At 43.6% G+C, this 72,089-nt stretch overlaps 3 non-coding genes across 3 annotated transcripts; all 3 read left to right on the top strand.

Annotated features, from left to right (window-relative positions):
* Window positions 1-7,545: 7,545 nt before the first annotated feature.
* On the top strand, window positions 7,546-7,627 carry trnas-uga (transfer RNA serine (anticodon UGA)). Its single transcript has one exon. It is a non-coding gene; the product is annotated as a tRNA-Ser (tRNA).
* Window positions 7,628-29,590: 21,963 nt separating this feature from the next.
* On the top strand, window positions 29,591-29,663 carry trnar-ucg (transfer RNA arginine (anticodon UCG)). Its single transcript has one exon. It is a non-coding gene; the product is annotated as a tRNA-Arg (tRNA).
* Window positions 29,664-30,990: 1,327 nt separating this feature from the next.
* On the top strand, window positions 30,991-31,072 carry trnas-uga (transfer RNA serine (anticodon UGA)). The gene has a single exon. It is a non-coding gene; the product is annotated as a tRNA-Ser (tRNA).
* The last annotated feature ends 41,017 nt before the right edge of the window (window positions 31,073-72,089 follow it).

Raw genomic sequence — 72,089 nt, 5'->3', positions numbered from 1 at the left:
ATGTAAAGGACAGAATTCCGCTAACAAAATTGAGAATTAGAATGGATGCACATTACTTATTTCACACAATATGGGTGCGGTAAAACTCTCTCATATCACGACGCCTGATGCCTCCATTGAGTTCAGGAACATTCCACTCATCTTTATTGGCGTCAACTCTCTGAACTGTCTTGATTTGAGGAGTGAATATGCTGGCCATGTATCTACCAAAAAGGTAACTGGTGTACCTTACACATATAACATAGAGGTAGGCATCGACATATACGCATCATTGTTATATTGAACATATTGTCCACACTTCACAATCTCAATGTTCAATATAGAGTTGGGATACATCTCAATGCCCGTTAGGTTAGTAGAAGTGATAAGCATTAGGGATTCTTCGTTGCCAAGTATAAAGGAAAGAGGTTTACCTGTACCTTGTGGCCTGCCCACCTCAACCTCAGTCGTCCCCTGTCAGTCACTATGCTGTCCAGCCTCCAGGACCGATTGAGGCTGTCTGTGCGGGCACTGTCCTGACCAGTGGTCCATTGCTCCGCAAACAAAGCACCAGCCAGATCTATCTCTGCAAGTGCACTTTCGCGATCCCTTCCTCTTTTGCGAACTCCACCTGTGCCTCTCTCTTTTCCCGCAGCCCCTCCCTCCAATGGCTGAACGACCATTTGCATCATAATAAGCTGAGGTTCATGTGATTGCTGTTCCATCTTTAATTTCCAGTTGTGGTTCTCTTGAGCCAGTAGTTTTTCAGCATGTATCACGTATTGTTCTATCTAATTCAACTTTCCCGTGTCCCAGGTAATACACGTATATTATTACCTATTTTGTTGTTTCGTACTTCATTCCATTGATGAAGCTGTTCCTCAGGTGTGCCTCATACGGGGTGATCTCTGCCGTCGTTATGTCCTTGGGTGGTATCAGTCCACAATAGACGTTATCGACTTTCATGAGGCGCTAAAGGTACTGGGACATTGTCTCGACTTCTTTAGGGATTCTTGCTTCAATTGATTGTGGGTACGATATGCTATTGGTGATTCAGCAGACGCTGAGGCGGCGACCGTTGACGTGGAATCTTCGTGAAGTGGATCTCGTAGGGGGACTGTAGCTCTTCGGGGCCACCCATTAAGGTCAGGATCTGATCCAGTCTTAAGACACTGTCCAGCTTCATTAGGTTGTTTTCCATGTGTGTGTGTGCATGTGCGCTGGTGTTTGTACGTGTACTTGATCTATCTTTATTTCGAGATTTTCTTTCCCTGAAATCAGGCTAAGCTTTCAACATGTGATAAGCACTCCAATTCACAGGTTCTATTTTACCCTTCCGTTTCTCCTTCTTTCTCTCCTCCAATGGTGACCTCACCATTTCCAACTGAATATTACTAAAACTTCCTTCCTCCAGAAAAACACATTCCTTGATTTACATTTTTAACTGTTTTTCAGAAACTGGGCCATAATTATTCAGCATATATTCTATTTTTTCTTGACCATTCCGAGTTGTCTGTCGACCCTCTTTTTGTTTGCGCTTGCTGGAGCCGATTTTCATGGATATTGGAGAAGTGTTCATCTCTCTCTCTCTGTCTCTCCATCTGTCTATCTGTCTATCTCTCTCTCTCTCTCTCTCACACACGATACCACAATCTTCTCTTTGCCAATATAACTTGCTTTTACCTCCGGAGGTCCCCTCTCATTGGGCGCGACCTCCTCATTGCCTTGGTTTTCATATACCAAGAACCCACATAACCGGTACAGCTTTGATGACTCCAACGCTGCCCATGGTGGCTCCAAGTCTCAAACCACCGTTAATCTTGCTGTCTCTTAAACTGTCTAGAGTTGAGTTTTACTCGAATACCGCACGTGAGTTCACTGGTCCCTCTTCCTGGTTCGTCTATTCTCTTCAAACGAGTCTCTATGTCGGATTTAGCCACAACTCTTACCCTGACCCTATTCGATTCGGAACGCGACTCTGGGGCGATCCACCTATCCCCAGTACTCTCACTCAAAGGGGCCAATTCAGCGCTCGAAACAAAGTGAAAGACCTTCAAGGCAGTGGCGCGTACACCTCCTGGGAATCTTCAAAATCTTACCCAGTTGCAGGGTCCCAGGCGAGCTCCCGAGTTTACTGACGTGGAATTTCAATCGACACGACGCAAATGCTACCAATAGGAAAGAAAAAGTTTATTTTTGAAATTTGCAGAATGGACCCAACACATTTGCAAGACGCCTCATAAAATGGACGCCTGACGGTTTTCACATATTCCCTTTATACTATATATCGTCTTGCCTCATCACACCTCAAGCCAGGAACCTGGATCAGTCGAGTTCCTTTCCACACATGGAGTTGCTTTTTCTAATTCATTGACTGCTGATATAATAGATTATTGGCCTTGAGAATCAGCTGAAAATTAGGTTGAACTTTACATTTTTTCTGTCTTTTTGCGAAGTTAGGTCCATACTTCTTTGTTTCAACCATGCTTTCACAGATTTCACCAAAAATGATAATTTTCCATTACAGGGGATCAGGCTGACAGTGACTCAATAAGTGTGATGGAGTGAGGATGATAGTGACACAATGAGGGTGAGGTGTCAGCGTGATAGTGACGCAGACTGTGTGAGTGGATCAGGCCGATAGTAACGCAGCGCAGGGGGTCAGAGTGATAGTGCTGCAGTAAGTCTGAGGGATCAGATCAATAGTGACGCAGTAAGTGTGAGGTGGTCAGGGTGATAGTGACGCAGTAATTGGAAGGAGATCAGGCTGATAGTGATGCAGTAAGTGTTACTGTGTCAGGCTCATCCTGATGCATAAAGTGGGAGGGGACAGGGTGATAGTGACGTAGTAAGTGTGATGGGGTCGGGCAGAGACTGACGCAGTGAGTGTGAGACAGTCAGGGTGATAGTCAGGGAGGAAGTGTGTGCGTTCAGGTAGGTAGTGACACAGATAGTTGAGGGTGTCAGGCTGATAGTGGCCAATAAAAGTGAGGTGTTAGGGGAATAGTGACGCAGTAAGTGTGAGGTGTCAGGCTGTTAGTGATGCGGTAAGTGTGAGGTGTCAGTCTGATAGTGAAGCATTAAGTTTGAGCGGGTCAGGCTGATAGAGACGCAGCAAGTGTGGTGGGGTCAGGCTGATAATGTCACAGTCTGTGTGAGGGGTCAGGCTGATACTGATGAAGTAAGTGTCGGTGAGTCAGAATGATCCTAATGCAGGAAGTGAGAGGAGACAAGATGATAGTGACGCAGTGAGTGTGAGGGGGTCAGCGTGATGGTGACAGAGTAAGTGTGAGTGTTCAGGCTGATATTGATGCAGTATGTTCAGGGCGTCAGGCTAATACTGGCCAGTAAGTGTTAACTGACAGGGTGATAGTGATGCAGGAAATGTGAGGAGTCAGACTGATAGACACGGTGAAATTGTGAGGGGTCAGGCTGATAGTGATGCGGAAAGTGTGCGAGTGTCAGGCTGATAGTGACGCAGTAAGTGTGTTGGGAGCAGAGTGATAGGAACACAATAAGTGTGAGCGGCTTTGGATGATAGTGACAGGTCAGTATGAGGGGGAGGATGGTAGTGATCCAGTGAGTGTGAGGTGTCAGGATGACAGTGAAGCAGACTGTGTGAATGTGTCATTGTGATAGTGACATGGCAAGTGTGATGGGGTCAGGGTGACAGTGACGCAGATGCTTTCAGGGGGTCAGGTTGTAGTGATGCAGTAATTGTGAGAGGTCAGGGTGATAGTGATGCAGTGAGTGTGAGATGTCAGTGTGATAGTGATGCAGAACATTTGAGGGGCTAGGCTTATAGTGACGCAGTATGGGCAAGGGGTCAGGGTGACATTAATGAAGATGCACTCACAGGTCCAGGTTGTAATAAAGCTGTATGTGTGAGTGTCTCAGGCTGATAGTGACGAAGTAAATGCGAGGGGGGAAGGCGGTTAGGGATGGAGTAAGAGTGCAGGGGTAGTGCTAGAAGTGACGCAGTAAATGTGAGTGTTGAAGCTGATAGTGATGCATTAAGTTTGAGGGATCAGCCTGATCTTGACGCAGTAAATGTGACGTTGTCAGGATGATAGTTACGCTGTAAGTGTATGGCGGCACAGTGATCTTGACGCAGTAAGAGTGGGGAGTCAGGGTGATAGTGACGCAGTAAGCATGAGTGGGCAAGCCTGATAGTGACGCAGTATATGTGAGGGAGTCAGCCTTGTGGTGGCGCGGTATGTGTGAAATGGTCAGGCTGATATTGATGCAGTTAGTGTGTTGGGGTCAAAGTGATAGTGACACAACAGGTGTAAGCGGCTCAGGATGATAGTGACACAGTGGATGTGAGATACCAGAGTGATAGTGACGCAGTAATTGTAAGGGGTCAGGATGACAGTGACACTAAGTGTACGGCACTCAGTGTGATAGTGCCACAGCAAGTGTGGGGTGTTAGGGTGTAAATGACGTCATAAGTGAGAGAGGGGCCTTGCGATTGTGAAGCAGTAAGTGTGAGGGAATCAGGCTGATAATGACACAGTCAATGTGATGGGGCAGTGTTTTAGTGACAAGATAAGTGTGAGGCGTCAGTCTGATACTGACACAATAAATGTGATGGAGTAAGGTGGACAGTGACACAGTAAGTGTGAGGAGTCAGCCTGATAGTGATACAATAAGTGTAAGGATTCAGGGTGATAGCAACATGGGAAGTGTGAGGGCGTGACTGAAAATGACGCAATAAGTGTGTGGCGGTTAGGCTGATGGGGACGCAATAAAAATAAGGCTGGCAAGGTGAAATGGCAAAGACTGTGTGAGTGGGTCAGGGTGATAGTGACGCAGTAAATGTGAGGAGGTCAGGGTGAGAGTGACGCAGTAAATGAGAGAGGATCAGAGTGAGTGTGACGCAGTAAGTCTGAGGGGTCAGACGGATATTGGCGCAGTAAGTATGAAGGGGTCAGGCTGAGAGTGACACAGTCAGTGTGAGGGGGAGAGTTTTAGTCATATAGTAAGTGCGAGGCATCAGTCTGAAACTGATACAAAAAGTGTGAGTGGGTCAGGGTGATATTGACGCAGTACGTCTGAGGGGTCAGGCTGATAGTGACGGAATCAGTGTGATGGGGCAGAGTTTTAGTAAAATGGTAAGCGTGAGGCGTCAGTCTGATGCTGACACAAAAAGTGTGATGGAATCAGGCTGATAGTGACGCAGTAGGTTTTAGGAGTGAGGGTGACATTAACATCGGAAGTGCGAGGGCGTCACTGATAGTGACGCAACATGTGTGTGTTGTCAGGCTGATAGTCACGCAGTAAAAATGAGGATGTCAAGGTGAAACTGGTGCAGTAAGTGTGAGGATGGCAGATGGACAGTGATGCAGTAAGTGTGAGGGGTTCACGCTGATATTGAGGCATGCAAGTGTGAGGGGCCAGGTTGCTAGTGACGCTGTGTGCTGGAGGGTACGGCTGATAATGACGCAGAAAATGTGAGTGTCTCAGTGTGACAGTCATGCATTACGTGTGTGAGGGTCAGAGTGATAATGATAGAGAAAGTGTGAGGGGGTCAGGTTGATAGTGATGCTGTAATTGTGAGCTTGATCAGCGTGATAGTGAGGGGCTCAGGCTAATAGCGACACAGCAATTGTGAGGGGGTCAGGGTAGTAGTGACGCAAAACGTGTGAGCGGGTCAGGCTAATAGTGATGCAGTATGTGTGAGGTGTCAGGCTGATAGTGATGCAGTAAAGGTGAGAGTGTTTGTGTGCTAGTGGTGCAGTAAGTATGAGCCGCTCAGGATGATAGTGACACAGTAAGTGTAAGGAGTCAGGATAATAGTAACATAGGAAGTGTAAGGACGTGACTGATCGTGACAAAGTAAGTGTTTGGCAGTCAGGCTGATAGTGACGCAGTCAAAATGAGGGTCTCGAAGTGAAAGTGGCGCAGTAAATGTGAGGGCACCAGATGGATAGTGATGCAGTAAGTTTGAGGGGTTCACGCTGAAATTAAGGTGGTAAGTGTGAGGGGTCAGGTCCATAGTGATGCAGTTATTGTCGGCGGGTCAGGCTGATAGTGATGCATTCAAAGACCAAATATCCAAGGCTCACTGTAGTGGTGAATAGCGAGACTTCTCAAGGCTAAGATAAAAATCAATAGTTCTCATCCTGGTCATAAATCACAATGCTTCATTTTAAAATTGTCCTCTCCTGCTTCGAGATTCACCAATGAGGGAATAAAATTTAATTGCACCACTCTGTTTATCTCTTCAAATATTTTGCAACTCTCAATGAGATTACCTCTCTTGTGTTGAAACTGTTAAAAAAGACCGGATTTGCCCAATTTCAATTCACAGGACTAATGTTCATCCATGATATCAAGGCTAATCACCATTCGTGGTATTCCTCATATGGCATTAGTATCTTTCCTAAATTGAGGATTGTAATTCCTCATACTGTAGTCCAAGTCCGGTCGAACTGAGCCACAATACATTGGAAATTATGCTTCGTTCTCGTGCCCTGAAATCCTTCTGCAGCTTTCACAACAGACTTCTACAACTGCTACTAGACTTCAATGACTTATTAAAAATTTCTCCAAGATGCAATTCTAAAAATCAGTACATCAGACTTTCTTCTTCAAATCTTCGACAAATAATCTCCACACATTTCCCTCCTGACAAGTATGATAAAATCAAATCGTTGCTATTTATCAAATCATGAGGGACATGGATAGGTTGACTCGTGTTTTTCTGCTGGTGAGGAAGTCAAAACTTAGAAAACATCGGTATAAAATTAGTGGGTAAGGATTTAAAAGGGACGTCAGGGGCAACATTTTCAGTCATGTTCAGAATGAGCTGACAGAGAAATTGTTGGAGACTGGTACAACTGTAACATTTAATGGCATCTGGATGGATATATGAGTAACAAGGTTCAGAGGGATGTAGGCCAAAAGTTGGCAAATGGGACCTACTAATTTAGGATAACTGTCCTCAATGGTCAAGTTGGAAAGAAGGGCCACTTTCCGTGTTGTATTGTTCAAGGACTTGATGACACTAGAACAACCGCAAAAACTTTGCAAATAATTCCGTCAAGACGATTTCAAGTTCCGAATCTTCGGTCAATCTTCCTCTCTTGTACTCACAAGTTCATTACCTGTTGTCCGAACTTACGGATTAGTTGTTGGATCCATTCCTGTAAATTGGTTCTGCATTCTTTCTAATTCCGATTTTTTTTTTACGAATGTAGCCAGTGTTTATGGACTTAGCATCAATATTTCTAATACCATATTTCGATGAATATTAAAACACAACTTTGGTACCAGATGATGAGCAATTGAGTCAAAATCGATCGGACGCAGTGAGACAATGATCCTCTCTTCATGTGGTGCACATCCGTGACTCTAGAATTCGATGAAGAATCATTCCCACAACTTCAGCTGTGTCAGAATCTAGTTTGCGGTGAAAGCCTGTCAATCTGCAAAGGTAACGTTCGTCTGGGTCTCTGCAAAGGATTTGGCGAAATCTTTGGGTCTTGACAATTTGTTGTTCAAACAAATTACGTATTTTATGAATTTAGTTCTTTTACTATGAAAATTGGCAAATTTGCTGCAGCTGTGATGGCCGAGAGGTGAAGGCGTTGCATTTGAAATCTAAAGGGGTCTCCCTGCGCAGGTTCGAATCCTGCTCGCAGCGTTGAATCTGTTAAAATTCATTTATTCCTTTGCAGAATTTGGATTTCGTGGAGCTTGAGTTTTGCATTCAATCAAAAGTAAATTTTCAACTGTGAAGAATCCGAATTAATTTCAAGACGTCTAATTGAATAAATTATATGTCAAGACACAAAAAGCCACCAACTTCCAACACGAATCAGTTTCAAAACATTTGTCGAACTCTCGTGAAATTTGAATGTTCGGGGTTGTGGGGGAGGGGGGGGGAATTAAGCAAAACAAGAAGCGATGCAATACATTTACCTGCAGGTGATGAGTTTTTTTTTAGGATCAGTTGAAAGTCAAGCTGAGAAGTTCAACCTAATTTACAGCTGACTCTCAAGGCCAATAATCTATTATATCAGCAGTCAATGAAATAGAAAAAGCAACTCCATGTGTGGAAAGGAACTCGACTGATGCAGGTTCCTGCCTTGAGGTGTGATAAGGTAAGGCGATATCAGTGGAGTAGAATTTTCTGGAAATATTAGAAATGGAATGTTAACGGTCTTCTGCTGTCCACATTCGTAAGAAATTGTGCATTAAGAACTGAATTTGAAAATTCACGATGAAAATCAGACTTAGCCCTCTGCTTGTGGTGTAGCATTGTTCAGAACAATAGGTTGTTGTTGAGGCTAAAATTGACCAAAATAATCGATGGGGATCTTATCCATGGGGTTGGTGTGGAGAGCTCAGCTTCAAGAACCAAATGCCAATTATTCATCTTGGCTGTCTGAATTGCTTAGTTAAACATATTCCCAGTTTAATGTAAAAACCTTTGCGATCAGAGCTAGATGTTTTCATCTCAGCATGTTCCGATATGAGAAGACACTCCATGGCGTAGATGTGACTTAAATTTTGACTCTAACGTCAGAGATGTTGACACATTTCTGCCTCAAAACAGCACCACCATTGGTATCAAATCAAACTGAACAAAGGACGAGTTCCCTTAGACATTTCCTTTCTGCAGACTCTGCCAATGGACAGTTCAGGCCCGATGTAGGAATAGGGCGTGGTGACATCTGTTCATATGTGGATCACTTCATTCTTGCTCACGCTCCATAAACCGTAATTCATTTTGAACTTCTTAGCCATCACCATGATAAGTGGTACATAATGCACAGGTTTGCTTCTCCAAAGAAAGAGCGAAATCTTATTCAATGCAGACGCAAATTCAAGTTGTCCCTTGGTCGACCAGAAGACAGATATCGCGAAACAAAGTGAATGCAGAAAACAATCAATGTTTTCTTGGAGTCAAAAAGATGTACTGGAAGAATGGAAACATATATTTGGAATTAAAGTCACACACCACTTCCAGACTAAATGTTCTTGAACCGTTATCTTAATTTGACTTTCATGTCCACAATTACTGCAAAAATTATCTTAACAGCTCAGTACTTTGTGTTCTTTGATATTGTCTCCTTCATGTTTCTCTTGATTTTGAAACTAAAACCGAGCAATAGTAATGCACCCTATTTCGCTTGCAAAGATCAGAAGAAGATCAATTTATAAGAGAACAGAAATAAAGCTACGTCTGTCTTCGGAGAGAAAACACAGTTACCATTTCGACTCCAAAAAGTCTTCTTCAGAAGTCTGCGCAATGAACTCAAAATCGTAGACTGAAAACGAAAAGAAAAGCCATAATGCCGCGAATACACCACCCGCAAGCGCATCAAGTCCTACTCGAATATGTTGTATTACTACTCTCAACATCAGTGGAGAACGGAACAAAGCTCATTCTGCAGTTGTCAACCTGTTATGACGTAGTTTGTAAAGTCAGAAATATGATTAGGTAAAAAGTGGGATGAAAGCGGAATATCAGAAGTCTGAAAAAAGCAAGTGCGTGCTCTGTTTTGAAGAAGGTTGGCAGTGATGAAAATGGAAATTAACTCCAGTGAGAGTTGCTTAATTAATACTCAGAATCGTTGCAACACACAGGGACGCAATTCTTTTTGCTGGGTTTCTGTTCTGCCATTTTATAATCACGACTGCTGTCGGGTTTGGTTTCCATTCCAGGTTTAGGTGACTGCCTGATGGAAGTTTGCACATTCGCCCAATTTCTGTGTGGTAGCTCTGGTTTGCTGCCACATTCTAAACATTTGCAGCTTATTTGGATTCGCCATTGAACGCACACGGTTACAGAGACAGGGATGAGGAGAGTGTCTGGATAGGACGTAATTCAGAGGATTTTTGTGAACATAAATAGACACAGTGGGGTTAGTCTGCTGTTTCCTGGGTGAGCTACATGGACAGAGAGGGGTCAGGGTATTCTTCCGTGAGGGAGAGACATTGACAGAGTTGGGTTAGTTGCTCTTACCTTTGTCAGTCACGCAGATACAGTAGGGTCAGTCTGCCCCTCCCTGGGAGAATTTCTTTCACAGAGTGGTGATAGTCTGCTTTTCCCTGCCTGAGTGAAACAGAAAGAGCGGGGTCAGTATTCTCTTCCCTCGATAATTTATGTTGACAGTCTGGCTTCCGTCTGCTCTTCTCTGGCGAGTTACATTGGTAGAGTGGGGTTCGTGTTCATTCATTGGGTGAGTGCTATAGACAAAATGGGATCAGTCTGCTCTTCCCTGAGTGAATTACATTTATAGAGTGGGATCAGACTGCTCTTCAGTGAATGACTTATATTGACCATGTGGGATCAGTCTGCTGAGTTACACTGAGAGTGTGGGGTCAGTCTGCCCTTCCATCAGTGAGTAACATGACTGAGTGGCGTCAGTTTGCTCTTCCCTCAGTGAGTTACATTGACAGAGTGGCATCAGTCTACTCTTTCCTGTGCGAGATACATTGTCAGAGTGGCGTCAGTCTGCTGTTCACGGAGTGAGTTATTTGGACAGTGTGGGATCAGTCTGCAATTCCCTGGGTGAGTTGCATTGACAGAGTGGCGTCAGTCTGCAATTTCCTAGTTGTGTTAAAGTGATCGCGTGAGGTCAGAGTGCTCTTCCCTGGTTGAGTCACATTGACAGATTGGGCTTCATCTGCTCTTCCCTGGGAGAGTCATATTAACAGAATGGGGTCAGTCTGCTCCTTTCTGAGTGAGTAATATCACAGAGTGCACTCAGTCTGTTTTTCCCTGGGTGAGCTACGTTAAGAGAGCGGTGTCAGTCTGCTCCTCCACGGGCGTGTTACTTTCTCAGAATCGTGAGAGTCAGCTCTTCTCTGTCTGAGTTTAACAGCAAGTATGGCTTCATTACGGTCTTCGCTGGATGATTCACATAGACAGAATGGAATAGGTCTTCTCTTCTCTGAATGAGTTACTTTGACAGAGTGGGTTCAGGCTCGTCTCCCTGCTTGTGTTTCATTGACAGAATCAGATCAGCCTGCTCTTTCATGGATGAGTGATAGAGACAGAATGAGTGGTGTCAGTCTGCCATTTGCTGGGGGAGTTACATATAAAGTGTTGGGTCAGTCTGCTCTTCCCTGGATGACTAACATTGACAGAGTGGCGTCAGTCTACTCTTCCCTGGGTGAGTTACATTAACAGAGTGCGGTCAGGCCATAAATTCCTCGTTGAGTTACATTGATCGTGTGATGTCAGACTTCTGTCCCCTGGTTGGGTTACATTGACAGAGTGGGGTCCATCTGCTCTTCCCTGTGTGAATTACGTTAGCAGTTTAGGGTCAGTCTGCTTTCCGCAATCCAGGAACTCCATCTCTAGCGGTTTCTTGTCAGTACCTCCATACTGAGGATTTATGGAGTTAACAAAAGTAACTCGTCCCCTACATCTTTGGGATAATTAGGGATGGGCAGTGAATCGTATCTCATTGAAAGACAACTGTGCCCCAGAAATGCATTTCTAACAATTGCATGTTCTAATTCGACACTGCAAGCGGTCGGGAATAACTTGAGGAGAGGTGCAGGGTAGAATAATTAAAGTCAAATGCACTGATTCCTAGGAGACATAATGCAAGATGTGAGTGTGGAGCTGATGGTGCTAGGCTCAGTGTCAGTGCTATTGGTTCAGCATTTATTGCTCACTGTTCGCAATGACTCACACACCACCGCTGTCAATTCAAAACAATTAGCCTGTTCATCTTGGTTTGAAAATCCCTGCGTGTGCATTAACGTGGTTAATGGGACGCGAGAGGAGATGAGCACATCCTCTTTATTCTGTCAGTTTAAACAGACGAAAATATCTGTTGGATGCCAATGCAAGAGGATACTGTCTTTTTCTGTGCCTTTTTAGTGGGGCATGCTCAGCATTGAAATGCCTGTTTTTGCACAAGCAGAGTTTTATTGCCATTCATACTGAGCAACATTAATACAGAAAACGCAGTTTCGAATTCCTGTGGTCAAGAGGTTCAAGCATTGCACATATGGACGAGAAATCTGGCTTTTAACGTGGCGCCATGGCTAGCTGGTGAAAGCAGCTCCCATCTCACTGGTGCCTGCTCATTGTATTGAAAGCTCGGTATTTCTCTCAAGTATTGTGTTGCTGATCGAGAAACTCAGTGTCCTATTTGATTTGCTGTACCTTATGATTTCGCGATCCGGCTTCATTTTCCTGGTTTAAATCCAGTAGTGTAGGTTGCTCTTTTTAACTACTATTTTAACCTGAAGATTCTTCCTGCAGTTCCACAAGCACTTCTGCTTCTCATCCTCTTATTCTCATTCCTTCATTCCCAGTTTTGTGGAAATTAAGTGGTGAGGCAGGAGACACTGCAGCATTCCCGGGAAATGTTGTGGTAATGGCACTAACACCACGACGTGATCATCCTCATTCTCTGCTGTCACCATTCATTCGTTGTACACCAACAGTAAATGCATCGTTGTTCTTCTTCAGCTATCATGTAATTACTTTCTTTCTCTGTTGGATAAGGAAATCAACTTTTACTTCCAAAGGGTCTTTAAATTTTGAGGAAGAAATGTCTCCTTGCCTCAGGTCGAAGTGACAGACGCATTATCCAGAGAATGTAAGACTACTTCGACCGACTCCAGCCAGGCGTCAGAAAGTCTCTCAGCAGTTCGAATCTCAAACTGTCTCTGAATGTCAGGCTTTTCAAGAGCAGAAATGGGAAATGAGGGATATGGACAGCCAGAGAGTCGGAGAATGTGAAAAAGTCCCAGGCGGATACAGACACAAATATAGAAAAAACAAAGACACATGTTGAGGCACACACTGAAAGAAACAATTCTCCATTCGGCGTGACTGCTAAATAACGGAAACTAAAAGGAAATGTAGCCATTAAAACATAGCCTTCCACCAGCTCAGGAAAATGAAAGTAGCATGACAGCTGATTATGTCCTTTTAAGATTGTAAATTCGATGTTTGTAAGCTCAAGAGTGATTTTGATAAATATCCTGGTTCGACAGGTAAGATTATCATTTTCCCAACAGTATAATCTAGAAATCTATAACCATCCTGTTTTCTGTCCATCTTAAGAAAAAAAAACTGTTTCTCTCCACAGATGTTGCCAGGTGTAACAGGTTTCTCGATCAATTCTCGTTTTTAGTTCATATTTCCAAAACCTGTATCTTTTTGTTTTTGATAACCTGGCACAAAACCAAGCATTACCAGGTTCGGACCAGTGGTAAGAAATACTGGTACCACGATATATTTGCACAATAAAACATGCATTCCCTGTCTGGGAATAGAACCAACACTATTGCGGTTAGAGTTCCAAATCCTAACTACGAGATTAAATGGAATGAAGACAGACGCTCTTGCACTTATTCTCAATGAAATGGATTTGCCATTTCATTTCTGATCAGTTTCACTGCAGATTGGTTTCTACTCGTCTTCAAGTTTTGCAGAATTGAAAATCCCATTTGGCTCATGGTGCAGTCTGGTTTAAAGACATTCATCGATTCTATTCCCAGTTTCCAGCTTTGGTCCATAACCTTATGTGTTCTTATGTTTCCAGTGCAAATAGTAGTGAGGTTCTCGCTTGAATCTTAGATGACACAACAATGGGATTGAAGTTTGACATCGTCACACTGTGTTATTACCCACGTCGTGTCTCCTACAGAAAGAGACACACAGACACATTCCCCGAGAGTGGCAGAGTTCTCAGGATTTGACCAGCAACTTGTGCTTTACTTCAGATGTCCGCTCCAACATGCAAGTTCAACCTCCAAAAGGCAGCTTTTGGTTAAACCAAAGCCAGTTCTACAGGCAATGAAGACGTTGATCTGAGCTAGAATTTGAATTGGACGAAAGAAACTGTAAATTCGAAAACCCAAACCCTTCTGTTCCTGACAGACAACAGGAATGGACTAGCACGCTGCATCCTCGTGATTTTAAATGCGAACCGAAAATCCCCTAATTCGACGTCAGGCGTGTTACCATTCCATCACTGACCCAAAGACCAGGTTTGGATGAGACAGTTTGTCTATCGGTAATGTAAACGTCCACATCAGGGAAACAGCATTCACAAGGTGAAAAATCAGCAAACATAATCACCGTCACTGTTTCACTTGGAATGCCTCACTCTGTGAAACATTTCCTTTCACTTTACTTTCATAATTGAAGTGTTTCACATTCCAGAGCGTGAACTAATTCAGCGAGAAACCACTGGTCATTTCGAGCCCGTCATCCGGAATGAGGCGAGTTGAACGTTGCCTTTCTTGCTGCCAACAAGTCAGCGCAGCTCAAAACGAGCTCGTGTTAGCATCAGTCTTTACTTAACTTGCTGCAGTATATCTGCTGAACAACATCAGATTATCACAGCATTGCCTTCTTCACATTGAAACCAAGGGTGATAATATGAACCGACTTGGAAACTTGGAGAGAGAAACACTGCTGACGAAGACGATTCTGACGTGAAGAGCAGGCACTAGAGTTTGTACAGGCCCCAAAGGCTACTGCAGTATCAATGGATATCCCTGCATACGAGTCTGAGCTTGCATTGCCCAGAACAGGCTTTCATTCCCAATCAGGAAATGAAGATTTAATTCACTTCTTGTGACTTATCCGAATGAAAACTAAATCCTGGTTGCACCCAGAACACGCACACGGATCCTGCCAGAACAATTCAGTGATCGATCAGCATCTGTCTGGAAGGACAATGGCAGCAAATAAAAGCGAAAGCTATCACCGCAATTACCCCTCCAAGGTTCTCGCGTTTCCCAGTTGAAAATATATCGCTGTTCCTTCAATGTCACTACTTCTAAATCCTTGCCTCGTGGCATCATGCCTGTACCCCGCTACTGAGGACATCCAGGGTTCTGCGGAGTAACTCAAAATCTCAATCTCTCAAGTAATTAGGGATTGATGGTGCATCCCATCACATTGAGCAATGACTTTGTCCCAGTAATACGTTTCCAAAAAGCTGCAGTTTCTAAGGGAACACTTGCAAGTTGTCGGGAATAAGTTGTGATTTGGAGATGCTGGTGTTGGACTGGGGTGTACCAAGTCAAAAATCACACAACACCAGGTTATCGTCCAACAGGTTTAATTGGAAGCACACGAGCGTTCGGAGCGATGCTCCTTCATCAGGTGTTTGTGGAGGGCTCGATTGAAACACAGAATGTTTAGCAAAAATTTGCAGTGTGATGTAACTGAAATTATACATTGAAGAATTGATTGTCTGTTAAGCCTTTCATCTGTTGAAAGAAGTGAAACTATCACTGTATTCCATGTGTAAATCACAAAACCCTTTTGTTAAAAAAGTTGTATTCTCGGGTTAGCTGTTAACAATGGCAATAGCTAGACAATATTTTTGAAGGTGTTACCCCCCTGAGTTCTCTGTCTATGACCTGATGTTTAGATTGATTCCAATTCACAAAGTGAGATAACAGAGTTTTACATAATTCCATGCTGTTTTTGAGCTCAGATTTCTACATGAATGTATGTGGTTTCTGAGCAAAGTGCAATGTAACTCTGAAAGTACCAAAAATATACACCACACAAAATATATGTGTGCATGTGGGTCTTTGTCTGTGTGTGTGTCTCCAGCGAAACCAAAAACTGACAACTCATGAACAGAAGCAGAACTGACAAAGAGAACCTATTTTCAGACACACGGACTCATGAATGCTGTCTGTGAGGCAGAGCGAGTCGTCTGGGTCATGAGCTGCTCACACAAAATGTAGCGAGGCAATTCCAAATGGTGGTTGCAACGTACTGGTGCCTTAGAGCACCAATACTTCCAGGAAAGTGCTCAAATAACATGAATCAGAACTGACTAATAATGAACCATGGAAAATGAAGATTACCAATTACAGTCTCGATGAGATGAGGTTAACAATTGGGCTGATGTCTCCACCGGATCGAGAGGACCAATCACCAGCCTCTCTCATCAGGACAGAAATTAAGGAAATTAGGGAAAAGTAACCAAGTTTCGTATCGCAATTTCCCTCCGTTTCGCAAGAACAACAGAAAACTGCGAGCAGATTCAATGTAGAACCTAATTTCACATCTACAGAGAAATAAATATCTCCATTCACTTTCAGACAAACTGTGAAAAATGCAAATTGTCTGGAATATGAAAGTTTGGCGCAGCCTGTTTTTGAGTCGTATATTATGCTGGTGGCCTTTCGAGCTGGAGGGGAACGTGACAAGTAGAGCAGAAGGAGAAAACATGGGCATTGACATATTGGTTGTTTTCTGCTGTGCCACATCACAGCCGGGTTAGAAGAAATTACTACTTTCTCTGTTCAACTTTAACAAAACTCATCCCTGCAAAACGTTGCCAGCTTAATCCATTAGCACACGTGGCCGCGCAGGGATACAAACACAAGCCTTCTTAAGAAGTGGAATCTGAAAACAGAGTCTCAGCTTGCTCAGCCACGCGAGCACACAGGCCAAAACCGGAAACCCAAGAGCATGTACCTGATGATACCCTGCAGCAGACTCACAGCAACTGTACCAGTTCTGCAGAAAAAGCGGTGGGGAGAAATTGCTCTATCTGAGCGGTCGTGCTTGTTGTTCTCATCAGCAAATATGGCTTTGTATTTGCTAGCCCATATCTGCTGCCATGTTGAAACGGAATGCAATTCCGATTACTCGCTGTATAAAACTTTGTTCATTCTCTCTCCTCAGATAAAGTGATCACTGGAGATGATGAATTCTGCTCCTGCCAGAAACGCCGACTCTCCTGCTGCTCAGATGAACTGAAAAGCTGGTTTAGCACTGGAATCCGAGAATAGCAGAACACGTAGCAAGAGTATTCGAAACCCAGAGCCAATAAGAGTTCCAACTTTAATTTTATTTCTCCATAATAGTGTATTATCCAGCAGAGCCATGAGCAACTGCCACCTGGCTGCAAGCTGAGTTGGAAACCTATGTTGGAATCAAGGACATGTGACTCACTTATTGTCGGTAAATCAAACAGTTCTCACTTTGAGGTGTGCACAAATTAATTCCTATACATATTCAGGGAAGGTCAAAGGCGATCTGAGATGTCAAAGAAGTGGTCACTGTTCGTGATTGCTCTTTGTTCGATTGTGAAAAGGTTTCCCGCTTTAGTCGCATTCACGTTTCTTGTTGATGACTGAATCAGACAGAAGGTGTTTCACCAGAGCTGCACGTGACTTGCATTCCTCTCCCTCGCTGTCATACTTTCCTGGAACTCTATGAGAACAAGAAAACAAAATACATACTGTCATTCGGCAGCCTGTCTGTGATTTCCTCATTTTCAGTGACAACATGGCTTAGACTTCAGGCCACACGGTAATATTAGTAACAGTATGAGAACAAGAGTCGATAGTTCATCTGTGCCTCTAAATCTTTTGATTGTGAATTAACTGTATCCGTGTCTCCTGCTTCGAAACTCGAATATGTGAACTGCTCCAAACTATGATTGAGGATTTCTGGTTTTGGTTGACACACGTTGAGAAACGCCAGACAGCGTTCAAATGAAGCTTTCAGAGCACATTTTCGGATGCATTTGACAGAGACTAACATCATGAATCCAGTGTTCCCTGTGATAGAAGGAAATGAATGCTCTCCTTGTTACTGATCCGGGACACCTTCGCATGTAAAGCAAATGCGGTACTGTTGTTACAGAAAGGATCAGTGCCCGGTAACTGTGTCCTTAAAGTGGACATGATCGAAAAATAAAGAATACCATGTTGAAATATCCAGGAAATATTGGCTGAAAAGGCCCAAACAATTTTCCCTGCAGCGCCAAGACAGAGGAACATATGTAACTGCACTCTTAAACAGGATGGCCAGCAGTGATATAAACATCGCCACATATGAAGGACCATTGCGAAGAGAAATTTGAGAATGAAATTCACGCAACAGGTATTCGGAATTTTATTCTTTCCACCGCTAGTGTAGTATTGAGCGAGTAAATTCAAAAGAAGGCTTGCTGATGAATATGCAATAAAGCCCCATCGATCATGATATGAAAGACTGTCGTCCGTAAAGAGGGAACAACAATGTTTCTTCTAAGCTTTGTATTGGGACACTTTCGCACAAACTGATACTGCTACTCTCCAGAAAATATCAGGGCTCGCGGCATGCACTCTTAGAAATGGTGACCATCAGTGCTGGAAACATCCCTGATATTCAGAACAAGGAAGAATACATATCGAATAAAAGCGTAGATGGCAATTAATTGGACTTGTATTCCCTTTCACCACAACAGCTAGAATGTGCGGGGATATACAGAGTAAGGAGTACTGACCAGGTCAGAAAGCAATTACATCCACATATCTTGACACACAAGCCTATCTTTCTTTCTGTCCGTTTTTTTTTGAAGCGCCGATCCTTTCCGTAGAAGATGAAGATTACTGCTCCACCACAAGATCACAGTGGGGCCAGAGACCCGATCGAGCTGCTCAGAACAGTTCGTGTTTGCTGAGAATCACTGAAACTGAGATTGATGACACGTAGACACAGTGTAACAGCTGCCAACATATGTGGAGGGTTTTGGGACGGATTCGGACCCACTCTAGGAAAAAGATTGGATCATAAATCTGGGGAGTAAGTGTTCAGGGAGAGGACTGGAGAATGGGGTTAAGAACGATATTAGCCAAGATCGAATGGCAGAGCAGTCTAGATATTCTGAAAGCGCTAACCGTCCTCCTATGTCTCCCAATCTCTGGCCATCTGGTATCTAAGGAAATAGAAACAGAGTTATTTGTTCAGTTGGAAGTCCTGGGCAAAGTGAGAGATAGAACAAGCATGATACACTTTTAGAGACTGGGAAAATGTTTGGAGAGGAAGCAATAAATGTGAAGCTGAATATAAGGTTTGAAGTCAGGACAAATTCTATAAAAAGGAAGTTTGTAGAATGGCAGAGGGACATGGAGATGGAAAAAGAAGTGTCACCAGTCCCGAAATCTCATTCGGTTTTCATTTTCAAGATAGGACCGGACCTGATGAGCGTTTCCAGCAATTTCATTTGTTGATTCTGAAACAGAAGATGGGAGTGATCCTGGGCCAATCAGCTCTCCCATGTTCTAGGAATATTTGACTTACCCGTTCGATCAGATCACGTTTGTCCCACACTGAAACCTCAGAATCCTTCCCCACCCCCACCCACGTTACTGGCAATAAACTGTTCATTACATAAACTTATATGAGCACACAACAAGAACAATTGCAAAGCGTTCAGGGAGAGCTCCGTTCCGTTCCATCAGCACATTCTGAATCAGTTAATTGTTGTTCAGGACCCATGAGACATTAAGCCGTCTCTGTGGGATCACTAACAAATGGCCATTTCGCGTTCTGTGTCTTTGAACACTTTGGTTGGTGCACCGATGTAGTGGAATCTCACGTTTTTAAGTGGACATCATTCATAGTATTTTCAGCTGCACTGATAAAGTTGTCTCTGGCGCTTCCAGTAAAGTGCAGACAGTTTTCACTCAGAAACCGACATGTGATCAAAGCAGAAGGACACATGTGTCAACGAAAGCAACAAGAATGCTCCACCAGCGTTGGTTTGCAATTCTGCGTGTGGAATGAAGAGCTGGAACTCTATTAAACAGTGAAAACGACTATTATGGGGCTTGGACGCACGACTCTCTGATTAAACACCTCACATTTCATCGAACTGAGATATCCAGGCTTGGCACACGACGAATTAGTTTGCTATTTCATTCAGAGCACAATTCACCTGGCACAGCAATTTGCAAAGATCCAGCTCATTCCTCCCAATCACAAAGAACATAATTCACATCTTTCACTTTTGTTATTTCTTCAAAACATTACAATCTATTTAACACTTGTCCCAGCATTTAAGATTCAACCCGAATATTTTCATACGAAGTGATTTCCAGTCACTCTGCCAGACAGTAAGTCAGTCGGAAAATTACCTTAGGAAACCCAATCATTTCCGTTTACAGTATTGGGAATTTCCCATCTGCTGACGAGACAGAGTCCTCACAATCAACATTTTCTTCGTTCTTCCTGCCTAAAACGTTTACCACTTCTTATTTTCAAGACAGGAGTTTTGTTTATAACACGTTCCAAGAACAGGAACAACCTTCCAATCTCCTGAAGCCGTTTCCAATTTAAAATGGAAGTTTTGTTCCTTTCCCACGGGAAGAGCAGTTAATGAGAAAGGAGTTTCCACGAGCTGAGTCCCAGGGTTTGGCAGGAAGCCCTGATTGAAGCTGCAGTGGCCGCTTTCAGTTGGCATCGGGGGAATTGGAGGACATGGTGTCGTATTCTGCTGCGTGTAACCGTCTTGCTCCCTGTGGACTCGGGGTGAATCATGGATGAGTTTTCGGAACAACACTGCCTTCCAGTCTCTGGCCATCTGCTATCTAAGGAAATAGAAACAGAGTTATTTGTTCAGTTCGAAGTCCTGGGCAATGTGAAAGATGGAACAGGTCTGATACAAAATTGGAGACTGGGAAAATGGTTGGAGAGGAAGTAATAAAAGAGAAGCTGAATATAAAGTTGGAAGTCAGGAGACATTCAATAAAAATGAAGAGTGTGCAAAAGCAGGTGGAGATGGGCATGGAAAAGAAGTGTCACTAGTCCCGAAGTCTTAAATCGATTTATATTTCCAAGATGCTACAAGACCTGCTGAGAGTTTCCAGTAATTTCATTTATTGCTTTAGAAACAGAAGATGGCAGTGATCCTGGAACAAACAGCTCTCCCGTGCTCTGGGGATATTTGACTTACTGTGTCTATTGCCCGCACTGAAACCTCACGATCCTGCCGCACCTCCACTCTCGTTACTGACAATATACTGTTCATTACGTTAAACACAAGAAGAACAATTGCAAAACGTTGAGGGAGAGTACACTTCGGTTTCCATCAGAACAATCTGAATCACTGAAAATTGGTTCAGGACCCATGTGACATTGATCCGTCTCTGTCAGACCCCTCGCAAGTGGCCATTCGCTTTCCGTGCCTTTGAAAACTTTGGGTGGTGCACGGTTGGTTTGGAACCTCACGTTTTCAAACGGACATCATTCATTGTATTTTCGGCTGCACTGATAAAGTTGACTCTGGGGCCTCCAGTAAAATGGAAACAGTGTTCACTCAGAAACCGACGTGTGATCAAAAGCAGGCGGACAGATGTGTCAATGAAAGCAGCAAGAACATTCCCCTGCGAAGGGTTGCAATACTGCACGTGGAACGAAGATCCGGAATTGTATGAAGCAGTGAAAGCGCCCATTGTGAGGCTTACACCCACCACCCTCAGATTAAGCATCTCACACTGCACCGACTGAGCTAACCAAGCACGGTGCACTGTGGATTAGTTTGCGATTACATTGCTAGCATAATTCATCAGCAATTTGTTAGGATCCAGTTCATTCCTCCTAATCACAAAAATATCATTCACACCTTTCACTTCAGTTATTCCTTCAAAGCATTACAATCTATTCCGCACTTGTCCCTGGATTTAAGGTTCAACCTTAATATCTTCATACTTTCACTCTCACCTTATGTCGCTGATGTGATTTCCAACCTCTGTGGCAAACAGTAAATCAGTCGGGAAATTACCAAAGGAAACTCAATCATTTCCGTTTACAGTTTTGGGCATTTCCCATCTGCTGACGAGACAGAGTCGTCTCAATCAACATTTTCTTTGTTCTTTCTACCTAAAACCTTTACCAATTCTTATTTTCAAGTCAGGAGTTTTATTCATAACACGTTCCAAGAACTGGAGCAACGTTCCAATGTTCTGAAGCCCTTTCCAATTTAAAGTGAAAGTTTTGCTCCTTTCACACGGAAAGAGCTGTTACTAAGGGAGCAGTTTCCATGAGTTGTTTCCCATGGCTTGGCAGAAAGTCGCTGATTGAAGCTGCAGTGGCCGCTTTCTGTTGGCATCGGGAGCTTGGAGAAAGTGATGTCGTATTCTGCTGCGTGTAAACGTCTCACTCCCTGTGGACTTGGGGTGAATCATGGATGAGTTTTCCCGGTTATAATGTCAATACATGGTTGGGGTAAATGCTTGTGCTGAAATATTTGAGGTTTATTCCCTGGGTGGGCACGAACCACCAACATTTCAGCCAAATGCGCCTACCATTTGAGATACAGAAACTGACAACGCAGATATCCAAAAGCAAAGTTATCGACGGGATATGAGGATCTGTCTGACAGCAGGAACTTGCGTTGTTTTCAGAGACGGTCGCTGATTTTATCACCGAGAGGGTAAGCACACTGAGGAGCTGCAAACACTCAAATTAAAAGGCATCCACACATGCGCAGTGCTCTCACATACATCGCCCACACAATTGTGCACTGACAATGCTGGTATTTAAAGCCACAATTCGATAGAAATTGAAGCTTAAAATCCAGCACATTAGACCGCTCGACCATGCTACCACACAAAAACCCACACTCAGATTTGTTATGACCAGTGTTTCAGCATGGATTCACGTCAGACACTTCGAACTCGCAAATATTGTAATGAAATTGGCGTAATTTAAGAAGAAAGACCAAAAAAAATGTACTGACAAAGAACAGGCCCTTCATCCATTCAAGCCTGAGCCGATCCAAATCTACTGTTTAAACCTGTCACCCAATTCCTAAGCATCTGTATCCCTCTGCTCCCCACCTACTCATGCATCTGTCCAGACGCACCTTAAATGTATCTACCGTGATTACCTCTCCCGTCTCTGCTGGGAACGTGTTCCAGACACCCACCACCCGCTGTGTCAAGTAGTTGCTGCGTGTATCCCTCTTAAACTTTTTACCTCTCACCTTGAAAGCGTGACCTCTCGGTATTTAATCCTCCAACCTGGGAAATAAAACTTTTCTCTATCTACCCTGTCTGTACCCTTCTTGATTTTGTAAACCTCAAAAAGGTCTCCCTCAAACTCCTTTTTTCTAATGAAAACAAACCTAACCTACTCAACCTCTCTTCCTACATTGCACCTCCCAGACGAGGCAACATCCGCTTAAACCTTTTACACCCCGTCTCCAAAGCATCCACATCTTTTTGGTAATGTGGCGACCAGAAATTTACACAGTATTCTAAGTGTGGCCAGACCAATGTATTGTTCAATTTTAACATGACTTGCCAGCCATTTTATTCAATACCCCATCCAATAAAGCCAAGCATACTATATGCCTGCTTGACCACTCTATCCACCTGTGCAGCAACCTTCAGTGTATAATGGACCTGCACTCATAGATCTCTCTGTTCATCAACACTTTTTCCCCCAAAGCTCTTCCGTTCTTTGTATAACCCCATCTATAATTAGACTGACAGAAATGCGTCACCTCACATTTGTCTGTTTTGAACTCCAGCTGCCACTTTTCAGCCCAACTTTCCAGTATATCTATATCCTCCTGTATTCTTTAACAGTCACTTATAATTTCTGCTAGTTCAGAAATCTTCGAGTCATCTGCAAACTTTCTGATCATTGCAACAGTGCTCTCTTCCAGATCATTTAAGTATATCACAAATAACAGTGGCCACAACACTGACCCCTGTGGAGCACTACTGGTCAGCTTTGTCAATTTCCAGAAACTCCATTCAACTGCCACTCTCTGTCTCCTATTGCTCAACTAATTCTTTATCCACCAGTCTAGAACACCCTGCACACCATGTTACTTTACGTTCTGTATTTGGTTACCATGGGGAACCTAATCTAACTCCTTAAAGTAGTGCATGTATATGACATCAACAACCTTTCCTTCATCTATCAACTTGGGCACTTCCCCGAAAAACTCTATGCCTCTCACTGATATGCACATTATTTTCTAAATATGAATAGATCCTATCCCTCAGTGCCTTCTCCAGCAACTTACCCAACACTGATGTTAGGCCCATTGTTCTGTAGTTATCCGGAATATCCCTCTTATCCTTCCTGTACAGGGGACAATATGAGCAACGTTCCAGTCGGCTACAACCTCACCTGTGCTGAAGGATGCCACGAAGATATCTGTCAGGGCCCCAGCTATTTCCTCTCTCTAATCACTCAGGAACCAGGAATAGATCCCATCCATTCCTGGGGATTTGTCCACATTAATTACCCCTAGCCTGCCCAAACAGTATCCCTACTTACGTCAACATGATGCAGACTAATCAAATGTCTTACTCTAGACTCAACATTCATCATGTTCCTCTCCTCAGTGAACACTGATGCAAAATAATCATTCAGAATCATACCCACTCTCTCAGATTCGACATACAGCCTTCCTTAATTTTCCTTTAGTGGACCAATCCTTTCTCTGCTTCCCTGCTTGCTTCTTATATATGAATAATAGGCTTTAGGATTCTCCTTAATTGTGCTATGGTGAAGTTGTTTAATGACACCTTTTAACACCCTTGATTCCTCGTTTAAGACTTGTCCTACTCTTCTCATGTTCCTCCAGGGACCATTATGTTGTTAGCTGCCGAGGCGTTATGTATGCTTCCCTTTTCCTCTTCGCGAGTCGTACAATTGTTCTGTCATCCACAGTTCATGAATATTGCCTTTCAAATCCTTTGCCTTCAGCGGGACATGCCTATCCTGCACTATATTTAACCTATCTTTGAAAGCCTGTTACATTTGAACTGTGGACTTCCCTACAAATAACTGTGTCCAATCCACATTTTCGACCTCCTACATAATTTTGATATAATTAGCTTTGGCCCAGTTTGGTACTCTTTCCTGAGGACCACTCTCATCTTTGTCAATGAGTATTCTAAAACTTACAGAATATTGGACACTTCCCAAAGAAATCACCCACGGCAACTACTATCACCAGCCCTGGATTATTCCCCAATATCAGTTCCAATATGGCCTATTCCCTCGTCGGACTATTGATATACCGCTCCAGAAAACTCACCTGGATTCTTCTTACAAATGGCATCCCATCCAGACCTCTGACGCGAAGAGTATCCTGGTCAATGTTGGGAAAATGGAAATCTCCAATCAACACTAAATTATTGCCTCTACGTCTTTCCATGATCTGTTTAAATACTTTTTCTTACACCTCACGGTCTCTGTAATGCAACCCCAAAAATCTAACCTCACCCTACTTATTTCACTTCTCCATCCAAAGTGTCTCACGACCCAAGCCCTATATGGTGTCCTCCTTTCGCACAGCCATGATATCATCCCTGACCAGCAATGCAACTCCTTCCCCTTTTACTTCCTCCCTGTCCCGTCTGAAGCGTCTATATCCTAGAACATTTGGTTGCCAACCATGCCCTTCCTTCAACTAAATCTCTGTGATCGCAACAACGTCATATTCCAGGCACCAATCTAAGCCCTAAATTCATCTGTCTATACTCCATGCATTAAAGTAGATGCATTTCAGGTCACCAGTTCTTCTGCATTCATCTGCTCTCTGCCTACTCTTCCCATTATTAATGCTATCTTCCAGATCCTTAGCGTTTCCAGTTTCCACCTCACTGCCGACTTGTTTAATCTTGTGGTTCCCAGCCCCCTGCCACATTAGTATAAAACCTCCCCAACAGCAGTAGCAAAAACTCCCGAAAGGACATACGTTCCCGCCTGGTTCAGATGTCGATCATCAATTTTCTTATAGTTCCACGTTCCCCAGAACTGGTCACAAAATCCAACAAATCTGAAACCCGCCCTGCAGCACCATTCCTCAACTCACGTGTTCACCGTGCCGTTTTTTAAATTCATTTCTACGCTGGCAGTCACATGGCACCGGCAGTAATCCCGAGATTGTTACCTTTGAGGTCTTCCTCTTTAATTTCTCTCCTAGCTCCTTGAATTCTCCCTGCAGGTCCTCATCTCGTTTTTTTTTCGTTGGTGCCTGTATGCACCAAGGCAACTGGCTGTTCACGATCCCCTTTTCGAATGCTTTTCAGCCGATGGGCGACATCCCTGGCCTGAGCACCTGGGAGGCAACATAACTCTCCAGAATTGCTGATACTCCACAGTGAGTCCACCCGCAGCTCCAGAGTGGCCACGCAGTCAAACAAGTGCTGCAGCTGGACACTTCTTGCAAGTGTAAGTTTAGAAAACCTTTACAAGGATTTGCAAAGTTTGCACTGCTTGGACATGAGAACGAAACTGAATAGGCTTCGTCAGATTCCCAGGAGCTTCAGGGCTTAGAGATGGCCTCACAGAAGCTTATAAAATCATGAGAAACACAGACAGAGGAAATAGTCAGGGAGCACTTCTTCACAAGACACGCAAGTTCAGATCTACATAGTAAATGTTTCATGTGAGAGAGGAAAGATTTAAAAGGGATGTGAGGGACACATGTTTTTCACACAGAACTTTTGTGTGTGTGGAATGAATTGCCACATTTAGTGGCAGAGTCTGGTGCACTCACAACATTTCAAAGGCATCTGAATGGGTGTATAGACAGGAAGACCTCGGACAGATAAGGCACAAATATTGGCAAATATGTATGGATTAATTTCGGTTATCTATTCAGCAAGGGCAAGTTGGATCGCGGGATTTGTTTCCATGCTCGACAAGTCTGAGATGCTCCAGCTACCAGCAGCGGTTTGAATACACGATTTGCAAAGAAATGCATGTTGTTTGTTACTCAGTCAGCGAGTTTGGCTATTTTGTTTGGAGGGTGGATGAGCCCAACCGATCCAGAGATGAAGGTTTTCCGGATATTTGCTGCCATTGACCATTCTTCTTGACACTTTCCCAAGTTCGCCATCAAAGTTTTTGGCTGAAGAAAAATACCTCACGTATCGCATTACCCACTTTGATCTCCAGCGAATCCAAAAACTGACAGCTCTTATCATGGAACAGAATCATAACTGAAAAGGCAGTTCCATGATCAGACACACCGAAGCTTAAGTGCTGTCTGTGAGGCACTGTGAGTCGTCTCTGACATGAACTGCTTGCACAAGTAACAGCGAGGCAATTCCAAACCTACTGGAGATTTAGTGTATTGCCAAGTCCCAGAAAGTGCTCAAGTATCATAAAACAAAACAGAACAACGAACCATTAAAAGTGAACATTTCCAAGTATATCCGTGATTAAATTAGGCCATCAATGCGCCGGTGCCCCCATCTGATCGAGAGAGCCAATCACCTTTCTCCCTCACCAGGACAGTAATGAAGGAAATGAAAGCACAGCAACGTTTCACATCGCGATAGCCCACCTTTTCGTTACAGCATCAAAAAACGGCGAACAGATTCAATGCAGGATCTTCTTTCGAAATAACGGTGAAATAACTATGTCTATTCACATTCAGAGTAAACGGGGAACAACGCAAGTTGTCTGGAAACTTAGTAACCAACATAGAATACTTTGTTCCCAGATTCTACTGATGCACAGACTTTGATATGAAAAGGTACCTTGGGTGATTGCCCTACACCCAGAGATCTTCTGGCTGCCTTCTGTTTGCCCTGTCACATTAAACTTGTGCTGCTCTAATCGAATTTGTACTTCTTGCCATTTGTCCGTATTGCTACTAGGGATAGCTGGTCGTGGCAACTCGTGACTGCCACACAAATTCTTTGCCAAAATTGGATAGTCCCGCAACGTGATTCGCAGTGCACGAACTTTGCAACGAGTACATGCCACGCGGCAAGTTAAAAAGCACGCTTCTATTTATTAAAGTAAGTTTCTGGGGACTGACAGCCAGATTCCTCCTTACACTCGGAATTATGACAACACATAAACCAACAGCCTCTCTCAGAGACAAGTGACCACTGCCCATCTTGTGCCGGACAAACGTAGTTGACAAGATTGCACGCAGGGACTGCACAGAAAACTATAGAGGAGAAGCAGGGAGACGATCATCGAGCTGCATTCATGCAGTTCAGTTACCCTGTAAACCCCATTCACAGCTGTTCCTTGTAGGTGCACACAGGGCACTGAGTGTCTCTGACTCCGGGACTTGGAACTCGACCGTCTGCAGCACTGGTTACTTCCTTGTGTGAGGTAACTCCCGATGGAACATATGTAAAACACGATAGCTCATTGAGAAATGCGTCCAAAATAGTACCCAAGAGATGTATTTCTGTTGTGTTTCAGGTCCTGTTCCTGACATGACATTCAGCATTGTACTTATTGTGTGCTTCCTGACGATTCGGTGCATGCTTCCGTGATCGCATTGTGTGCAGTAACCTGCGTTTTAGCTGCAATTATGTATGTTTGAAACCCAGGACCACCGGCCTCTATTTTGTTTTCCTCTTCTCGTGCGCAATTGCAACACAGTAAACGATCAATTAATATTGGAAAATGACATACCCAGGCGTGTGAAAAGCCCAGTTTCCGTGGCAATTATGCAAGGGTTAGAGATTACTTTGATTCAGGAGATAAGGATGGAAAGTGTGTTTGGGTAGAGATGAGGAAAATTGAGGAAAGAGGAAACCAGCCGATGTGGCTGACAAGAATACTAACAGTAACCACAGTGTAAAAAAAACGTACAGGAAAAAATACCGCCTATGAATGACAAAAGAAGGCAAGAATTATGGGAGGCATTCATGTCCCTTCTATCTCTCCTGTTTGAATTGTAAAGAAACTTTGAAGAAAAACAATCGAAAAGTTTTATATGCCCCATCGAACAACGTGCGCTGTACCTTGGTCATTGATTACTGTAGATTAGAATACTTACAATGTGGAAACAGGCCCTTCAGCCCAGCAACTCCATACCGACCCGCCCGAGCCCAAATGCATTCCTCTCCTTTAACCCCGTCAATTTAGCACGGCCATTTCAACTAACCGGTACATTTTTGGACTGTGGGAGAAAACCAGAGCAAGCGCACGCAGCCACGGGAAGAATGTGCAAACTCCACACATTCAGTTGCTTGAGGCGGGAATTGACCCTGACTCTGTGGCATTGTGAAACAGCAGCGCTCACGATGGTGTCAGCGTGAGATGGGATTTATTTGCCTTCTTTAATTGGGAAAAATCTCTGTCATTGTGATCATCTGGAAATACCAGTTCCTTCGCCAGAAAAAGAAATGAATATGTCATTAAGCTTTGTTTGTTTCATGTCCAAGAATACTCAGATCAATAGCTCCTTTCAACGAATAATTTTGACTCAATTTTGCTGCAAATATCTTTTCCTAACTTTGTGTTTTTCTTCTTTTACATTGGTGTCTCGCACCTTACAAATGACAGCAATGGTATGAAAGGAGATGGAAGCATTTAACTCATCAAGTCAGCGGCAGCTTTCAATGAGATCACGGCTGATTTGGTCAGTGCTCAGGGGGCGGTGCTGTCTGTAGTCATGGCCGAGTGGTTACGCAAATGCAGTGCAGGAAGGTACAAATCAAGCTGATGCTAACAACGGCTCGTTTTGAGCCGCTAACTTGCAGTGAAGTGTCGGCGCCAATAAAAGTTGTCACGCATCTCGTCTAATTCCACATCCTGAGCTCGAAATGACCAGATGTCTCTCGCTGAGTTTCGGCAGGGTCTTGCTTGGATGACACCATGACACGTTTTCACTGGATTGGATCATGAAATCGAGTCGGGACTGTGAATAAAACGATGGAAACTTTCAGCAGAGAAGGAGGTAACACTGAAGAAAACAGCTGAGGACAAATGTTTCTCCTTTGTTAGTGAAAGGCACTGCTTCACAAACTGGAAACTTCGAAGTGAAGCAGTGTTGGTGATTATCTTCGCTGCTTGTTCACCTTTTTAATTCTGTTTCCATGAAAATCCATGGCATTACATATCGACTTTCTGCCAGCGGTCAGTGTGTCAGTTGGGCCAGTGGCGTAATGGATAATGCATCTGACTTCGGATCAGAAGATTGTAGGTTCGAGTCCTACCTGGCTCGAGAGGGATATCTCACTTTAACCGTGCCCCACGTTGACGCTCCCCTGTGAAGTCGCTGCCAGTGTGGGGGGTATCTTTCTGTGTGTCTCCCTTTGTGGGTGAAAATGAGCTTGAGTTCCTCAAAAGATTTACAAGTCGTTGTGGAAGCGTCATACATCTGTGCCATTTAATAACATAGTCATTGACAGTTGCCCTGGGAACATTAGAACACACGAGACTTTGGGCCAAGGTTGGAAACTGCGACTGGAATAGATGGCTCTCTGATTAGCCGCGATGCACACAGGCGGAATGGCCTTTTCCCACTTTGTAAATCTACGAAGACAAGTTGAAAATAATCTGCAACGAAAATGTTCAGAAAGGGTGTTTTATTTACACCAAATACGATAGCATCTATCGCCTTGTCTTGTTATTTACTTGTGAGGATTCGGTACTCTCAGCACCGTGGCCCGGATCGTATTCCCGCTCTTTGAATGGTTGTATTGTTCAGCTAACATGTCGGTGTCCCAGTACTTCTGCCGATTTTCCGATGCGAGCAGGTCATTGGTTTTGTCCAAAACATTATGAATGTTCACATAATACAAATAGCTGCAGTTGCTGGAAATCTGAGCCAAAAACGAAAATTGTTTGCGGAACGCAGAAAGACTGGCAACAGAAACATCGACTTTCCTGCTCCTCGGATGCTGCTGTGCTTTTCCAGAATTTTCTGATCTAAAATCAGGTTTCCAGCATCTGCAGTGCCACTTTTGCCGAGTTCCTTCAGTGTCGCTGGTTCCCAATTCAAGAACTCCATCTCTAGCGGTTTCATGTCTGTACCTCCATGCTGTGGAGTTGAAGAGTGAAGAAAATTAACTCACCCCCTCCATCTCTGGGGTAATTAGGGGCTGAAAGTGAATCGTGTCACATTGAAGTATATCTACATGCGACTTAATCTCTGTCTTTTATTGGGAACCATCTCTTTCATTGTAACCATCAGGAAAGACCATTTCGTTCGCCAGAAAAAGAAATGAATATATCATTAACCTTTGTTTGTTTCATGTCCAAGAATACTCAGATCAATAGCTCCCTTGATTACCTCTGCTGGTCATGTTCGCAAAGAGATCGAGCAAATTGCCAAGTGTGAATTTCCTTTCAATAAATAATTTTGACTCAATTTTGCTGCAAATATCTTTTCCTAACTTTGTGCTTTTTTTCCTTTTACATTGGTGTCTCGCACCTTATTAATGACAGCAAAGGTATAAAAGGAGATGGAAACATTTCACTCATGTCAGCAGCAGCTTGCAATGAGATCATGGCTGATTTGGTCAATGCTCAAGGCTGGTGCGCTCTCTGTAGTCATGGCCGAGTGGTAAAGGCGATGGATTTGAAATCCATTGGGGTTCCCCCACGTAGGTTCGAATCCTGCTGACTACGTTATGAATGCTTTCCTGCTGGAGCAATTCAAACTTCAGGATGCCAGTTTTGCAAACCAGCCTGTCATTTGATTAGACTTGGGAAACTCGAGTTCTTCATCAGAAATGTTCCATATTTTAAACATTATCTCTGTTTCTCTTTCCAGATACACTGCTCGACACATCGGGTTTCTGCAGTTGCTATTAAACGTCCTGAGCAGAAGTGCTGCTTTTCATTAGATTCCTTTAATCCCTTGTCCTCTGTTCTCTGACTCTGGTCATTGGCAATACTTCCTCCTGCCCGTCAGAGAACTCATTCCCCACCGCTCCCTCTCACATCATTACAAACGACCGCAGGAATTTGCCACTTAACCATCTTTGTTCCAAAGTGAAGCTCACCAGCCGAGGGAATCTCCCCACCAAACGGGACTTTTCATCCCTGGACATGGTGCACGCCAGAGGATTGTGAAGAGATACTGTGAAAATATTGTCAGTTGGCAGGTGGAAAAATGTTTAGGAAGCAAATCATATAATCTAGCCTCCAGCTTTGGAATTCTTGAGAAACTCTTTGGGAAATGGAATCAGAGGAGAATGAAGAAGTGTGAACTGTCAGTCCGAGTAGAGGAAGGGACATTGACTCTGATGTTCTTGGCACAAGAACTGATCTGAGAGATTGAAAGAATTCTCACTCCCGTACGTGAGGAATACAAACTTCATCTGGACTCTGGGACAATGAAAAACTCTGGAACACTCAAGACAATGTCCAAATATTGACTGGGATCACTACAGTACGAGTTCTATAGATGGGTCAGTTTTTGTCCAGTGTGTGCGGGAGGGCTTCCTGACAGAGTATGTAGAAATGCCTTCAAGGGTAGAAGCCATTTTCGATTTAGTACTGGGTAACGAGCCTGGCCAGGTTTTAGATTTGGAAGTAGGTGAGCACTTTGGAGACAGCGATCACAATTCTCTCAGGTTTACTTTCGTGATGGAAAGGGATTGGTGTACTCCACGGAGCAAGAGTTTCAGCTGGTGGAAGGGAAATCACGATGCAATGAGGTTAGATTTAGGAAGCGTAGAATGGGGTAGGAAACTGCAGGGGGTGAGCACATTAAAATGTGGAGCTTATTCAAGGAAAAGCTCCTGTGTGTCCTGGATAAGTATGTACCTGTCAGGCAGGGAGGAAGATATAGAACGCGTGAGCCGTGGTTTACTAAGGAAATGGAATGCCTGGTTAAGAAGGACAAAAGTCTTATGTTCGGACAAAACGTGAAAACTCAATTAGAGCGCTCGAGGGTTCAAACGATATCAGGAAAGGCCTAAAAAGAGAGCTGAGAAGAGCCAGGAGGAGACATGAGAAGTTGTTGGCAGATAGGATCAGGGTTAATCCTAAGGCTTTCCATAGGTATATCAGCAATAAAAGAATGACAAGAGTTAATTTGGGACAGTCAAGGATAATAGTGGGACGTTTTGTGTGGAGTCGGAGGAGATAGGGGAAGCACTAAATAAATATTTTTCGACAGTGTTCGTGATAGAAAATGAAAATGTTGGCGAGGAAGATACATAGATACTTGCGTCTAGTGTAGTCGATATTGAGGTTCACAAGGATTAGGTGATAGAAATACTGCAGAGTGTGAAAACAGACAAGTCCCCTGGGCCGGATGGGATCTGTCCTAGGATCCTCTGGGAAGCAGGGGAAGAGATTGATGAGACTTTGGAATTGATCGTCAAATCATCGTTGTCTACAGGAAGAGTGCCTGTGGAATGGAGCATAGCATATGTTGTTCCCTTGTTCAAAAAGTTTCGTCGAGGCAACCCTGGTAATTACAGACCAGTCAGTCTCACTGCAGTTGTTGGTAACGTGTTGGAAAAGGTTATTATAGATAGGATTTATGACCATCTCGAAAAGAATAATCTGATCAGGGACAGTCAGCACGGTGTTTTGAAGGGTAGGCCTTGCCTAACGAATCCTGTTGACTTTTTTGACAAAGTGACCAAACAAGTAGATGACAGTAACCCGGTTGATGTGGTGTATATGAGTTTCAGCAAGTTGTTCGATAAGTTTCCCCACAATAGGCTATTATACAAAATGCGGAGGAATGGAACTGTGGGAGAGATTGCAGCTTTGATCAGTAATTGGCTTGCTAATAGAAAACGGTGTTGTAGTTGTTGGAACATGTTCTTCTTGGTGTCCAGGTCTTGGCGGTGTACCACAAGGGTCGGTGTTAGGTCCACTGCTGTTACATGAGATCTAACCTTGCCAATCAGTCTCCCATGGGAAACATTATTGAACGCCTTACTGAAGTCCATATAGATCACATTTATTGCTCTTCCCTCATCAATCTTTTTTGTTACTTCTTCAAAAAACTCAATCAAGTTTGTGAAACATGATTTCCCAAGCACAAACCCATGTTAACAATCCCGAATCAGTCCTTGCCTTTCCAAATACATGTACATTCTGTTCCTCAGGATTCCCTCCATCAATTGGAGTATTCTTGGCAGATGCAGTTTCATGTAGGGAATGCGAGGTCATATACTTTGTTGGGAAGAATCAAAAGACACACTAGTGTTAAAATCGATAGAAATGCAAAAGAAGTGCCGTGCAGAGGAGTCTCAGTGTTCTTATACATGAAACGAACAAAGATTAATCACATATTTATTTCTTGCTGGCAACAAAAACCTTTTCTGATGCTCACAATTAAAGAGATGGTTTCCAAGAAAATAGGAAAATTAAGTCACCAGTATAGTAATCAATTACCAAGATATCCCTCGTGATGTTTTATGAGACATGTGGGATTTTATTTGATTTTGTTTCTCCAAACGTTTTTACAATGGAACCGAGAGTTTTAGATGGGAAGTTAAGATCACGCATGACTATTGCCATTTTTGTCACTCACACGCATTTTTTCCTCCTGTACGATTTATTTCGCTTTGTGGTTACTGCGAGTGGGCTTGTAAACTACACATGCTTGTGAGTTCATTCGTCACTGTTCCTCAACTCCAGCCAAACTGACTTTACATCCTTATTTCCTGAATCAAGGTAATCTCTAACCATTGCATAAATGTCATTAAAACTTCGGTATTTCACACGCCTCTGTATATCATCTTTCAATATTAATTGATCCTTTACTGTATTGCAGTTGTGCATAAGAAGAGAAAAATAGAATAGAGAATGGTGGACCTCCGCTTCACACACCCGTTATTGAAGCGAAAATGCAGATTACTGCCCATAATACGATCGTGGAAGCATGTGCCGAACCCTCAGGAAACACAGAATAAGTGCAGTGCCACAGGGCATGTCAGGGACAGTCCCAGAAGGACAACAGAAATGCTGCTCTAAGCTCCTTTTTTGGATGTATTTCTCAATGAGCAATAGAGTGTGACATGTTTTCCATCAGGAGTTATCTCACACAAGGAAGTAACCAGTGCTGCAGACGGTCATATTATCCGAATTCCAAGCCCTGGAATCAGAGACATTCAATATTCTGTGCATAACTGCAAGGAACATCTGTCCGAGGCGATTTTACAGTCCAGATGAAATTATGAATGCAGCTCTCTAGTTGTCAGCCTCTTTCTCCTATGTCGTGTTTCGTGCAGTCCATGCGTGGAATCTCGTCAACCACGTTTGAACTGCACATGATGGGGTATTGGGCCTTGTTTTCTCGTGAGTTGTCTGAGTGAAGCCCTCGGTTTCTGTGCTGTCATATGTCCGAGTGTTCGGAGGAATCTGGATATCGTTTTCCAGAATTTGTTTTTAACACAGGGAAGCATGATTTAAAAATTACCTCATAGCAAATCCGCGTTGCGAACTTTGTGTGCCATGCATTTGCGAATGAAGGTGGGTGGATATTGGTTCTTGGCAAAGAATTTGTGTGGGCGTCAGTCCAGCAGTCCCTAGTAGCAATACGTACAAACGGCAGGGGCCACACATTCGACTAGAATAGCACAACAATAATAGGACAGGGAAGCAGAAGACAGCCAGACAATTCATGGAAGCAGGGCACTCATCCACGGATTCCATCCATTGGACCCAATCTGCAATCCCAACAAACGGAAGCAGCGGGAATTAAACCAAATTAATTAGTACCAAAACATGAGAGCAGCACTTCACAGGAACCTCTGCAGAGCTGAGAATGTCACCCAGAAAGGGACGAAAAGTCTACAAACCATCTTCCTAGCGTCACGAACTTTTCAACAAGAACACTAGAAGCATCCGAACTTCACATCTTTCTGCTCCAAGACACTCCGCTTTTCCACAACAGAGAATTGCACACTCAACTACCGCGTGTAAGAAGAGAATTTCAGCCCCTACACGACCAAGGGCGGCAGTAAGAGCGAGGGGAAACAGCTGCCACTGTCATTCCACAGCTACAAACGCTCTCTTTGTAAGGTACATTATTGTATGAATGTCGGGGCAGCAGTAGAATATGGGAACTAAACAGCCTGCGCTGTGTATTCATATTCTGGACAATGTGACTTGTTCACAGTTTTCCCTGAAAGTGAGTGGACGTCGTTATTTCACCGCTGTTGTGAAGCCAGATCCTGCACTGAATCTGCTCCCTGGTTTTTAGTTGTTGTGGCTAAAAGGTGGACAATCGCAACGTGAAACTTTGTTATAATTCTCTCATTTCCTTCATTACTGTCCTGGTGAGGGAGGCTGGAGATTGGCTCGCTCGCTCAGATGGAGGCACCAGCGCATTGTTGACCTAATTTAATCGAGAATATAATTGGTAATATCACTTTGCATGGTACATTTCTCTGTTTTGTTTAATGTTACTTGAGCACTTTCTGTTACTTGGCAATGCACTAAATCTCCAGAAAGTCGGGAAGCTCCATTTGGAATTGCTTCGGTGTTATTTGTGTGAGTAGTTCTTGACATACACGTCTCGCACTGCCCCACAGACAGAAGTAATGAGTTTGCGTGTCTGATAATGACTCTGCCTTTTGAGTTTTGCACTTGGTCGACGTTAAGAGCTGTCAGTTTTTGGATTTACTGGAGTGTTAAGGGGATAACACGATTTGTGAGGTTTTTTTTAGTCAACGAAATTATTTGATGGAGAACTTGGGAATGTATCAAGGAGAATGGCCATTGTCTGTAAATATCTGGAAAATATTCCTCTCTGTGTCATTTCAAAACATTACGCCTCAAGAAAAAAATAAAATTCAAACACGCTAACTTAGTAACAAACAGCATGCGTTTTTGCAAGTGGTCTATTCAAACTGTTGTCAGGTACTGGAGTGTCACAGAATTGCCGAGCATGGAAGCAAACCTTCCTATCCAACTTGCACCTGTTGAACAGATGACAGTAACTAATCTAAATATATTTGCCAATATTTGTCCCTTATCTCTCCGAACAATTCCTGTCTGCATACCCATTTAGATGTCTTTGAAGTGTTGTGAGTGCACCAAACTCTGCCACTAAATGTGACAATTTATTCCACAAGCACAAAAATGTCTATTAAAAACAAGTGTTGCTCACGTCCCTTTCAAATTGTACTGCTCTCACATTAAACCTATGCTATCTCACTGTAAACTCATGTGACTTCTGAAAAAGTGTAGATTGACTATGTTCTTTGCTCGTCTACCTCATGATTTTGTAAACTTTTCCAAGGACATCCCTCAGGCCTGAAGCTCCGGGGAAAACTGTCGAAGACTACTGAGCTTCTCAATAATGTCCACACCGTGTAAACCTTTAAAATCGTTGTAAATATTTTTTTTAAAATTATGCTAAGGTATTCATAGAAAGTGCCAGGGGATATTGCCTGAAGTGAAGCGATGCTGACACATTAGTCTTGACAGGTTTGGCGCTTAGTTATCGTCAGGGGGCGTCTCCGAGTGGTTTAATGTCGGTAAAAGCAATGAATGCAGATGCTGGAGACCAGATTCAGGATTCGTGGTGCTGAAGAGCGTAGCAGTACAGGCAGCATCCGAGGAGCAGTAAAATCGACGTTTCGAGTGAAACCCTGTATTCCTGATGAAGGGCTTTTGCCTGAAACGTCGATTTTACTGCTTCTTGGATGCTGCCTGAACTGCTGTGCTCTTCCAGAACCACTAATCCAGAGAGTTTTAATGTGCTGGGTTTAGGATCCAGTCTCTATTGCGTCGTGGGTTTGAAACCCAACTTTGCAATAGAACAACTGCAGGCAGCTTTTTATGACTGAACTACACAGGTCCTGATATTGCTTTGTGGGTGTGTTTGTTACTCCTCGGGTCTCTCACCCTCTCCGTGATAAACACGAAAACATGAACAACTGATTCTTAAAATAATGAGAACTACTGCTGTCCACATCCTCTCGATCACTGTGCGTTTGGATGTGTACACGCACAATTTTGCTGTCAGTTGCTGTGTCTCAAATGATCAGAGCATTTGGCTGAAATGTTGGTTGTCCTAGCCCAAAAAGAGCACAGAGCCTCAAATATTTCACATCAAGTATTGAGATCGACCATGTACTGACAATACAACCACGAGAACTCATCCATGATTGACCCTGAGTCCGCAATGAGTGAGACGGTCACGTGCAGCAAAATGTGACCCCACTCTCTACAAGCCCCTGCTGCCAACTGAAAGGGGCCACTGCAGTTTCAATCAGCGGCTTCCTGCCCAGCCCTGGGACACAGCTCATGGAAACTCCTTCCTCAGGAACGGCTGTTACTGTGTGAAAGGGTAAAACATTCTAATTCAATTTGGAAATGGCTTCAGAAGATTGTTTCTGTTTTCAAAACATTTTATAATCAGAATTCCTTTCTCGAATATTAGAACTGGTAAACTTTGTAGGCAGGTAGAACAAAGAAAGTGTTGATTGTGAGGACTCTGTCTCTTCAGCAGGTGGGATTCCCTACACTCTAATCAGAAATGATTTGGTTTCCTGAGGTATTTTCCCGATTGATTTGCAGTCTGACAGAGTGTCTGGGAATCACTTCGGTGACCTAAAGATCAGGGTCAAAATATGAAAATATTACCAGAGAATAGTAAATCCCGGGGCAATGCCTAAATGGATTGTAATGGTCTGAAGGAATAAATCTGAGAAATGAACGACTTGGAAAATGTTATTTGCAATGGGGAGGAATGAACGAGATTTTTGAAAATTGCCGTGTCAGCTGAATTAAAGTCAGTATGAAATGATAAATTAAGCAAAACGAATGCTGCCCTGGTACGCTCAGTCGGTAGACCTTGAGACCGTTAATCTCAATGGTGTGGGGTCGAGACCCACGCTGGGCGCTGTTGTTTGTTAATAGGTTTGCCGCTCTCCATTAATGTTGCAAGAGCGAATTCACTCGCTGAGGCAGGTTTTGTTGACACATTTTTTTCCTCCGTTTTTGATCATCTCTTGGTTTCTGAGTGAAAACTGTCTCCACTGTACTGCAGGTGCAAGAGACAAGGTTATCAGTTCAGCCGAATATGCTATAAACGATGTCCCTTCCAAATCTTGAGGTTCCATTCCAAATGTGCCCCAACCAAAATGTCCTGAGACGTCGAATGCGAATGGCCACATGACAGTGACAGCTGCATGTCAAATGATGCTGCAATAGAATTAACTGAATGAGAATGCTTTGATGGAAACCGAATGGAACTCTCCCTGAAATTCTCCCAATTCACTCGGTAAATGATGCTGTTGTGTCCCCATATGTGTTTACGTAATGTAACAGGGGTGGGGGTGATGCAGGATAGTGAGGATTCCGTGTGGGTCAGAAGTGATTTGTTCGAACAGGGAATTCAAACGTCCACAGAGCAGACATAGCTGATTGGTCCAGGATCAGACTTTTCCCTTCTGTTTCCGTACCAACAAAAGAAATTGCGGGAAAATCTCAGCAGGTCTGGTAGAATCTTGGAATGGAAAACCGAGTTAAGTCTTCAAGACCAGTGACACTTCTTACTCCATGTCCATCTCCGTCTACCTTTTTATTGAATATCTCCTGACTCTCAACTTTATACTCAGTTTCTCTTTTATTACTCCATCTTCAAACATTCTCCCAGTCTCAAAATTTAATAGCAGAACTGTTCCATCTCTCACCTCGCCGAGTTATGAGATGAGGACTTCGAAATGCACCATTAACTCTGTTTCTATTTCCTTAGAAACTGGACGGTCAGAGACCAGAAGGCATCGGAGGAGAGTTAGAGCTTTCAGCCCATCTGGTCTGCCCGCCATTCGGTCATGACTCATATCGTTCCCAAACCAATTTTCAGCCTTCTATCTGTGACATTTATCTCCCCTGAATTTAGGATTCAGTCTTTTTCCCAGAGTGCGAATGAAACTGTCCCAACCGTCTCCACATCTGCTGGCAGCTGTTACACCGTATTTGTGAGTGATCGAGCTCAATTTCAGTCCCACGCAGCAAACACGTCTGTTCTGAGCAATGCAATCCCCGCTGCATGACAGATCGATCGGGTCTCTGACCCCACGGTTTTTCTGCGAGATAGTAGTTAGCTCCTTCACCACCCACGGCAAGGACCGGTGCTTCAAAATGTGGGGACAAAGAACGATAGGCACAAGAGTTTGTACAGGTTAGGTCGAAAGGGTTATTGTCAACTTCAGTGGAGTCCCTGCTTCAGAGTCTGGATTTGAATCGCCCAGGCCTGGATAAAATTCCAAGTCAGGAAATGAAGATTTATTTCTCTTCTTGTGGCTACTCTGAATGAAAACCATTTTCTGCTTCAACAGAGAGCACAGACCCGGTTCTGCCAGAAGGAATCCAGTGATTGATTGCATCCAACTGGAATCATAGAGTCATAGAGATGTACTGCAGGGAAACAGACCCTTCATTCAAACCTGTCCATGCTGATCGGAAATCCCAACCCAATTTGGTCCCTCTTGCCAGCACACGGCCCATATCCCTCCAAACACTTCCTACTCATATACAATTTCAAATGCCTCTTAAATGTTGCAATTGTACGAGCCTCCACCACATCCTCTGGCAGCCATGGCAGCACAGACACTGAATAAATTGTCACTGCAAATCCCCTCTAAGGATCTCGCCTTTCTGCGCTGAAACTATCTCGCTGTTCATTCAATGTCGCTATGTCTAATTCTTGGAAGTCGCTCCCTATCGACATCATGGCTGTATCACTGTATTGAGCACTTCGAGGACGAAGTAAAGGAACTTAGCATCTCAATCTCTTGAGTAATTATGGTTGGGCAGTGAAGCCTATCCCAAAGAGTGACGTGCATTCTCCAGAATTTCGTTTGAAAAAACTGCAGTTTCCAAGTGGACATCCGAAAGTGGTCCGGAACAAAAGTAAAGTTTTGAAGGGAAAGTAGGATAAACTGAAAGTCAATGATGACTGAGATGAATGAGGCAGAAAGTGAGTAAGGAGCTGTTGGTACAAGGATCAATGTCAGTGCTAATGGTTTAGCCCTTACTGCCCACTGTTAACATCAACTCACACACCACTCCTGGTAAATTCACCACAATTACCCTGGTCTCTTGGTATGAGTTTCTATCTGTACATATTCAGGTGGTAAATCGGCCCCGAGAGGATGAACGCATACTGTTTATCCTGTCAGGTTAAAGAGGTGAAGGCATCAGTTTGAAATCAAAGCAAGAAGAGATTGCCTCTTCCTGTACATTTTCAGTGGACAGTTAACAGCTGTGAACTTCTTTCCTGCACAAGCGGACGTTGATATAAATTCTCATCGAGCAGCTTTATTACAGAAAGGTAGTCCGATTACCTGTGATCAAATATTTCATTAAATGCCTTGATTGATTTGAAGAACCGTGTCTGAGGTTTCTTCAGTTAAATCATATGATAATAACCATGATAATGGTGTCAAATGCTGTCAAATGTTCTGTACATTGAAATTTCATTATTTAATCTTCTTGTAAAAGCCGTATTGTTTATCCAACATCGCGAAAGTAACAGATCAGCATGCTTCTTTTGTTTGAGCTCAGACCGTTATTATTTCGTGCTCCCAAGCACTACCTCCTGATGTGGACCCATTAGTCTATGTTCTATCCTGCTAATTCAACGCAGAGTTCTTTTTACTCTGTTCGACTAGGATTTGTCTATCTCTTCTACTATTATTCTCCGTCTGTCTTTTCAAGTTTTTTGGGAATAATGAAGAGACGCAGGAGACACTGCAGACTTGCAGGACAATGTTGTAGTAATAACGCATCCAATGAGATAATGGCTCTCATTGTCTGCTGTCACCATTCATTGATTTTCGGCAAACGGCAATGGCATCATAGAAATCCTATAATTGGAGTGAAACTGCTTTTTTTTCTGGTCTATTATGAATACTAATTAGAATTGTAAAAGCTCATAACATTTTGAGTGAACAGATGTCACCTGATCTCACACCGAAGTAACACAGACATTACTTGGAGACTGTGAGCCCAGTTCTACACACTCTGGCCGGGAGGTGGGGGTGGGGGGGGGGGGGGGGGTGGCGTAGCAAGCCACGGAAACAGCCTCCGATTTTAACACTTTTCCAGGAGTAGAAATGAAAAATTAGGGAGAGATGGTACAGAGAGACAAAGGGACACAAACAGAAATTCTCCATTCACCATGGCTGCTCATCGATATAAAGGAGAAGAAAAAGGTAGTGAATGCCAGCTTTTCGCCAACTCATGGCAACAGCAACAGCATTACAGCCGATAAAGGAATTTTGCATTTTTACAGATGACATCTGTCAGCTAATGAGAGATTCTGGTAAGTATGCTGTTTAGCGAAATGAAATTGACAATTACCCAGGCAATAAAACAATAAAAAGCATAAATAGCCTGAATCTGTGATATGAATCAATAAATCTCTTTGTCTCCATAGTTGTTGTCAGGCCTGCAGAGTTTCTCTGTCAATTCCTGTTGTTGATTCAGATTTCCAGGTATCACACTTCTTTGTTTTATGCTAGTCTGAATCCTGTTTGTGACAATACTGGATTAATTGCCAGTTCCATACAAATTCCCTGCTTTGGGAAGGTTGTCAACAACATAAACGGACAGAGGAAATCCCCCTTTGCTACAGCAGTGAGACCACTGAGTCCTTAACAGTAGACTTTCACGGAAAGTGAAATATGACGCTGTATGTTTTCTCAATGAATCCACTTTTACTTTTTTTCATTTGTGATTATTTTAGCTGCACATACAGTTTATTTCTTTCTTCCATTTCTGTCAGCTTGTCAAAGGCCTTTCTGCCCATCTGCAGTGCGGGTCATTGGACATTCATCTTTTCGAGTTCAGGAGCTACTATTTCTTGGAGGACCGTCTGCACTGCATCTCGGGTGGGGTGGGTGCGAGGCTGTACCACTATATTCACCTGTCTATAGATATCGGAGAAGGGTCTATCTATTCCACACCACCAGGCTTCCTCATCGCTCTTCTGAATCTCGGTTATTACTACCCTTGTCATGGCACCTCCTTCTTTGATAACAGGAAACCGATATCCCGTGTCAGGTGTACCTGTAGCCGTGATGGATACTACTCAGTGCCAGTAACTGGGTACACAAGGATCTCTGTGTAAATATTTATTGCCTTATTTATAGTTGTCCTGGTTACCAAACGGCCATGGGTGGCATTTAAAGGTCAACTTAACATCCTTGGTTAAGATTACCGTCTGCTGTTGTATCCCAGACACCCCTGCCTTCACGACTCGTCCTGCCATGCAGCCCCATATTTCTATGAGTCTTCTAATAATTACTTACACTTATTTGGATCCGGTGTTGTCCGATGTCTCCTCAAGTTCAGCTACACGTTTGCAACGGCTGGCGTGTATCAACGTGGCTCTTTCGGCGATCTTAACAGCTGTCTGTGTTGTAGGGAGCCCTTTGGAACGGTCCCAGCCAGCTATTCACCTTCATGCTTTTGCTCCTGAAGTGTTTCACCACTATCCAGTCATCAGGTTCTTTTTTTTTGCATCTTCCCTTCTGCTGATTGGGGTAGTGCTGCCCTTCTTTTGTTTCTGTATTGGAGACAGAAGTGTGGAGAGATTTATACCGTAACATAATATCTCGTCCTGACAGCGGTCTGTTATCTGTTTTACAATCGGTCTTGGCCAATTCCTGTATTGGGCCATCTTCCAAACAAAATCTCAAACATCCTAAATTTACTCTTCCTCTCCTTCATATATATTAGCACAATTGGAAATGCCTTTGTCCGTGTCACCTCTAGTTCCTCACAACATTTTGCCAATTTATTTTTAAGGATAGTTTTCTCTCTTTCCACTGCCCCACCGCTCGCTGGGTGGTAGGCACAATGTTGCCTCCCCTTTATTCCCAAGTAATCACTGATCTGCTGTAGGGCTTTCCATTTTCGCTGCTTAGCCTTTCAGGGATGCCCCATCTCGGAATTATTTCAATTAGCAAAGCCTTGCCTACTGCACTGGCATCCTGTTTAGACGTGGGAGCACTTCCACCCCTTGGGAAAACATCAACTATCATCAGACAATGCCTTATACCTTCGCTGGGTGTTAGTTCAATAAAATCCATCTGTAAATGTTCAAAGGGTCTTTGGGATTTGGGGTGTTCTGACTGATTCATTTGTATTCCCCTCCCCACATTATTAGTGGTACAAATAACACATTATTCACATTATTTTTATGAGTAATGAGTAAATCCCTTTCTGTACCAGCGTGCTGAAATATTGTCGTACATCCCCACTTTTGACACATGGTCCTTACCGTGTGTTACTTGGCATAGAAAGGGAATAAAGATCGTGGTAGACAGGGTTTCCCACTGGGGCCACACCACACCCATTCCCTTATTCTGCACCCTGCCCTTATCCATTCACGCTTCTCCTTCGATGTGGCCTGAGACTGTAACTCTCATAAGTCTGCTTTGGATTACAAATATTTGACATACACATGCCAAACTCATCACTTGGCGGCTGATTGGCTGCCGTCCTTGCCGTTCAGTCTACATTTTCATTGCCTTGAGAAATTGAATCATAATTTTTCCTGTGGGCTTCGCATGTACATACAGTGATTGATTTAGGCAATCGGACTGCTTTCAGGAGGTCAGAGATCAGGCCATGGTATGTGATTGGCTTTCCAGTGGAGGTCAAGAAGACCTTGTTTTTCCACAGGGATCCAAAATTATGTAAAACCCCGAATGCATATCTGCTGTCGATGTAAATATTCACTGTTCTTCCTTCGGCCAATTTACATGCCTCAATCAAGGCAATCAGCTCTGCTGCTTGCGCTGACAGATGAGAAGGAAGTGATCCCACTTTGACTACCTCGTGGGTAGTTGCTACAACATACCAGCCACTGGCCTATCTCTTTGCTTCTGAATGCTGACCTATCCACAATAAAACCCCGGATCCAGATTCTAAATTGGTGAAACCTACATTTCTGGTCTCGGGCTTCAAATGTCATTAATTACAGCGAGACAGTCATGTGGGTCTCTGTCTCCTTCTGTGGGGAGAAGACAAGCAGCATTAAGGACTTTACATCGCTTTATTGTCATGTTAGGCTTCTCCAATAGCATAGCATTGTATGTGCGCCAACGTGCAGCTGACATGTGTGCTGTGCTTTGCTCAGAAAGCAGGAAGGATACTGCATGGGAGACCAGTCGGTTTAATTCAACAAATCCGACTATGTCCCTGGAAGCTACAACAGCCTTTTCAAATGCAGGCACGACACGGAGGCATTTATGCAATCCTGCCGTTACGGGATCTAAGTTGAGGTGTAAAATAAGCTACTGGACTCAATTTTCCACACATAATTCTGCATCAGCACAAATGTCATGCAGGCACGCTTCTCATCCACTGTTTGTACAAAAGGCTTGTTTGGATTTGGAATCCCAGTGTCGGTGTAGTTTGGAGTTCCATTTCAATTCAACAAAGGCACTCTCGGCCTCAGGGGTCACTGCAACGGACTGTAGCTCTGCAAACCTGAACCATGAACTATGTCACTGTTAGGCGCCTAAAGGTTTGCGTAATGCAGGTTAAACATTCTAAGTAGGATCACGTGACCAAAAAGGATAACAATTGTTTCTTCATGTGAGGCTTTGAATTTTGCTGGTTTGCTTGAACTCTGTCTTGACCAATGGCCTGTCCTTGTTCAGATATTAAGTGACCTAAGAACTTCAACTGTTGTTCCACAAGTTGTAGTTTTGCGAGACTAGATGACAGAGCTTCGCAAGCCTACCTTTATCACATTGTTTCTCTGTTGATGCTGCGATTAAGCATTCGTTTACATACTGCAGAAGCGCTGACCCCAGTCCCCTACCGGTTAAAACAAGAGTCTCCAGACTCCTGTGGAGAGCCTCGTTAATTATGGTGGGGACTCACAGTAATCTTGAAAATGTCACGTGAAAGTATACCATTTGCCTTTGAATGGAAAAAGTGAACCAGAATTGACTGTCGGCGTGTAACAGTACACAAAACAAGGCATTTGCTAAATCCACAATAGAGAGCCATTTACATCCGGTGGAATTTGAGCCAATAGAATATAGGGGTTGGGAACATTTGGGGAGTGCAGAACAACAGCGTTCTTGATAACCTGCAGGTCATGAACAAACCTCCATTCCCCCGATTCACCTGGAATGTTTGCCTTTTTGAACGAAATAAATGGGTGTTCTCACCAGTGATTATTCATGGGGGATTATCACTCCAGCCTATAAGAGAGATTTAAAGACTGGGGTAATTCCTTGCACAGCCTCGGGTTTTAACGGCTCTTTTGCTTTGCAAGGACAATACTCAGACTTCGGGGTTATTCTTAAGGATTCGTTTGAGCCCCACATCGTGTTTGCCTTTTGCCCTGAAATCAGTTGGGACCCTTCTTAATCTTAATCTTGGGTCCGAGACATCTACCAGGTAAACGCCAGACGACACTCCTGCCGCGGATTACCTGGACTGCCCTGTCTGCCTGAGTTAGCCAATTTAGTTTCTTCCTATACGTCCTTATAACTGCATTGAAGCAGATACCCACACCGACCCTGAAGATACAATCTTTCGTTTTTTGTGCCTGTCGTATCCATGGTCCCAAATTCTGACACCTGTCGTTGGATGCCTTCTCCAATGATCCGTGAGGAAAAGAGCCTTCCACATAAAAAAAAACAGGGTCTATTTACCGTCACAGGCGCTTAAAAAAGTTTAAAGTGACAGCGCATCTGTGATCATTCCAATAAAATTCGCACAATTACAACTGATCTGGTTTAACCAATCTCCTGAACCAATCCTTCTCTTATGATTTGTCAGGACCATCGCGGTGTATGTTTGCTGTGCAGTGCAGCATATCTCCAGCAAGAATATCAGTGTTAATGGGATTAACATGGCTACTTGCTTCCTGGGTGAGTGAATCGCTCACGGAACCTATCGCACTCTGGCATGCATCAGGGGTTGTGATTTATATTTTCCAGCCTGCACTGTTAAATCTTCTTTTTGTATTACCTGCAAGACCGTCGGGGTACTGTGCAAATCGGACCCCAGTCTCACTATGAGATCCCGAGACATCAGATTTAAAGTACAGAATTCCGATAACAGAAATGAGAATTTGAATGTTTCCCCATTACTGGTTTTGCACAAGAGGGGTGTGGTAAATCTCTCTCGTGTCACGACTCCTGATGCGCCCATTAAGTTCAGGAAGCTTCGGTTCATCTTTATTTGTGTCGACTCTCTGAACTGCCTTGATTTATGAACAGAATATGTTGCCCTTGTATCTTCCAAAAAAGTAAGAGATGCACCTTCCACTTATAACATAGATGTAAGCATTGACTTATATGCATCATCGTTGTACTGAAAATAAACTTCACGCTTCGCAAACTCAGTGCTCAGTATAGAGGTGGGACATGTCTCAGTGCCCATAAGGTTAGTAGTAGAGATGAGCATAAGCGAGTGTTCGTTGCCAAGCCTAAAGCAAAGAGGCGTACCCATAACTTTGGGGCTGCCCACCTCCACCTCAGCCTTCCTCCATTAGTCACCCTGCTGCCCAGCCTCCAGGGCCGATTGAGGCTGTCTGGGCGTGTGCTGCCTCACTCAGTGGTCCATTGCTCTGCAACAAAGCAGCCGCCAGATTTCCCTCTCCCAGCCCTTCTTTTCACGCAGCACCTCCTTCCAACGGCTGGGCGACCATTTGTATCACAGTAAGCTGAGGTTTAAGTGTTTGCTTTTCCATCTTTAATTTCCGTTTTTCCTTCTCTTGGGCCAGAAATTTTTCAGCATGTAGCGCGTGGAGTTCCAATAAATTCAGGTTTCCCGTGTCCCAGGTAATACATTGGCAAGACGCCTCATGTAATGGGCGCCTGATAGCTTTTACATATTCCCTTTAAAGTTCAAATCGCTTCTTCTTATCAACACTTCAAGATCAGTGGCCTGAAACATTCGAGTTCCTTTCCAGATATGGAGTTGTTTTTTTCTAATTCCTTGGCTGTTGATATGGTAGTTTGCTGGCCTTGTAAGTCTGCTATTAGTTCAGTTTAAATATACATAGATTTTCTTTCTGTCTGCAACACTTGCACTCTGCAAAGTCAGGCCCTTACTTTTTTTGTTTCCCTGTGCTTTTATTAGTTTCAAAAGAAATGTTAATTTTCCATTGCAATGGACATCACATTATTTTCACAGGTCGGTGCAACATCGAGGGCCGAAGTGCCTGTACTCCACTGTAACGTTCTATGTTGTCAGATACATTTCCTGCTGGTTTCCGATGTCTCTCCTCACTGTGGAAATTTCCAGACACATCTTCCAGTGATTTGTCTGCACTTCATTCAATCCAGAAAACTGTAGTTCCTGCTGAGAATGTGATCTCTCTACAATGGAGAGAGGAAAACCGAGTCGGTGACAAAGTTGAGATCACTTACGTTCTGTCCAGAATCAACAAAACTTACTCCAATCTTCCAGTGTCCTGCCACTTTAAGATTGCATTGTGTACCCAAGCCATCATACCAGTCTCTGGTCTGTTGCAGTTCTTCTTCAAGGCACAGCGCAAGCTGGAAGATCGGGCAACTCATTTTCTACTGAAAGACCATGCAGATTTCAGGACCCAACATCGAGTTCAATCATTTTGGATCCTGTCCGCCCTCTTCCACGTTTTTCACCCACCCATACATCCCATCAGTTCCGAACACGAATCATTGGACTCGAAGCGTTCACTGTCCTTTCTCATCATGATGGACAAGAGCTGCTGATTTTGTTCAGACATTTTGGCATTTCGTCAAAGAGCATTTCATTTTCCGTTGTAATTTCAAGACTGCAGGAACCGTCTGATTGCAGGAGGAGAAGTTCACAGGAGATGAAAATAATGCCAAGGGCTGGACCATTCCCATTGTGAAGGTAGATGAGCTAAGCTGGGGCTGTGTAACTAAGCACAGAGAACGTTGAGTGAGAAACTGATTAACATGCACATATTCTGAAGAGGATAGATACGTATGACAGGAATAAGGCTTTTCGGGAAGGAATAATAACCAGTCACAGATGAAAAGCAGGAAAAAAGCGGTTTAGAGGAGATTTAGGAAGAATGCTTTCACCCATAGAGTGTTGTTCATCTGGAATTTTTTATTTGAACGTGTGGTAATGCTAAGTGTTATGAGGACATTTCAGCGGTATGTAGCCGAACACTTAAAGATCCAGAGCACACGTGGAGAAGGACCAGATACTGGAAAGTGTGACGAGGTCAGACAGACGTGTGATGGGTGTCCCGAACGAAATCGTTCTAAGGCAAACTTTTGTGCTGAAAACTGGGTGAGGCCACGACTCTGTGGTGCAATGGAAAGCGCGTTGTATTTCTACGCCTTTCTTAAGACTGCCATTCAAAAGCTGTGGATGCAAATCTCATCAGAGTCGAGTCTTAGTTCATGGTTTGAAAGGTGTTCAGACCAGACTCGGCTGCTCATCTGCAAAACCTATTACATTCATGCAGAAACCCAACTGTCTCGAAATGCAACATTTTTCTCACAGCGATGAATAACTTCGATGTCTATTTATGGTAGAGATCGATAAATATGTGTTAGCCACTTGGCAACAAGATGATATGGATACGCTGGAAAAAGACATAAAAGTGCTGTGTGAGCTATGATGGTACAGAATGGCGTGGCGGGGCAGGAGCGGTGTTAAGAATGGCCTACTTCTGCTCCTTTCTGCTTGAGTCTTTTCTCTCCCAGGTTTTTAAACAATCACAATGAGAACAATGTGAATCTACACCAATTAATATTTTCTGTCTCACCTTCACTTCGCTACCCTCCAAGCTGGAATAGATAGCTCCTGTTTCAGCTTTAGGTCCAACAGTGGAGGATTCTCACTTGTTCTCTGTCAGGCTGAACATTCCTTCATATAGGTTTCCAAGTGGACACATGGAGCAAGCGATAACATGGATGCTGTGGATTGAGGGACAGATTTCCCTCTTGCTGGGCTAGAATTCTGGCCAAGGTAATGAACTTGAATTTCTGACATTTTGAAACTTACTCTGGATTCTTGCGACTTTACTAATTGAACTAAAATTCAATTTGCCCTTGCATAACATGATTAATTTTTCACTATTTATAAAAAAAAACCATGCCACGTGCCCTTGGATGTAGTAATACAGAAGATTGTTGACGTTGTGAAGTGTGGGTCATTGTGCCGTATGAACATTCCAAAGGATGCTGGTGAAGTACCAGTGAAACGAATTCTCTGACGAATTGATACCGATAGAAGGAAAATCCCAGTACAGTAGCGACATAACATTGCCTGTGATCAATGCAGGAAGCCACAGTAAACGAACACAGAATTCAATTCTGCCTATTTTCACCACATTTTACTATTCATGTTCCTGAACCTGATGCTCCATAATCGATGATCCATTATCAGTATAACCTCCTCTGCGCTGTGTTTCATTTCAGATCTTCAGCAAAAAAGGAGTAATTGGTTTGAGGGGCACAGTGGTAAGATCAGTAGCCATTGGTCATCAGGACACGGCCGCTCCAGTGGTGCAATTCGTCAGGTTCATGTAATTGCACGACAGACTGGAAGTGCGTAAGGTGCCAAAGTTGCACATTCGGTTCTCGCCAGGTATTGGTTTTACTGATCGTGACCAGAGATGTTTGCAACTTCAAGCTGAAGAACAGTTCAAACACCAAATATTACACCGCAATAATGTTCATTTTCGCCCTAACGTTGCATCGACCTGTGATACCAATCTGACTAGTATTTTACCATCATAATCCGCACGTTTATACAATGACCATTTCATTGCCCTGAAAGTTGTTGAGTCGACGAGTGTTGAAGGCAAGGCGTTCAGCACCCTTACTACTCACTGATAAAGGAACCTACCTCAGTATCTATCACCCTCAATTTACATCGATGTGCCCTTGTGCCAAAATTACCATTTGAAGAAAAATTCCTTCACTGTCCACCTTATGGCAACCTCTGATCATCTTCTATGTCTCTCTAAATTCACCCCTCAAACTTCTTGTCGCTATCAAAAACCGCCTCAAGTCCCTCAACCTTTCCTCGTAAGACCATCTCTCCATAGAAGGCAACATCCTAGAAAATGTCTTCTGCACCCTTTCCAATGCTTTCACATTCATCGTATAATGTGGCGACCAGAAATGCACGCACCTCTACGACTGCGGCCCCACCAGTCAACTTCTGGAGCTGCAAAGTGATAATTTCACTCTGAAACTGAATCACTCTCCCATGAAAAACTAACATACCGTACTCCTTGCAAACAAACCTGGCAGCGTGGGTGGTCAATTTCCGAATTTGAGATACATGGGCACCGAGATCGTTCTGCACATCTTCACTTCCAAGAATATAACAATTAGCCAAGAACTCTTTATTCTGACCGCCATGATGTCGATTCAAGCCGAGGTCGCTGCAATCACAACGCAGAATATGAACTACTAAACTGTTACAGTATTCCACAGGCCACACTTGTAAACTACAACCAGTATGGTAGCAGAGGGAATGTCAGGAAGAATGTACGATATCAGGACTTGGCGACAGGCATGTGGGAACGCAGAATGAACCGAATCTTTAACTTTAGCATCCCCAGAGACTGTGGAGGTTCCATGAATGAGAGCACTGGAGAATGGGATTAATGAAACGCTCCAAACTCTTGGGAGAGTGCAGAACATTGTTGAAACGTATGCTTCAAAAGTATTATAGTTGAACATCGGCTACTTCATGGCTGTGCCCACACAAGGCAGTACCAACTGCTGCAGGCAATCACACATCATCCCAGTTCCAGACCCGGAATCAGAGAAACTGTAGTTCATATTCTGCATTGTGATTGCAGCGACCTCGGCTCGAATCGACATCATGGCGGTCAGTTCATTTATAGTTTTACTTTTGGTGAAACACGGACAGAAATTAATAATTTTTACATGATAATATTTTCTGAGGTGATGATCTGTTTTCCATCTAATTTTGTTCTCTGATGTTTCTGCGTTTCATGTATCAGGATTTAAACCCAAAAGTTCTCGAAGATGTCTCTCCCTCGCACTCTCCCTGACTCTCGTTTCCGTCCCTCGTCCCATTTGACTGAGCATTGCACAATCAAACATACACTTTCACTTTGAATCATTCACGGAGATCCAATTGGAAACTGGGATGGATTGACGGGAGAGAGGCGCGTGTATTTTCGAGGTTGGGACATCTCCTGGTCAAAAGCGGGGCGGAAGGGAATACTTGCCCCCATTAATAATATTATGACCATAAACAGTCCATGTTGCTGAGACAGCCGATTGGCGCATCTAAAGCGTGTGGAGACTTTAACTTTGGGGTGGCAAGGTTCGAAATTTCATTTTCCTGTTTGGGTCAGTGTTTTTGACATTGGCATCTGCTTTTGTTCGCATCAGCTCAGAATCAGCTTCTTGTTCCCAATAAATACTGCAACCTGGAGAAGGTGGTGTTGTGGTTATATAATAAACTACTCATCCTTGGGGACTCAGACACGGAACTGGTAATGTTAAAGTTCGATGAATAAAACCTGGAATGAAAGCCTGACCTCAGGAACAGAGAACATGCCTTTAATTTCCTGCAATCCCAATCATGCATGTCCCTTCTGCAGGGGATGCTACCATCTTTACCCAATCCTGCCTACTTGTGACTCCAGGACCTGAACAACATAGCTGACCCTTAATCCGAGAATGACGACCGTGTGGGAAAGCAGGCCATTCGGCCCTTCCAGTCGACACCATCCCTCCGACGCACATCCTTGCAGACCCACACTCCATATCTATTCCGTTCCCCTTCATTTCCCATGGCTGATGCCAGTAACCCGCACACCTTCAGACTGTGGGAGGAAACTCACACAATCAAAGAGAGAATGTGTAAACTGCACACAGTCACACGAGACTGGGATCAAATCCATGTCTCTCGTGCAGCGAGTCAGCAGCGAATCAGAAAGAACAACATATGTTGTCCTGACCAGCGACATCCACAACTTATGGGTATATCAGGAAGCATAAAAACACGTTCACAACATGGACAACGGGACTTGCGTCTGCGTGGATTTTATTTGAACCAATTGTTCATCCTGGGAAGATACAAGGACACCGATATCACAGAGAAACCAGCGTAATGCGGGATTCAGTTACCTGCTGAAGTGGAAACTCATCTACTCAGTCAAACTGGGGACAGACTATTCAACAACCCCGTGTGTGGGACGGGCTCAATGAACAGAAGAACCTCAAGATTTACCAGCAAGGTTACATATCCCAGAAGGAGATCAACTAAACTGTCAACGCTGCTGTTAATCCAAACCAGCTGCCAGTTTCATAGCGTCAAAGTCATAGACTCACACAGCATGAAAATAGGCCTTTCACTCCTACCAGCTCATACTGAACATAATGACAAACTAAACGAGTCGCATCTGATGGCTCTTGAAACTGCTGAGGGTTAATAATGCCCTTGTGATATTATTACTGCATTATTAATATGAATGTCCAGATATAATTCTGTGAACATGGGTTCAAACCCTGGCATGGCAGATGATGGAATTTTATTTAAATAAATCCCTAGAGTCTAATGATGATGTTGAATCAGTTGTTGTAGATCTGATTCACTAATGCCTGATATGGAAGGAACCTGCCATACCGATCTGGTCTGGCTGGTATGTGACTCCAGATCCATAATATCATAGTTGATTCTGATCTTCCCTGTGGGCAATGAATTATGTACTAGTCATGAATGAATAGCTTTTATTAATCCTACTGATACTTTCCAACTCATTTATCGATCCAAATATCGTGTCAATATTGTAAATGTACTTTCATTCATCACTGCCTCAGGAAGTGAATTGCAAACATAAACCATCCTATGTTTTAAAAAGCCTCTTTTTAATTTTAAATCCCTCTTTTCACTTCAAACATTTGCCCTCTCGTCTTGAAGTGCCCCCTCCTTGGGGAAAAAAAACAGTTACAGTTAACTCTAGCTGAACTCTCAATAATTTATAAACTTCTATCAGGCCGCCTTTCAAACTCCAGTGCTCGAGTGAAAGTAGTCTCAGCCTATCCAGCCTTTCATTAGAACACAAACCTTCCCCACTCGCCATACGCTGGTATACCTGTTCTAAACCTACTCCAGCGGAATAATTTCCTTGCTATTACTGGGCGACATGAACTGGACACAGTATTCCAGAAGACGCATCACCCAATGTCCTGATCAACTTCAACATAACGTACCAACTCCTACGCTCAACGGACTGAGCAACGAAGGCAAGATGACATTTTTTAAACCATTCTGTCTATATATGAAGCAAATTAAAATGAATTATGTACTTGCATTTCTGGCCTCTGTGTTCCACAACACGATGCAATGCCCGATCATTAATTGTATAAGCCCTACTAATATTTGATGTAGCAAAATGCAATACCTTCCATTTATCCAGATTGAACTTCATGTGACATTTTTCAGCCCAAAGACGCAATGGATTAAGATCCTTCTGGAACCTTAGATCACCTTCTTTAGAGTCTCCAATTCTGCTCCACTTTGCAAGCTTATGAACCATGGCTTCTATGAGTTCTATTGTTTTCTCATACAGGTCAACGATTTTTAATTATTTGTCGTGGCCATCATTTAGCTGTTTGAAAATCAGGTAACAATTAGTCATGTAGTTAACCATGAGGAAGAAAGCCATAGACTGCAGGGAGATTGGAAACAATTGGCAAGAAAATGTGCTGAAAGGAATTCAATCCAGTAAAGTGGGTGATAATGAATTTGGGGAGGATCAATGATAAAAGTGTGAATACTGCGTGGTTTAAAGTAATAAAAGAGACATTGGAGTAGACATTCACGAATATTTGGAGGTGATTGGACAAGGGATCAAGTGCTCTCGAGGGGTTGGAGATACTTTCTGTTCTTGACCGCAGCTGGGAATATAAGAGCAGGGAAACGATGCTGGAACTTTAGCAACGGCCTATTCAAGATCAAGAGACGGGGAATCAGATGGACGGAAGTGCGTACTGCAGGTGCTGGAAATCAGAATCAAGATTAGAGTGGTGCTAAAGAAGCACAGCAGGTCAGGCAGCATCCGAGTTGCAGAAAAAAATAACGTTTTGGCAAACGCCCTTCATCAGGAAAAAAGGTGGGAGCCTCGTGGGTGGAGCGATAAACGGGAGAACTGGGTCTGGGAATAATTTAGCTGAGAGTGCAAGAGGTGGATAGAGATGGGGTGAAAGGTGATAGGTCGGAGAAGAGGGTGGAACGGATAGGTGTAAAGGAAGATAGACAAGTGGGACAGGTCAGTAGGATGGCGGCAAGTTAGAAAGTTGGAACTCGGATAAGGTGACCGTGGAGAGATGAGGAAACTGGTGAAGACCACGTTGATGCCCTGGGGTTGAGGGTCCCGAGGTGGAAGATCTGGCGTCTCGTGTGGAGGGAATGGTGGTGGAGGAGACCCAGGAACTGCATGTCCTTGGGAGAGTCGGGGACGTGGTAATTGATGTTTTTGGTCATGGGGCGTTGGAGTTGAATGTTGCGGGTTCCCTGGAAATGTGCTGTGAAGAGCTCTCCGAGAATCTGTCTGTTGGCCCCAATGTAGAGGAGACCACATCGCGAGCAACAGATGCAATGAACGACATGTGTGGAAGTGCACACGGACAATTGATGGATGTGGAAGGCTCATTGGAGCCTTGGAAGGATGTGAGAGGGAAGATGTGGGTGCAGGTTTTGCAATTCCTGTAGTGGCAGGGGAAGGTGCCGCGAGGGGAGGGTGGGTTTTAGGAGGGCGAGGACTTGACGAGGTCGTCGTGGAGGAAACAGTCTTTGTGAAAACTGGATAGGGGTAGGGAGGGAAATATAAATTTCCCTGTCACTGCAGGAATTACAAAACCTGCACCCACATCTACCTCCTCACCTCTGTCCAAGGCTCCAATGGAGGCTTCCACATCCATCAAAGTTTCTCCTGCACTTTCATACATGCCATTTCTTCTATACGTTCCGCCCGATTCGGTCTCCTCTAAGTTGGAGAGAGGAGATGTGTTCTCACACAACACTTCAGAGAATATCTCCAGGATACCCGCAAGAATCAACCCCAGTGCCCCATGGCCAAACATTTCAACTTCCCCTCCCACTCTCCCGAGGACATGCAGGTAATGGGCCTCCTGTATCGCCACTGCCTCACAACCCGATGCCTGGAGGAAGAAAGCCTCATCATCTGCCTCGGGACCCTTCAACCTCATGGCATCAATTTGAACTTCACCCGTTGCCTCATTTCCCCTCCCCCTACCTTACCCCAGTTCCCACCTTCCAGCTCAACACCCTCCGCCTGACTTGTCTCACCTGTGCATCTTCATTCCCACCTATCCACTCCACCTACTTCTCTGACATATCATGTTCACCCCCCGCCTGCATCCACTTACAGCACTCTCAGCTACCTTCTCCCCAGCCCCACACCCTTCCCATTTATCTCTCCATACCATGTGCTCCCAGTCTCATTCCTGAAACCTTTGCCTGAAACGTCCATTTTTCCTCCTCCTCAGATGCTGCCGGACCTGCTGTGCTTCTCCAACACCACTCTAATCTTGACGGGAGTCAGTTCATTGAGAGGGTTTTCAGATATTTTCTATTGTTGAGCTGTTGAGCACAGTCTGTGGATGATAGCAGAACTTTAGCAACCACCAGTTTAGGGAACAGCTAAAGGACTGAGAACAAGTCTGGTCATGGCATAAATCAACATTTTTCTTAAAATTGGAAGATAAAAGATGGAAGGCTGAAGTATGCAACTTTGCCCATCAAGACCATTTCACCAATGATTTCTCACTGATTCCTTTCCAACTCAGGGTGCTATGGGCCTTGGAGGGTAAGTTGAAAATGGTGGCGTTTCGTTGCATCTTCCAACCTTGTCCTTATAGTCAGTACAGCTGTTGAGCTTTGAAGGTTGTCAAAAATGCCCGAATGACTTACTCCAGTGCATCTTATAGTTGGAGCACTCTGCTGCAATTGTGCCTTCGCGGTGAAGGGAATGAATATTGCAGGTGTTGAAGAGGGTACACTCAAGTGACTGCATTGTGGTGGACGGTGTCCAGTTCCATAAGTGTTATTGAAGTTACACCCATCTCGGCAAATGGATAGAGTTATATTAACGTCTCATTTGTGCCTTGCAAACGATGTAGGATTCACAGAACAATGAGTTGAGTTTATAATCAAAAAATGTCTCAAGAACATGTTGTTGTTGTCAAAGTGTTTATGTCGCCAGTTTCTATAAGTTTTTTCCCCCGAAATAATAGCTCTGTGGACGATTACACAGGGTAATTTGTTTACAGTAAAGTTATTGAATGTCAATGAAATATGATTAGATTCTCATTTGTCGGAGAATTCATTACTCTATTTCGTCCTTGTGTGGACCAATCTGATTCCAGTCGCTGTCTGATTTCAAGTTCCAATTCCCGTCTGTGCTTGAAATTCCAACCGTTTCTTCATATAAATGTCTCCGCCTGCCGTAATAATATGTAAGGACGCTGCAGGGGACAGCAGAGATTAATGAACATGTTGTCAACACTGGAGAAAATGGAGCTTCGTGGAATGATTGGTTAGGCTGGAATTATTCTCCTTGAAACAAAGAAGACGGAGGGGAGATCTATAATCACATTAATAAACGTTCAATATTCATTGACAGGGTAGTTACGGGCTGGTGGTTCACCCTCTGGGAGGAAGAAAGCAGAATTAGATATTGCCTGCTTAGTTCAGAAATTAGATGAGTGTGGAAACAGGCCCTTCGGCCCAACAAGTCCACACTGACCCACCACCCACCTACACCTAACACTGCAGGCAATTTATCTAAACTGCACATTTGTGGACTGTTGGAGGAAACCGGAGCTAACCCGCGCAGACACAGAGAGAATGTGTAAACTCCACATGGTTAGTCGCCTGATGCGGGAATTGAACGTGGGTCTTTGGCGCTGCGAGGCAGCAGCGCTAATCACTTTGCCACCGGGCCGCACACGACTGAGGAGTATTCCCTTTGCTCAGGGGCCAGTAAATCGGTGGAACTCCTTGCCGAAATTGTTGTTGAGGCTGAGTTGTTGTGTATTTTCAAACTGTGCCAGACAGATATTTAACCAGAAAGATGATAAAGCTTTGTCGAGCCAATGCTGGAGAATGGAGTTGAGGATTATCAGATCAGCCATGAGTTCGTTGAATGGTGGAGCAGACTCGATGGGCTGAATGGCCGACTTCCAATCCTACATCATTTGGTCTAACGCCTTATTTAATTGATACCTTTAGAATTCTGAGGGGAGGGGATGAAGTGATAGAAAAGGTTTCTCAATCTGATCAGACAGATCAGGAACTAAGCTCATAAGTTCATGAACAGGAAATGTGCTGGGGCCTGGCTACAACAAATAGCACTGGGCACACCGCAGATGGGTATGTGCAGATGTTGTGATTGCTAAAGAAAATTGGTGGATCTAATATTGTTGCCAACTTGGTGATCACGCTGGATGATGGATCGCTGTATGATTCACACAGCAAAAGGTTGTGAAAGACTGAAAGATTCATTTCATTGGAAAAGTTTTCTGCGGTTCCAATTCAATTGACTGTTTAAAATACTGATCAGAACTTTGTGTGGAGTATTAAATTAAAAATTAACAATCCCACTTGATAAACTATTGCACTCGATCTTTCCTTATTTGTTCTCCTTTCATTCGACGTAAATTCATAGAATGTCAAGATGGAATGAAAGGAGAAAAGAAACGTTTGCACTCCATTTCGTTATCCCAATGTAACTTACAGCAGAATCAAATTGCTTTATTTCGACTTTGATGAGGTACCGATTTCTCACAAATCTCCGGTGCAATGAAGGGCAAGAGCAAGATCGTCCACGTTAAATGTTGCATTCAATTTTGCTCCGAATTTATTTCAGCTGAAAGAAAATACTGATGAGAAAAACAGAAGGTTGAACTACAAAACAAGATGCCAGTTTTGATGCTCAGTTACTTTGGCAGATTTCAATGGGTATCAAATGAACCCAAAATCATGGCGATCGTCCTCCCATCTTTAAGGCATGGGATTAAAGCAGGAAATCGATCTCTAAGAGACGGGTCACTTGCTATTCATTATGGAATTGCTTTCCTTGGCAATATACCAAATCTGCTCAGTTCCATTTATTATGCTTCATGTGGAATATTAATAGAAATCTTTAAAAAAACAGAGTTTTTTGCTGAATCTTACTCAGCTTCAGACGTTTTCGATATTTGTTTGCATCTGAAGTCGTCCAAATTAGATATTGTTTCCTCGCACCTTCTACCCCCTACACCCTCCTTTACACTTTTACCTGGCCACAGGCTGTCTCTCTCCTGTTGAAACTCACTGCTTATGTGTCTCTCAATGTGCCTTTCCAAATATTTTGGAAACGGATTCTCTGAGTGACAGAAATGCTGCTCTCATTATTTCTTTGTCCTACATCGATGGTTTTGAAATCTTGACTTTCAGAAACTTATGAACTTGAAAAAGTGAATTTGCCACATATTTACTCTCTCCAAACCTCAAATACTCTGGAAAACTTCCATTCGGTTTTCCTTGGTTTAGTTTCAAGTTTTCCAAAACACAAATAAATAAAACTCCTTCCCCACTAAATGCCGTCAGCATCGTCTCCAATGTCTTAGCAGCACAGTAAACCCTGGAAGTGTCCTCTCTAATAGAATCACCGATTCCCTGCAATGCAGAAAGTACAGTTGAGTCAATCGGGTCTGTAGGAAGACTATGAACAGCATCACATCCAGACCTAGCTCCCGTCTCTATCCCCGCAGGCCTCTGGCTTGTGATTTCAAATAAACCTGGTGGAATAATAACCTGGCAACTTATGACTGCTGACCTTATCACTGCGTTACCCCTGGCTAATTCACTTAACTTACTGAGTTCACTCCCTGGACAGATGAGCGCAATTTAACATGGCCAATCCACCGAACCGACAGACTTAAGAGCAGTGCGAACCACTGATCAAATGTAACATCACATTGAACACTATCTGTGTCATGTGTAATGGCTTTACACACTGGGAACTCCGCCTAGTGAAAGCGAGCTGCGCCCACCAACCCGAATTCAATGCATCCAAACGCGATTCTCCGCTGTACAACCTCAGTAGTTCTGCTGGAAATGTTTCTGCACTCAGATCTGAATGGGTTTATTCTGTTTTCTTCCTCAGATTCCTGCTTTAAATAAACACATCAGTCAGGAACAACTCTATATAATGGTTTTGATTCCAACACAAACACAATGTGCAGTTTGCTGAAGTTACGTGTTTGCACTTTCACTGACACTCTGTCTCCCCAGGAGCTGCAGTCCTTCCCCACGCTGATTCAGACAGCACTGTTCTTGCTGTGACATGTCCCACCGAGAATGGAATGCCAGCCATTAAAAGCCTTGACTGGGGAACAGAGCGACAGGTTTAAAACCTTTACGATGCCGCCAGCGGATTATTGAGCCCTGTGACAGGTGGGGACACTCACCACAATACTGTGGAGTATAACAACGTCGAAGGAGGTCCTTCAGCCTGTTGTGTCCGCACTTGTCAAACACAACTGCTTAACGACCTGAATCAAGTTTTCCATCGTTTAGCCCATGATCTTACATGTTTTGGCATCGCAAATCAACCTCTCATTTTTTTTAAGGTTAGAATGATTTCCGCCTCTATGACCCTTTCCGCAAATCTACTCAATCCTTTCTGCCTTTTCCCGAAATCTCTTGGCCCCAGTGTTCAATCGCTCCATTAATAAGAAACGCTTCTTTCAGTCTATCCTTTCCATATCCCTCAGTATTTAGTACATCACAGTCATGTCTTCTCCAATCTCCTCTGCTCGGCGACAAATAACCCCAGTCTGTCCAATCTCTTTTCATAACTGAAACTCTTCAGCGCAGACAATATCCCAGTGAATCTCTCCTGCAATATTTCCAGTGCGATCACATCCATGCAGTACTCTGAATTGCAGAACTGCACACAGTAATCTAGCTAGGGCCAAATGAACTTTTTTTTCTCTTCTGTTACAGTATGAGGGCGTCGCTGGCTCGGCAGTATTGATTGCTATACCAAATTGCACAGCGGGTAATTGAGACTCAACCGTATTGTAGTGAGTCTGGAGTCACATGGAGGCCCGAGCAGGTAAGAATGGCAGTTTCATTCCTTAAATGACGTCAGATAGTTTTGTTATTTTTTTCATCAATTGAACATGGATATATAGGAGTTATTTGATTCATAATTCCAGATATTTATTGAATCCCAATTCTACCACCTAGCATGGCCGGAGTGAAACCCAGGTCCCTGGTGTCTGAATTAACAGTTCTGTGTTCAGTTGTAATAGCGCTCGGCCATTGCAGAAAAGCAGTGAAACTGATCTTATCCAATTAAGTCGATTTTCCCCGATAGTGTTCTGTGCCATTTTCCTGAGCTTGACCTCCACTCCCCCCCTCCCCCCCCCCCCAATACTATCTGGTCCGTATCAGTAAAAACTGCAACATGAGTATTGATCTCACAACAGTGGTAACCAAATGGATCAAATGGTCTGCAGGTCCCGATGGTGGGGTTGGGGCACGTTCACCCAGCAACATAGACTGATCGGTATCAATGGGATCGTCAGTGTTAGATTCTGCAATACCTTTGCGTTGCGTTTCACAAAAGACTGGGACACACAGAACTATTACTGCCGTGACTCGGATTCGAACCGAGGTTGCTGCGGCCAGAAAGCAGAACACTAACCACAATACGATCACAGCACCCCACAGACGAACACAGCAAATGCATGCTCTAAGTACAGTATTATAAGGAATGTTAGGCAGAGAACCAAATGCATACTGTCAGTGCTTAGCGAACAGTGGCAGATATGTGGGAACTCAGAATGGTCTGACTGTTTAACATCGGTTCCCCAGTGGCTGTGTTGATTCCATCATTAATGTGTTGAGGGCTGAGATAAATAGATTTCTCCAAAACATCAAGGACTCCGGGGACAGTGCAGCTTTTATTACCTGCACATCCACCAATATCATTTATTGTATCCGTTGCTCCCGGTGCAGTCTCCTGTACATTTGGGGACTGGGCGCCTCCTAGCAGAGCGCTTTAGGAACATCTCTGGGACACCCGCACCAATCAACCACACAGCTCTGTGGCCCAACATTTCACATCTCCCTCCCACTCTGCCGAAGACATGGAGGTCCTGGGCCTCCTTCACCGCCGGTCCCTCACCATCAGAAACCTGGAGGAAGAATGCCTCATCTTCCGCCTCGGAACACTTCAACCCAGGTTCTCAATGTGGACTTCAACAGTTTCCTCATTTCCCCTTCCCCACCTCACCATAGTTCCAAACTTCCAGCTCAGCACTGTCCCCATGACTTATCCTGTGTTGTCCTACCTGCCTATCATCTATTCCACCAATCCATTTCGCCCTCCCCCCCGACGTATCACCTTCATCCCCTCCCCCATTTACCGATTGTACTCTATGCTGCTTTCTCCCCACCCCCACCCTCCTCTCACTTATCTCTCCACCCTTCAGGCTCTCTGCCTGTATACCTGATGAAGAGCTTTTGCCCGAAACGTCGATTTTACTGTTCCTCGGATGCTGCCTGAACTGCTGTGCTCTTCCAGCACCACTAATCCCGAATCTGGTTTCTTGCATCTGCAGTCATTGTTTATACCAAGCTTTTGTTGAAATGTATATTTCAATAGCAATGCAGTTTAACATCGGTTACTTCACGAGTTTCCCCACACAAGGCAGTAACCACTGCTGACACATAGTCCCAATTCCCGGCCCCAAAATCAGAGGAACTGAGTGGCGCAGTCGCGAAGATGCAACTTGAAATCGAGATGGGAATGAGGTCGCAGAGATACTCGATGGCTCAAGTGAATCAACCGGAGAATGCATGGTTTCTATGATGGTTTAGAGGCGCAAGCAATTCCGAGGTTGGGAGTGCTTCTGGTCAAAGGCGGGGCAGAAGGGAAAATCTGTTCCCAGTTATAACAGCAATCTACAGTGTATCTTGCTGAGATAGCTGAGTGCCACAACTGGAGCGGGGGCAGCTGTTTTGAAGTTTAATTTTGCTTCACTATCACCCACTTCCCTGGAATGAATTGCTTTCACCATTTTTATTTCCAATTGTTTGGTATCTCCCTGCAGTCTGCGGCTTTCTTCCTCATGGTTAATTGCATGACGAACTGTTGTATGATCTGCACACTGCTAAATCACGGCCACTACAAGTAAATAGGAATCATTGATCTATATGAGAAAACAGTGGAACTCACAGCTGGCATGCTTCATAGGTTTGCAGGCGACACCAGAATTGTAGACAGTGATGAAGATTATCTAAGTTTCAAAAGGATCTTAATCCAATGAGTCATTGTACTGAAAAATGTAACATGGAGTTCAATCTGGATAAATGGAAGGTATTGCATTTGGTACAACATAAAGAGTATGGCTTAAAGTCATGATCTCTGTTCCTGAGGTCAGGCTTGTATTTCAAGTTGTATTTGTCGAACGTAAACATCACCGTTTCCGTGTCCCAACCCCCAAGGATGACGAGTTTAAAATATCATCCCAACACCAACTTCTCCTGGTTGAAGACTGTGTGGAAGAAACTGATACTGAGCTGATGCGAGCAAATGTAGCTGCCACCGCCAGTGTCGGAAACACAGATCCAAACAGCAAAATCATCTTTTAAACCCACCATTGCAAAGTTAAGGGCTCAACACGCTCCACTTGTGCCACTCAGCTGCCTTAGAAAGATGCACCGGAAATCGCTATGATAGTATAAACGGGGACAACCATTCCTTTGAGCAGGAGCACATTCAACCGAGGAATTTCTTGAGCCTCTGTACCATCACACGCTCACCTATTGCATCACTGGTAACTCTGCGCACTGATTCCCATCCCTATTTCTGGTTGGACCTGGGCAGCTGTGCCGATGTTAAGCTAAAATGCTATTGAAGCATGCATTTCAACAATATCCTGCCCTGTCCCCCGAGTCTTTGATGTTTTGTCGAAATCGATCAATCTCATCTTTCAACGTTCTTATTCAAGTGATCTCTACAGCCTCTGAGGACATCGATATGAAAGATTCAGCTCATTGTCAGTTCCCACATGTCTGTCACTGTTCGCTGAGTACTGATATTGTACATGTGCTGTTCTTCCGAACATTTCCAATGCTGGTATACTTATTGCTGTTTGCAAACATCCTGTTCTGTGGTTAGTGTGATCGTGGTTGTCGGTATTTTGCATTGTGACCACAGCAACTCGATTTGAAACCAAATCACGGCACTAAGGGTTCTCTCCGTTGTCCTTTTTGTGACACATGCTAAGAAATTAAATATTTTACCTTCAAATTCCGCTCTCTTACATCTCTGCGTGTCATATATCAGGATTGAAACACACTCGTTGTCGGAGATTTCTCTTCTTCGCACGATCATTAAACCTCCTTTCTGTCCCTCCTCCCATTTCTCTGAGGCAATGCCCAATCTATCACTCTCTTTCACATTCATACTGTTCTGTCTGTGCTGCTGCTGCAGTTACTATTGTTGGGTGAACGTGCCCCAATCCCATCAACGGGGCCTTCAAACAAATCGATCCATTTGGATACCGCGGTTGTGAAATCAATCCCCATGTAGCAGCGTTTACTGATATAGGACAGAGACAATTGGAGCGTCAGGCTCATGGAAAATACCCAGGGCAGTTTTGGTGAAAAGACATTTTATTGGAAAAGATCAGCTTTTGTGCTTTTCTGTGTTGGTCTTGTGGTAATTTCATAGGACTGATAATCCATTTACCGTGGTAATAGTCTGGGTACTCGGGCTTGAATCCCACCATGCCAGATTGTAAAATTTGGATTCAGCAAATATCTGCAATGAAGAATCGAATGATTACAATAGATCCATTGACAATTGTTGAATAAAAAACCATTTGGTTCACTGATGTCATTTCAGGAAGGAATCTGCTGTCCTTACTTGGTCTGGCCTGCATGTGACTTCAGACTCAGAACAATATGTTTGAGTCTCAATTTCCCTCTGAGCAATTCAGAATGGGTAATAAATTCGGCTTAGCCAGAATCGCCCTCATACTAATCCAGAAATTTAAAAACAAATGCTCATTAGGCTCAAGCAAGAGTGTTGATTGCAGTTTTGCAAGTCACAGGGATGTGATCACACTGAGAAAATCGTAGGAGATATTTACCGGGACATTGTTTGGGATGAAGAGTTTCAGTTGTGAAGAAAGACAGGACAGAGTGGAGTGTTTGTCGCAGTGTAAAGGAAATGTAGAGGAGACATGATTGTGTTAGGGTATGGACAGGGTTGACTGAACGAGTTTCCCATTAATGGAGGATTAGCAGGGGGCAGAGATTTAAGAAGAAAGTCAGAATGGTTTGAGAAGATGTGCAAAAGTGCTTTATAAGCCAGTGGGTGGTTGGAATTTGGAATACACTGTCTGCATTGTTCAGAATGGCTGAAACCCTTAGAACCTGAATAAACATTCAGATGTGAACTTGTGATGCCATGACATATAAGGCTGTGGGATAAACATTGTGAAATGGGATTCAGTTCATTAGTCAGTTGTATTTGACAAGTGTCGCCACAATTGGTTGAAGGGCCTCCTTTGAGACTCTTGGTCACGGTAGTATAGTGGTTCGTGTCCCCGTCTGTCACGGGACTCAATTCGCCAGTGGGGACAGTGTAAATATTTCAAAACTGTCGCTCCATTCCCAAGTGCGGGTATTGATACCTGTCCTTCCATTCTCGATGGGGCATGTCACAGGAAGGACAGTGCTACCTGAATCAAGGTGGGAAAGGGCTGCAGCTCTCAGGGAGGCAGAGTGTCAGTGAAAGTGCAAACATGTGACTTCTGCAAACTGCACCTTGTTACAGTGTTGGAAAGAAAAAAAAACATTTGGCAGACTTGTTCCGGATTGAAGTGTTGAATTTGGGTTGATTTGCTTTGATGTGGCTGAGTTACCAGTGTATAAAACCATTAAAAATGATTCCGGTTTTGCTCACTATAATGGAACATTGGCTCAGTAATTTGCACTGATGTTCGGTCTGAGGGTTATGTTGATTGGTCAAGTTAAATTGCCCTGTCGTATCCAGGGAATGATTTCAGTAAATTAAGTGCATTAAGTATAGCGGGGACAAGGTCAGAAGTCACAGGACGCCAGGTTATAGTCCCACAGGTTTATTTGTCATCATAATGGGGAGGGTTGCCCCTTCTTCTGGTGAAATATACGGGAATAGGGAGGAGAACTAGGTCTTGGTGAAGATGCTTTTCAGAGAGTCGACACTGGCTCGATTGACTGAAATGCCCTTTCAGCACTGTAGGATTCTGTGATTCTATCGGAGAGGGTAATGACGGTTTTTACTGGGGGTAAAGCCACTAGAGTCGATGCTGACGGGGTGTACTGAGGATGAGATTTTATTCACTTGTTGTCTTCGAAAATTTAGAACAGTTATCCCTAAACCAAGAAAGACCTAATCGGGGGTTTTCATGTTATGAAAAGTTTGGACAGAGTAAATAGGTGGAAAATTCCCTATTTCAAGTGAGTAAACATCTACACGTCAGACATTCAAACCCTTTGATAAAACCTTTGAAGGACAAAGAAATGATGAGAGCAGAATCGCTATCACTCCGGGAATCTGGTTTTCAAAATATTTGAAAGGCACATTTGTTGACATACAAGGAATAAATTTCACAAGAGGGCGACAGCGTGTGTCTCGGTAAAGGTGTAGCGGTGGGGCGTAGTCGGTCAGAAGTTTCGGGGAAACAATGTCTAAGTGGGTTGACTTTAAATGTAAAGAAATTTTGTGAACGTGTGCAGCTGAATAAGATTCGGTTCCAAAAACTCTGGATTTTCAAAGATTTGGCATAATATTCTACCTGAAGCATTGTAAATGGAACTGAGTGGATTTTTCTTATTCTGAAGGGAAGATATTACATAATGAATAAGAAGTGACCAGTTGAGATCGACGTCCTGCTTTAATCACATGCGTTAAAGCTGTGAGGACAAACACCATGATGTTTGGTCCATTTTATACTCGGTGAAATCTGCCAAAGCAACGAGCAACAAAACTGATGGGTTTTCTTTTGCATTTTAACACTCTGATTTTCTAAGCAGTATTTTCCTTAAGCTGAAATAAAGTCGGAGCAAGTTTGAATACAACACCAATCGTTCCAATGAGATAAATCTAATTCCCTTCCGATTATTAGAATGAACATTGTGAGGTTGCAGCAAAGTTAAAATGAAACGAACAAAACAGCGTTTCTAGCGATTTAATCCAATTCAGGTTCAGCCATATGAGAAAGGCCATTGAGCAACAACATCGCCTTTATTTCCCTCTCCATGGCTGCTTCTTCACGTGAGAGAGAAAGTGACTGAAGAAATTATGCGTCAAATGTAGGTGTGAATATGACGGAAAATTCTTGTTCTCTGATTCATCCTGACACAGTTCTGATCGGAATGTATCAATGACAGCTATTCATTGTGACGAACATGGCTATTTATTGGAATTTGCTGTTATTATAATTCTGATGCAAGCAGAAACACAATGGTGTGGATTTGATTCCGCTCTGCAAATTTCTCATCCTTTACTTTCACCACATGTACCCTGATGAGGTCACATGTCACCCCACCACAAAATGTGCAGAGGAGACTGAACGATTATGGTGTTATGTTATTATACCGCTGTGCTCCACATTCACGAGTTCGAGTCATACTCTGGTTGCTAACTTCACAAACCGCTCCAACAGTTTTCCTTTTCACCTCACACCTCTGGTATACACTGGATCGAGAATCTTGTTCTTGCCCTTCCCTACACGGGAGATTCAGGAATAATCGACACCACATTAAAGTCGAAATGAAGAGTGAGAGCAGTCATTCTATTCAATTGTACATTAAATTCGTGTAATGAGAAGGAATGCATTTTTCTTTCTGCCCCACATTCCATCTTGTCTTTCTATGAATTTGCATCGAAAGAAAGAGAAACAAATAACAAGAGAACGGGAGCACAAGTTTATCCAGTGGGGTTGTTCATGAGTATTTTAACCTGACACTTCACACAAATATCTGATCAGTATTTCAAACAGTCACTCGGAATTGGAATCACAGAAAACTTCTCCACTGAAACGAACCTTTCATTCTTTCACAAATTTCTGCTGTGTGTGAATCATACAACGATCCATCATCCAGCGTGATCACTGACTTGCCAACTGTCTAAGGTCTACCAACTTTCTTCAGCAATCCCACCGTGCCGCCCCAATAATCTGTAACTCCTTTCTGCTCACTTAACTCGACAAATTTTCATCATCTTTCTGATTAACTATCTAGCACAGTTTGGAAATACCCAACAGCACAGATGGCACAGATTGTTTGGCCCCTGAGCAAAGAAAGTACTCCTCAATTCTGAATTAAATGGGCAATATGTAATTCTGAGATTATGTCCTCTGGTGCTCTCCTCACAGCCTAGGGCAAACCACCTGCCCGTATCGACCCTGTCAAGATTCCACGAATATTGAACGTTTATAAATGTTATTATGTAATTATAGAGCTCCCCTGCACCTCCTTTGTTTCGAGGAGAATACTCCCAGCCTAACCAATCATTTCACGAAGCTCCATTTTATACAGAGTTGGCAACATCCTTTAAATCTGTGCTGTCCTCTGCAGCGTCCTTAAATATAATGAAGGCATGTGGAGACATTTATGTGAGGAAACGGGTTGAAATATCAGTGCAGATGGGAATTGGAATTGAAATCAGAAAGCGATTGTAATCGGATTGATCCACAGAAGGACCAAATACAGCAATGATAACTCTGACAAATGATAATCTAATCACATTCGATTGACATTCAATGGCTTCATTGTAACTGAATTCCTATGTGTAATCGTCCTGAGAGCTAGTATTTAGCAGAATTGGAACCTGACCACCCATATAAAAGAATAGATGACAAAAACATGTCTGTCGGTCGTTTTTGTTTGATTATTAACTCAACTCTTGTTTCCGTGAAGCCTACATCGTCTGCAACGCACACGTTAGATGTTTAACAGGACTCTCTCCATGTGCCTCGGTGGGTGCTGCTGCAATATCACTGAAGGACCAGGACACCCTTCACGACAATACAGTCACTTAACTGTACATTGTAAAACGCCTGAATATTTATTCCCTTAACTGCTGAGGCACAATTGCAGCAGAGTACGCCACCGAGAAGATTCACTGAAGTAAGTCAATCAGGCTTTGTTGACAGAACCTTCAAAGCTCAAAGACTGTACCAACTATAAGGATAAGATGCACTGAAACGTCACCATTTATGAATTACCCTCCAAGGCACGTACCAGCATGACTTGGAGAGGAAGCAGTGGTAAATTAATTGAGTGGTGAAGCGGTCTTGATGGGCAAAGAGTTATACTTGAGCCCTCCGCCTTTTAAATTACAATTTTAAAATATGTTGATGATTGCAATGACCAGACTTGTGCTCATTCCTTTTGGTGTTTCCTAAACTGGCGGTTGCTAAAGATCGAATATCATTCTCAGACTGTGGTCAACAAAGAACCTCTCGTACAACTGATCTCCCTGTCCAACAATCTTCAGAGATCAGTGAATATCTACTCCAAGATCTTTGTTCCTGTTCACCACTCAGAATCCTCACTGTTATTGTTTCCACTCCACAAATTCATTACCACTTACTGGTCTGGATTCAATTCTATTCTCCGTTTTTTCCTTTCCACCTGATTGATACATCCCTGCGTCCCTGGTATTATTCATCACAGTCACCTACACGACCAATTGTTGCATCGTGTGTAAACTTCTAAACATGACTCCTACAACTAAGTTTGAATTATTGATCTACATCAGGAAACAGTGGTACTCCACTGGAATCAGCCATCCAGTTCATTGCTGGATGGGATGAACACCTGCAATAACAGCAGAATCGTTCTCTTGCTATCATTTTAAAACCTGATGGCAATTCTGCACGTTGCTCTCCTGAATGATTCTTTCTCACATGTGGGAGTGGTGAATGAACTGCCCACATTGCGACTGGGGAAGTGAGTTTCCATTTCAGCGGGTAATTGAATCCCTTCCTACAGACCCCGCCCCCATGGACCTGACTTCATGGAGGCGTGGGTATCCTTGTGTCTATTTAGTTTGGATAATCAGCTGAATTTGAGACCATGCTGAGACGACTCCCAATTTTTCTCCGTCATCCATGTATCTTTTTTATCCTTCCTTGTTCTCCCCAGGAGTGTGGCCATCATAGTCTGGACAGCATTTGTTGTTCATCCTTAACTCTCCTTAAACTGAGTCAGAGGGAATTTAGGGGTGAACCGTACTATTGTGGGTCTGGAGTTATATGTTGGCAGGTCTCTTTAAGGAAGGCAGATTTCCCTTTTGAAGGGACATGAATGAATGGGTTTTCAGCAAATTAAAACTTTTTGTCACTCTTCCTCTGAGCGGGTTTATATTCCAGATTTTATTCATCGAATTTAATTACCAGCAGTTGCAATGTTCCAGTCTCCAAGGGTTGCTAGTCCAAATATCGCCATTGCATTTGCAGATGACACGAAGATTGGTGGAGAAGCAGAAATCATAGGGACTGTCAAATTCTGAAGGAGAATATAGATAGACAGGAGAGTTGAGCGGAGAAGTGGCAGATGGAGTTGAATCCAGGCAAATGTGAGGTGATGCATTTTGGGAAGTGTAAATCTAGAGACAAGCATACTGTAAACGGAAGAGCCTTGGGTAAAGTTGATGAGCAGAGAGATCTGGGAATTCAGGTTCTTTGTACCCTGAAAGTGGCTGCACAGCTGAATCGAGTGGACAAGAAGGCAAATGGCATGCTTGTTTTCAACAGACGGGGCATTGATTGTAAGAGCTGACAGGTCATGCTAAAAAATACAAGATTTTGGTTAAACCGCATTTAGAATGCTGTGTACAGTTCTTCTCACCAAAGGGGAAAAGACAGCTGCACGAGGGAGGGACGGCCAGCTCTTCGGAGGGGGAAGATGGACGCAAAGAAGGCCATCACCACCAGAAGAAGACACAGAGCGCCGTCAGTAAAGAGGAGGGCATTTCCTCCCAACCAGGAAACAACGGACCCCCCGAAGTCCACCCTCCACCCAGTGAGAAAGAGGGGGTACCCACTGCCCCACAACTACAGGCAACCAAGATCTGTGATCCTCGGACAGTCCCATTGTCAGACACAGAACTGGACAGTGAGGACCCTTGCCCTGGCTCAATGACACCAGGGCAGGTAAATGAAAATTTTCCAAGGGAGTTTAGAAGGACAGAAGGAGGACATTTTTTAGAATTAGCAAATAGGTTGGAATTGGATTTAGCCAGGGACAAAAGGGAAGCTGAAATTATAATGGAGTTGGTCAAGCACTTTGGTGTATCAGAGAAATAGGCAATTTAAGTTAGAAAAACTTAAATTGCAACTGTGGCAACTGGAGATAGAAGATAAATAAAGGGAAGGAAATAGAGAGAGAAGAAAGAAAAAGAGAGGAAAAAAAAAGAGAGAGAGGATTTGAAATTCAGAAGTTGGGAATTAGACAAGAAAGTTAAGTTAACAGGAGGGAGATGAAGGGAGAACATAGGGATGTATACAACTATGTTAATAACTTGCCATATTTTAGTGAGAAAAATGTCAAAACCTTTTTTATTTCATTTGAAAAAATGGCTCGTCAGATGACGTGTCCAGTGAACTTGTGGGTAATGCTAGTTCAGACTAAGCTGGTGGGAACAGCTGGTGAGGTATGTGCAGCGCTGTCAGATGAGGGATCAAGAGATTATTAAGATGTCAAATTGGCTATTTTTATTGGTTATGAATTGGTACTAGAAGCATATAGACAGAAGTTCAGAAAAATAGAGACGGAAACAGGTCAGTCTTATATTGAGTTTGAAAGAAGTAACCAGTCATTTTGATAGGTGGGTGCTGGCTTTAAAAATGGATAAGACCTGTGAGGCTTGAAGAGAGATTAATTTGCTGGAGAAGTTAAAAGACTCACTTCCAGAGATAGTAAGAATTGATGTGAATGTACCGAAAGTTCAAGAAGTGAGAAGCACAGCAGATAGGGCAGGTAAATACGCACTGGGGCATGAGATGATATTTAGCTTCTGGCAAGATTTTCATTCTGTGAGGGATAGAAATTGGGAGAAAGGAAGATCACACATTACAAAACGAACAGTAGCACGCAATACTTTACCACAGGTGAAGGAAGAAGCCCAAGGGGGTTGAAAGGTGGTGAAAGGCCTCAGGTGTTCTCACTATTAGGGAGTGGAAAACATAAAATGACAGTGCTGATGATTTAAGAAGGGCACTGGGAAAAGGTGGTTTCACTGCAGTAAGCTGGGACACACCGTGATGGGCGTTGAATGAAGGCACTTTGGGGAAACTTCTGGTGGTAGAGGCTAAGCCCAGTGGAATTAGTGAAACTGGTAAAGGAGAGCCCAAGTAGAGCCGAGGAGCTGCAGGAGAGTGCACAGCCGAGGCAGGGTCTGGGTATGGAGGCAGTGCCTGATCTCTGAAAGAATTGTGTAGATAAAGTTTACTCAGAAAGAACAGGGGGAGAAGGACAAGAAGTTATAATTTTGTGAGATACGGGATCTGCTCAGTCTCTAATAGTTGAGAAGTGAGGCGCCAGAAAAGCACAACATATCAGGCAGCATCTGAATAGCAGGACAATCGAATATCAGGCAGAAACCCATCGTCAGGAACATGGTGAGGGGACAAGGGGGCTG

The sequence above is a fragment of the Chiloscyllium punctatum genome, unplaced genomic scaffold (assembly GCF_047496795.1).
Source record: "Chiloscyllium punctatum isolate Juve2018m unplaced genomic scaffold, sChiPun1.3 scaffold_100, whole genome shotgun sequence".
Classification (NCBI taxonomy): Eukaryota; Metazoa; Chordata; class Chondrichthyes; order Orectolobiformes; family Hemiscylliidae; genus Chiloscyllium; species Chiloscyllium punctatum.
This window is presented reverse-complemented; position numbering and strand designations above follow the sequence as displayed.